This window comes from Amblyraja radiata, chromosome 5 (genome assembly GCF_010909765.2).
Source record: "Amblyraja radiata isolate CabotCenter1 chromosome 5, sAmbRad1.1.pri, whole genome shotgun sequence".
In the NCBI taxonomy this organism is placed as follows: Eukaryota; Metazoa; Chordata; class Chondrichthyes; order Rajiformes; family Rajidae; genus Amblyraja; species Amblyraja radiata.
In genome coordinates, this window is record NC_045960.1 from 115,197,531 (window position 1) to 115,269,619 (window position 72,089).

General features: G+C 46.1%; 2 protein-coding genes across 2 annotated transcripts; both read left to right on the top strand.

Annotated features, from left to right (window-relative positions):
- Window positions 1–22,212: 22,212 nt before the first annotated feature.
- erich1 (glutamate rich 1) lies at window positions 22,213–34,804 on the top strand. Its single transcript, XM_033022030.1, has 4 exons — window positions 22,213–22,344; window positions 28,375–28,494; window positions 31,367–31,492; window positions 34,116–34,804. Exons 1-4 carry the CDS (start codon window positions 22,326–22,328, stop codon window positions 34,469–34,471), a joined length of 621 nt encoding a protein of 206 aa, XP_032877921.1. The 5' UTR covers window positions 22,213–22,325; the 3' UTR covers window positions 34,472–34,804.
- Window positions 34,805–54,736: 19,932 nt separating this feature from the next.
- Window positions 54,737–69,491, top strand: LOC116973720 (nectin-1-like). The gene is made up of 8 exons (XM_033022031.1): window positions 54,737–54,892; window positions 55,322–55,669; window positions 56,975–57,268; window positions 61,170–61,287; window positions 63,068–63,237; window positions 63,949–64,065; window positions 65,832–65,866; window positions 68,904–69,491. The coding sequence occupies exons 1-8, from the start codon at window positions 54,847–54,849 to the stop codon at window positions 69,021–69,023; spliced, it is 1,248 nt and encodes a 415-aa protein (XP_032877922.1). The 5' UTR covers window positions 54,737–54,846; the 3' UTR covers window positions 69,024–69,491.
- The last annotated feature ends 2,598 nt before the right edge of the window (window positions 69,492–72,089 follow it).

Here is a 72,089-nt window from a genome sequence, read left to right on the forward strand (position 1 = left end):
TAAGAAAGGTGGGAAAGAGAAAACAGGGAATAATAGACCAGTTAGCGTGACATCGGTAGTGGGGAAGGTGCTGGAGTCTCCTGGAATATTTTGAGGATGTAACAAGGAAAATGGACAAGGGAGAGCCAGTGGATGTAGTGTACCTGGACTTTCAGAAAGCCTTTGATAAGGTCCCACATAGGAGATTAGTGGGCAAATTTTGGGCACCTGGTATTGGGGGTAGAGTGCTGACATGGATAGAAAATTGGTTGGCAGACAGGAAACAAAGAGTAGGGATTAACGGGTCCCTTTCAAAATGGCAGGCAGCGACGTGGGGTACCGCAAGGCTCGGTGCTGGGACTGCAGCTATTTACAATATACATTCATGATTTAGATGAAAGGATTAAAAATAACATTAGCAAATTTGCAGATGACACATAACTGGGTGTCAGTGTGAACTGTGAGGAGGATGCTATGAGAATGCAGGGTGACTTGGACAGGTTGGGGGAATGGGCAGATGCAGTTTAATGTGGATAAATGTGACGTTATACACTTTGGTGGCAAAAACAGGAAGGCAGATTATCATCTGAATGGTGTCTAGTTCAGAAAAGGGGAAGTACAATGAGATCTGGGGGTCAATGAAAGTAAGCATGCAGGTACAGCAGCCAGTGAAGAAAGCTAATGGCATGTTGGCCTTCATAACTAGAGGAGTTGAGTATAGGAGCAAAGAGGTCCTTCTGCAGTTGTACAGGGCTCTAGTGAGACCACACCTGAGTATTGTGTTCAATTTTGGTCTCCAAATTTGAGGAAGGACATTCTTGCTATTGAGGGAGTGCAGCGTAGGTTCACAAGGTTAATTTCCGGGATGGCGGGACTGTCATATGTTGATAGAATGGAGCGATTGGGCTTGTATGCACTGGAATTTAGAAGCGCGAGAGGGGATCTTATTGAAACATAAGATTATTAAGGGATTGGACACGCTAGAGGCAGGAAACATGTTCCCGATGTTGGGGGAGTCCAGAACCAGGGGCCACAATTTAAGAATAAGGAGCCATTTAGAACGGAGATGAGGAAAAACGTTTTCACCCAGAGTTGTGAATCTGTGGAATTCTCTGCCTCAAAAGGCAGGGGAGGCCAATTCTCTGGATGCTTTCAAGAGAGAGTTAGATAGAGCTCTTTAAGATAGCAGAGTCAAGGATATGGGGAGAAGGCACGAACGGGATACTGATTGTGGATGATCAGCCATGAATGATCACAGTGAATGGTGGTGCTGGCTCGAAGGGCTGAATGGCCTACTCCTGCACCTATTGGCTATTGTCTAATACCCTATACCCTGATTAATGAAGCCGATGTACCGAGCGCTTCTGCCCAAGTCCCAGGGCCCTGCCATACACTGAAGCCCCTGCCCTGGTATGACTTCCAAAAATGCAACACCTCACACTTATCCATTAACCCTTCATAAACTCCATTAACCCTTCCTCAGTCCACTTGCCAGCTGATCAAGATCCTCCTGTAATTTTGATAACCATTATCTATAATACTACTCACTTTGGCGTAATCTGCAAATTTACTAATCATGCCTTCTGCATTTGCATCCAAATCATTTATATAAACCTCGAAACTGCAATGTGCCCAGCACTGATCCCCGAGATACCCCACTAGTCACAGGCCTCCAATCTGAAAAATAACCTTCCAGAATCGCTCTATTTCCTCCCATGAAGCCAATTCTCTGACCTCTGACTCTGATAGGTCAGAGATCCAGCTCTCTCTGGATCGCTTGCGATCAATCTCCCAGGGTAGCTTACCATGCGGAACCGTATCAAATAGCTTGCTGAAATCCATACATACAATTACATCTCTGCCCTCAACCTTTTTAGTTACATCTTCAAAAAACTCAGATTCATGAGACACGATCTCCCAAGTATAAAACCGTGCTGACTATCCCTAATCAGCCCTTGTCTGGGGCTGATTAGGGATACATATTGATCTTATTCCTCAGAATACTCTCCAGTAACTTCCCAACAACAGATGTTAGACTCACAGACCTATAGTTCCCAGGCTTTTCCTTGTCGCTCTGTATTTAATAATGACTCAAAAATCTCAACCAGGGCACCTGCAATATATTCTCTAGTTTTCAACAGAGTCCTTGGATATATTTGATGAGGCCCGGGAGATTTGTCTACTTTCATACATGTTAGGACTTTCGACCGTAATACTGACTGCCATTAAGGCACTTCCATCGGGATTAGACTAGATTGGATTAGATTAGATTAGATTCCTTTATTTGTCATTCAGACCTTTCGGTCTGAACGAAATTTTGTTGCCTGCAGTCATACATATAATAATAAATAACAAAACACACAATAAACACAAATTAACATCCACCACAGTGAGTTCACCAGGCACTTCCTCACAGTGATGGAGGCAAAAGTCTTAAAGTCACTGTCTCCTCCCTCCTTATTCTCCCTCTGCACTGAGGCGATCCAGGCCTCCGATGTTGTTACCCCACCGGGTGATGGTAATTCAGTCCCGCGGCTCAACCGAGCTCCGCGAACGGGCCAGTTCAAGCTCCGCGGCCCGGGGTGGTCGAAGCTGCCGAAGCTGCCGCCCTCCAGTCCAGCGGACGCAGCTGTTGCCGCGGGAGCTCCGTAAAACAGGTCGCCAACCTGTGACCTGCGAGCTCCCGACGATGTCGCCCACTGGCCCGCGGCCGAGCCCCGGATTCGGGTCGCCGCCGCCGGAACGCCGCCTCAGCCCCAAGTCGTGCTGCTGCCACCGGAGCACCGCCTCAGCCCCGAGTCGTGCCGCTACCACCGGAGCACCGCGTCAGCCCCGAGTCGTGCCGCTGCCACCGGAACGCCGCCACAGCTCCAGCCTCGCGTTGGTAAGTCCTGGCTGACTCTGCTTCCGGAACCTCGAGGTCGGTCGCAGTTGGAGGCCGCCAGCTCCGCCATTAGGCCTCAGTGCAGATGGAGGCAGAGAAGGGGGGATACGACAGAAAGAGTCGCATTCCGCCGAAGGAAGAGACAGAAAAACATGTTTCACCCCCCCCCCCCCACACACATAACACAACCTAATAAACTAAAATGTAACTAAAACAAGACAACAACAAAAAAAAGTAAAAACAGACAGACTGCAGGCGAGCCACAGTTGTTCAACAGCGCCGCCACTTCCGACTGCCCCAAGTTCCTGGTCCACATGTCTTCCACCACGGTAAATACATAAGTGAAACACTCGTTGAGGACCTTGCCCAGATACTGTGGATCCACACAAAGCTGACCGCTTTGAGTCCTGAGAAGCCCTATTCACACTCAGGTTACCCTTTCCCCCTTAAATGTACATAAAAATATGTACCACAAAATGTCAGGCTACAGAACTGTGTCTCGGACATGGTAGTGAGCATGGGACGGTCCTCTCTCCCTTCCTGTTCACCATCTACACCTCAGACATCAGATGGAACTCAGACTCCTGCCACCTGCAGATGTTTTCGGATGACTTTTCAATTGTGGGCTGAATAAGTGAGGGGAGGGAAGGTGAATGTTGTTGTTGTGTTGTTCGTCCTTTGTAGTCCTAGAAGACCATGACCTCAGTGTTTTTGTTTGTGGGTCCAGAGGTGACTGGTGAGACTGATCCGGGCCGGGAAGGCTCACCCGCATATGGGACACAGTTGGGTGGGTGCTGCAGTAGAAGTTGTCATGGCTCGAGCCTTGCGCGCGGTGTTTCCTCTGAGCTTCTGCGGTGAACTTCTTCTCAGCTGCACGCGCTCCTGTGGTGATCTTGCTTCGCCCAGTTGGGCGGTACACTTCCTGAAGTCATGACGCGCATTGACTTGGATTAAAGTGAGGGAGAGTAGCACATTTCGTCCAGCTCACCCTATCGTCCCGGCCTATCTGGATCCAGTGGCAAGACATAGTCAAGACGGCTGGCGATAGGTCAGGATGCAGTGGATGGACACCAGTGTTCTGCGTGAACATTGTGCCCTAATTGCGCTGCACGACGCTTTGCTAGGTCCACCTTCCTACCCGTTGACCGCCAAATGGTGGTCTCCTCTGCGTATTCCGCCGGATCCAGTCTTCACCTTTCTTGAATAAGGTAATAGCCACAAGGCAGTGGAGGTTTGCATTTGGTGTTTTCTTTCACCCTTCCAGGGTGCTATATGGAGGACGCCTGTGCGTGACTTTGTTTAACGTGGGGAGACTGGTGCACAGGCAGCCACCCCACAGCCCTTGACAGATCTGGGTCAGAATCCAGTCGCATGGAGTCCAAGACGACCGGAGACCCTTTTCTGCTGCAGCCTTCTTCCGCCTTCCCAGCCGTTGTGACGCTCCACTAAGGTCAGCCATCATCCTCCGCCTGTTCCACCGTTGAGGTCTTGGTTGGATTGCTCTTTGTCAGAGACCTCCCCCTCGACCTTAACGCCATGGGTGGCCCTACCAGGAGCATAGCTCCAGACGGCATCGCTCTCAGGATCTCAGGACCACACAAGCTTCTCCACCACGACAAGGTGACAATCTACGGAGAAGGGGAAGTTGAATACAGCGGTGTAGTCAACAACTTTGTTGAATGGTGTGAGCTGAATCACCTTCAGCTCAACACCAACAACACTAAGGAGTTAATGGTGGACTTTAGGAAGAGAGGAACATTCCTGCCCCAGCCTCTATCAATGGTGTGGATGTGCAGTTTACCAAGGAGTACAAGTACCTTGGAGTTTACCTGGACAATAAACTGGACTGGTCCAGGAATGCTGAGGCACTGTATAAGTGACAGAGCCGTCTGTACTTTCTGAGGAGACTTTGCTCTTTCAACATCTGCAGTAAGATGCTGCAGATGTTTTATCAATCGGTTGTGACCAGTGCCATCTTCCTTGCTGGCGTGTGCTGGGATAGCAGGGCGAAGGCCGTGGACACCAACAGAATTAACGAACTCATCAGGAAGACTGGCTCTGACCTGGGGCGAAGTTGGATTCAGTGGAGGAGGTCTTTTGAGGGTAGGATACTCCTCAAACTGTGGAGCATCTTGGACAATACAGTTCACTCCATCCATGACACACTGATCAACCTGAGGAGCACCTTCAGCAAACAGACTGGTTCCACCAAGATGCAGGACAGAACGCCAAAGGAGATCCTTTTTCCCTGTGGCTATCAAGCTGACCTCCTCCCCCTCCCAATCTTTGCACATCCCCAATTCTGGACTTTCCACTCGTCATTTTAACTTCATGTTTCACATATATTGTAGTGTTTTATGATTGTTGCAGACCAATTTCCCTCCTGGGATAAATAAAATTCTATCCTATCATATTGTATTGGAAAATCTCTTGGGATTATCCTTAATATTATCTGCCAGAGCTCTCTCCAGTCCCTTTTGGCCTTCCTGACTTCCTTCTTTCGCTTGCTCTTCAATTCCCGTAACGACTTCAGCTGCTTTTACCTGCGCCATGCCTCCTTCTTCCTCTTGAGCTTCACTCTAACAGGACCCGAATCACATGCAAGCTCTGATCTCTTTTCAGCACACAACTGGCCAAACCACCTGTGAATGTGGAGAGGAGGACCATACAATGCAGCACTGCCTTGTCTGCCCCCTACTACACAACCAGTGCAGCTCAAAGGATCTTGCAGTGTTCAACAAAAACGCAAAGGACTGTGTAAAGGAATGGGAAACTGTCATATAGTCAACCAGCTATAAAGACTCGAAAAGAAGAAGCACACTTTTAAAAACATTCCTCTTCCTGGACATTCCTTTTCCTTCAAACAACTTGCCCCAATTTTGAATTTTAACATGTCCTGTCTTTATCATAAACTAATAGACCTAATAGACCAGTAGTCACTGGTCCCAAAAAGCTAATCCACGGCCACTTCATCCACTTTCCCCTCCCAACCTCTCTCCCAAGATCGCTGCAAAACAAGCATTGTCCTCTCCCATGTGGTGCTCTCTACATATTGCTTGAGGAAACTTTTTTGAAAACATTTGACAAATTTTACTTTGTCTAAACCTTTTGCACTATGACACTTCAGTCAATAGTGGGAAAGTTAAAATCCCCCATTAGGACTACGTTATTAGTCAAGCAGCTGCCTGCAATCTCTTGGCATATTTGCTCTTCTAATTCCCTTTGACTATTTGTATACTTCCAACTAGGTGATCATCCCATTCTTATTTCTCTGCTCCATCCATGTAGCCTCATTGGACAAACCATCAGTAATGTAATCTCTGACCACTGGCGTGACATCCTCCATCTATAAATCATCACCCCCACCTCTTTTACCCCCTCTATCTTTCCTGAAGTATCTGTACCCTGGAACATTAAGGCCATAAGGTCAAAAGATCACAAGATGATGATGAGCGTTTGATGGCATTGGGCCTGTCTCGCTGGAGTTTAGAAGAATGAGGGGGAACCTCATTGGAACACACATAATAGGGAAAGGCTTGGATAGAGTGGATGTGGAGAGGATGTTTCCACTAATGGGGGAGTCTAGGACAATAGGTCATAGCCTCATAATTAAAGGACGTTCTTTTAGGAAGGAGATGAGGAGAAATGTCATTAGCCAGAGGGTGGTGAATCTGTGGAATTCTTTGCCACAGAAGGCTGTGGAGGCAAGTCAGTGGATATTTTTAAGGCAGAGATAGGTAGATTCTTGATGAGTACAGGTGTCACAGGTTATGGGGAGAAGGCAGGAGAATGGGGTTAGGTGGGAGAGATAGATCAGCGATGATTGAATGGTGGTGTAAACTTGATGGGCCAAATGGCCTAATTCTGTTCCTATCACTTATGACCTTATGACCATCCTTCCTCAGATATGGTGCCCAAAATTGCTCATAATACCCCAAATGCTGCTTGACCAGCACTTTATAGCGCCTCAACATTACGCCCAGGGCCGGATTTACGTATAAGCTAGACAAGTTTAAGTTTAGGGCCTCGAGATCTAGGGGGGCATCTGCTCGCTGCACCAAGGTGTGTTAAACTTTTGAGATAGTGGCGTTGTTACCAACCCTACCATCAGTGGCGCTGTGGGGTAGTGGCGTTGTTACAAACCCTACCATCGGTGGCGCTGTGCTTGCGATTCCGGAGGCTTTGGTGGTGTAGGGAGGAGGGATTAAAATGTAGGTGAGGTATATATTCGTTGTGGACAGGAATTTGCTCCACAGATCCTTGGATCATTGGAAGTGCAGGACAACGGAAAAGGTGTGTAGTTTATTTAACCCTTTTCCCTCGTCGCCGCACAGGGGGCCTTCCCAATTTGCAGCCGCAGGGAGGGCCTACCAAATCCTCCGCCGCACCTGGGGCGGACACACCTCGCCGCCCCACCGGACCCGTCGAACCTCGTCGCTCCACCGACCATCCGCCCACCGGGACCTCTCACGCTTCGCTCGCCACTCCACCGCACTCCAGCAGCCAGCGCCTTACCTGCAGCCTGGACTCATCACCTGGCCAGAATTTTCCACCAAAGATAACCATATAATATAACCATATAACAATTACAGCACGGAAACAGGCCATCTCGACCCTTCTAGTCCGTGCCGAACACGTATTCTCCCCTAGTCCCATATACCTGCGCTCAGACCATAACCCTCCATTCCTTTCCCGTCCATATAACTATCCAATTTATTTTTAAATGATAAAAACGAACCTGCCTCCACCACCTTCACTGGAAGCTCATTCCACACAGCCACCATTCTCTGAGTAAAGAAGTTCCCCCTCATGTTACCCCTAAACTTCTGTCCCTTCATTCTCAAGTCATGTCCCCTTGTTTGAATCTTCCCTACTCTCAGTGGGAAAAGCTTATCCACGTCAACTCTGTCTATCTATTAAAGCACACGGCATTGGGGGTTCAGTATTGATGTGGATAGAGAACTGGCTGGCAAACAGGAAGCAAAGAGTAGGAGTAAACGGGTCCTTTTCACAATGGCAGGCAGTGACTAGTGGGGTACCGCAAGGCTCAGTGCTGGGACCCCAGCTATTTACAATATATATTAATGATCTGGATGAGGGAATTGAAGGCAATATCTCCAAGTTTGCGGATGACACTAAGATGGGGGGCAGTGTTAGCTGTGAGGAGGATGCTAGGAGACTGCAAGGTGACTTGGATAGGCTGGGTGAGTGGGCAAATGTTTGGCAGATGCAGTATAATGTGGATAAATGTGAGGTTATCCATTTTGGTGGCAAAAACAGGAAAGCGGACTATTATCTAAATGGTGGCCGACTAGGAAAAGGGGAGATGCAGCGAGACCTGGGTGTCATGGTACACCAGTCATTGAAAGTGGGCATGCAGGTGCAGCAGGCAGTGAAGAAAGCGAATGGTATGTTAGCTTTCATAGCAAAAGGATTTGAGTATAGGAGCAGGGAGGTTCTACTGCAGTTGTACAGGGTCTTGGTGAGACCACACCTGGAGTATTGCGTACAGTTTTGGTCTCCAAATCTGAGGAAGGACATTATTGCCATAGAGGGAGTGCAGAGAAGGTTCACCAGACTGATTCCTGGGATGTCAGGACTGTCTTATGAAGAAAGACTGGATGGACTTGGTTTATACTCTCTAGAATTTAGGAGATTGAGAGGGAATCTTATAGAAACTTACAAAATTCTTAAGGGGTTGGACAGGCTAGATGCAGGAAGATTGCTCCCGATGTTGGGGAAGTCCAGGACAAGGGGTCACAGCTTAAGGATAAGGGGGAAATCCTTTAAAACCGAGATGAGAAGAACTTTTTTCACACAGAGAGTGGTGAATCTCTGGAACTCCCTGCCACAGAGGGTAGTCGAGGCCAGTTCATTGGCTATATTTAAGAGGGAGTTAGATGTGGCCCTTGTGGCTAAGGGGATCAGAGGGTATGGAGAGAAGGCAGGTACGGGATACTGAGTTGTATGATCAGCCATGATCATATTGAATGGCGGTGCAGGCTCGAAGGGCCGAATGGCCTACTCCTGCACCTAATTTCTATGTTTCTATGTTTCTATCCCTCTCATCATTTTAAAGACCTCTATCAAGTCCCCCCTTAACCTTCTGCGCTCCAATGAATAAAGCCCTAACTTGTTCAACCTTTCTCTGTAACTTAGTTGCTGAAACCCAGGCAACACTCTAGTAAATCTCCTCTGTACTCTCTCTATTTTGTTGACATCCTTCCTATAATTAGGCGACCAAAATTGTACCACATACTCCAGAATTGGCCTCACCAATGCCTTGTACAATTTTAACATTACATCCCAACTTCTATACTCAATGCTCTGATTTATAAAGGCCAGCACACCAAAAGCTTTCTTTACCACCCTATCTACATGAGATTCCACTTTCAGGGAACTGTGCACAGTTATTCCCAGATCCCTCTGTTCACCTGCATTCTTCAATTCCCTACCATTTACCATGTACGTCCTATTTTGATTTGTCCTGCCAAGATGTAGCACCTCACACTTATCAGCATTAAACTCCATCTGCCATCTTTCAGTCCACTCTTCCAACTGGCATAAATCTCTCTGTAGACTTTGAAAATCTACTTCATTATCCACAACCCCACCTATCTTAGTATCATCTGCATACTTACTAATCCAATTTACCACACCATCATCCAGATCATTGATGTACATGACAAACAACAGTGGACCCAACACAGATCCCTGTGGCACCCCACTCGTCACTGGCGTCCAACCTGACAAACAACCATCCACCATTACTCTCTGGCATCTCCCATTCAGCCACTGTTGAATCCATCTTGCTACTCCACCATTAATACCCAACCATTGAACCAACCATTTAACCAACCTTCCATGAGGAACCTTGTCAAAGGCCTTACTGAAGTCCATATATACAACATCCACTGCTTTACCCTCATCAATTTCCCGAGTAACCTTTTCAAAAAATTCAAGAAGATTAGTCAAACATGACCTTCCAGGCACAAATCCATGTTGACTGTTCCTAATCAGACCCTGTTTATCCAGATGTTTATATATATTATCTCTAAGTATCCTTTCCATTAATTTGCCCACCACTGACGTCAAACTAACAGGTCTATAATTGCTAGGTTTACTCTTAGACCCCTTTTTAAACAATGGAACAACATGCGCAGTACGCCAATCCTCCGGTACTATTCCCGTTTCTAATGACATTTAAAATATTTCTGTCATAGCCCCTGCTATTTCTACACTAACTTCCCTCAATGTCATAGGGAATATCCTGTCCGGACCTGGAGACTTATCCACTTTTATATTTCTCAAAAGTGTCAGTACTTCCTCTTCTTTGAATCTCATAGTTTCCATAGCTACTCTATTTGTTTCCCTTACCTCACATAATTCAATATCCTTCTCCTTGGTGAATACCGAAGAAAAGAAATTGTTCAATATCTCCCCCATCTCTTTTGGCTCTGCAGATAGCTGTCCACTCTGACTCTCTAATGGACCAATTTTATCCCTCGTTATCCTTTTGCTATTAATATAGCTGTAGAAACCCTTTGGATTTACTTTGTGAGGTAAGGGAAACAAGTAGAGTAGCTATGGAAACTATGAGGATCAAAGAAGAGGAAGTACTGACACTTTTGAGAAATATAAAAGTGGATAAGTCTCCAAGTCCGGACATGATATTCCCTAGGACATTGAGGGAAGTTAGTGTAGAAATAGCAGGGGCTATGGCAGAAATATTTCAAATGTCATTAGAAACGGGAATAGTGCCAGAGGATTGGCGTACTGCGCATGTTGTTCCATTGTTTAAAAAGGGGTCTAAGAGTAAACCTAGCAATTATAGACCTGTTAGTTTGACGTCAGTGGTGGGCAAATTAATGGAAAGAATACTTAGAGATAATATATATAAGCATCTGGATAAACAGGGTCTGATTAGGAACAGTCAACATGGATTTGTGCCTGGAAGGTCATGTTTAACTAATCTTCTTGAATTTTTTGAAGATGTTACTCGGGAAATTGATGAGGGTAAAGCAGTGGATGTTGTGTATATGGACTTCAGTAAGGCCTTTGACAAGGTTCCTCATGGAAGGTTGGTTAAGAAGGTTCAATGGTTGGGTATTAATGGTGGAGTAGCAAGATGGATTCAACAGTGGCTGAATGGGAGATGCCAGAGAGTAATGGTGGATGGTTGTTTGTCAGGTTGGAGGCCAGTGACGAGTGGGGTGCCACAGGGATCTGTGTTGGGTCCACTGTTGTTTGTCATGTACATCAATGATCTGGACGATGGTGTGGTAAATTGGATTAGTAAGTATGCAGATGATACTAAGATAGGTGGGGTTGCGGGTAATGAAGTAGAGTTTCAAAGTCTACAGAGAGATTTATGCCAGTTGGAAGAGTGGGCTGAAAGATGGCAGATGGAGTTTAATGCTGATAAGTGTGAGGTGCTACATCTTGGCAGGACAAATCAAAATAGGACGTACATGGTAAATGGTAGGGAATTGAAGAATGTAGGTGAACAGAGGGATCTGGGAATAACTGTGCACAGTTCCATGAAAGTGGAATCTCATGTAGATAGGGTGGTAAAGAAAGCTTTTGGTGTGCTGGCCTTTATAAATCAGAGCATTGAGTATAGAAGTTGGGATGTAATGTTAAAATTGTACAAGGCATTGGTGAGGCCAATTCTGGAGTATGGTGTACAATTTTGGTCGCCTAATTATAGGAAGGATGTCAACAAAATAGAGAGAGTACAGAGGAGATTTACTAGAATGTTGCCTGGGTTTCAGCAACTAAGTTACAGAGAAAGGTTGAACAAGTTAGGGCTTTATTCTTTGGAGCGCAGAAGGTTAAGGGGGGACTTGATAGAGGTTTTTAAAATGATGAGAGGGATAGACAGAGTTGACGTGGAAAAGCTTTTCCCACTGAGAGTAGGGAAGATTCAAACAAGGGGACATGACTTGAGAATTAAGGGACTGAAGTTTAGGGGTAACATGAGGGGGAACTTCTTTACTCAGAGAGTGGTAGCTGTGTGGAATGAGCTTCCAGTGAAGGTGGTGGAGGCAGGTTCGTTTTAATCATTTAAAAATAAATTGGATAGTTATATGGATGGGAAAGGAATGGAGGGTTATGGTCTGAGCGCAGGTATATGGGACTAGGGGAGATTATGTGTTCGGCACGGACTAGAGGGGTCGAGATGGCCTGTTTCCGTGCTGTAATTGTTATATGGTTATATGGTTATATTAGAGGAGCTCCTCTAGTATCTTTGGTTTCTACGCTGCAGATTCCCACTACCCTGGGTTTGACTGCGCTGGGTCCTAATGCTAGTCCCCCCAACTCTGGTAACCTCAGTGGCTGTTCCACTGGGTCTTCTCCATTCCCCTCAAACCATGTGACCCCTCCCCCCCAGCGCTTCCGCACCCACACTACAGTCCTCATACCACCCACCACCCCCACCCCCCCCCCCACCAGACATCACCTCGGCCTCAGCCCACTCACCTGCCTTCCTCTGGCCCCAACCTCCATCCCTGCCGTGTGTTCACCATCCCCCCTGACCTCCCCCTCTCATATACCAAACGGTTTGTCCGCAGCAGAGGCCTCACCTTTGTCCCTTCCATCGGCCGATAATTAGTAAAGTTTTGAATTGGTCTACCTAACTGCTTTGTAAGTTGTCTGTTTATTAAGAAGCAAACCTGTTTGTTTAGTTATAAGTTAGCCTTTTTCAAGCAGATTTGATTCAGGTTTTGCAATATAATTGTCAATAAGGAACAATTCTTTAAGAAACATTTCAGATGGCCTTCCCCAAGATGGAAGCAATCTTGCGGCTGTCTCGTAGCTTAATGGTCACCAAATGCTCGGGAGAGAGTTATTTTTCAAGACTCAAAAGAATTATAAATGAATTAAGGTCCACAATGTCTCAAGAGAGGTTGGCTGCACTGAGCATTCTGTGCATTGAGAGTGACAAACTTCGACAATCAGATCTTGGTGAACTTCTGGATGATTTTGCTATGAAGGTGAGAAAAAAAATGTTTGCTCTTAGTGTATTTGTAGTTTCTTTATTTCTTAATTTTCCACATTCAATTCAAGAGACACTTATTGTCACATGCACCAAATGGTACAATGACATTATGGGGTCACCATCCAACGTCGGAACGGGAGAACATTCTTAGCGGCTTGGACTTCCGAATTGGCCACTTCCTACCGGAGACCACGGCTCCTGAAATCCAAAGGCTGAGCTGGGTGGAGATTCACGGTGGCGGCCCTCGGCAAAGGGATCCCAAGGTTCCACGATGTTGAAATCAGTGCGGCCCGAGGCTGGGAGCTCTGCAAACCATAGCTCCATGATGTTGAAGCAGCAGGCCCAACACTCCAGAGCTTCAAACGGCGATCCAGGTAAGGCATCGCCCGCTCTGCGGTGAATCCAATATGTATTTTAAAACCAACTGTCTAATGACAACATACAGTAGGATCTAAGTGTCACACTGTCACTGTCGGGCAGTCATGGTCCTCTAGTCGTGGGGGTGAGGGATAGGGCGGGGGGGGGGGGGGGGTGGCGCCTCACAAGTGAAATAGCTTAGGGCCTCTCTTCACCTAAATCCGGCCCTGATTACATCCCTGTTTTTGTATAATGGCCTACATTCCTACTACCAAAATGCAAAATTCACTTTGCCACACTATATTCAATCTGCCACTTCTCTGCCCACTCTCCCAACTTGTCCTTCTGCAGAGTCCTTGCTTTCTCTACACTATCTGCCCATCCACCTATTTTCGTTTCATCCGCAAACTTAGTCACAAAACCTTCAATCCCCTCGTCCAAATCATTAATACAACATCCCAATCACATGTATTTATCCACACCCATGTTCATCTGCCTTACCCATCAGGCCTCTCGCATTAAAATGAGTGCAATTTAAACCAACACTCCTCCCTTGCTCCCCTTCATTATCTTGCCTATTCTGTCCACAGAACTTCCTTTCATCACCTTACATAAACTAGATTGGCAGGGATGCATTCCTATGTAGCACTGAGGCAGGTGAGAGGTGACTTCCACCCCTGCCAATCTAGGTTACACCCACTCGTGTAGCACTATCAAACCTGCCTGCCAGGATATTGCATCTCCTCCAGTTCAGATGATGGGCAGACTTGGGTTATTTTCTCTGGAACACAGAAGGGGGAGTGCTGATTGAAGTATATAAAATTATGAGAGGCATAAATAGAATAGACAGTCATTACCTTTTTCCTGGGATGGAAAAATCAATACTAGAGGGCACTAGTTAAAGGTGAAATGAGCAAAGGTTTTTTTAAATATAAACGCAGAGTGGGGCAAGTGTCTGGAACGCGTTGCTAGGGGTAGTGGTGGAGGCAGAGACCATAGTGGCACTTAAGAGTCCTTAGGATAGGCACATGGATATGCAGGGAATGGAGGGATGTGAATGCATAAAACTTGGCATGATGGTCAGCTCAGACATTGTGGGCCAAAGAGCCTGTTCTTGTGCTGTACTGTTCTGTCGTTTATGTCTAAGTGAAACCAGAAGTGTACGGTTAATGTCATATCCTTTAACAGCATTGTTGTACAGAGGGATCTTGCAGTCCAACTCCATAGCTCTTTAAAAGTGGCAACACAACTAGATAGTGGCAAAGAAGGGGTATGGTATGCTTACCTTCATTTGTCAGGGGTTTGAGTATAAGAGTCAGGAAATCAAGTTGTAGCTTTATTGGGCGTTGTACAGGCTGCATTTAGATATTGTGGAGAAAAAGGGAACTGCAGATGCTGGAATCATAAGCTAATTCAAAGTGCTGCAGGAACACGATCCACTGAGTTCCTTCAGCACTTGTGTTTTGCTTTGGAATATTGTGTACAGTTCTGATCACTGTGTTACAAGACCTGGAGACTTTGGTGAGGATGTAGAAGTGTTTACCTGAATGCTGCCTTGGTTAGAGGGTATTATCCATAAGGAGAGATTGGACAGATGGATTGTTTTCTCTGGAACACCAGAGGTTGAGGGGAGACCTGATAGAAATATATTAAATTATGTGAGGAATAGGTAGGATAGGCAGTCAGAATCTTTTTTTTCACAGGGAGGAAATATCAAAGACTGGAGGGCAAGATATTTCTGATAGGTAAGAATATGGACGGAGATGGACTCCAGATCGCTAAGTGGTGCAGTTAGGCCAGTATTTTACTGAAGAATGAAGATGACTTGTAAGGCTGCAAGTCCATGAACCAAGAGTTTATTGTCATATGTACCGAAGTGGAATAATGAAATTCTTACTTGCAGTAGCACGACAGCTTTGTAAACACTCAATAGATAATATAATAAACAAACATAAAACATAACAAATAAATAAAAATCCCAATACAATGCCAAAAACATAAGCCCAAAATCCCCAGTAAAACCAAATCAATTTGCAGTATATTGGAAGTTTGTAGTGTTCAATAGACTGATGGTCATTGGAAGACATTCCTGAACCTGGGCATTATGATTCCGGGGCAGTGTGGGTCCTTGATCATGCTGGCCTTCAAAAGGGGCAGTCAGTACCCGTGATGGAGCGGGCAGTGTTCACCACTTTTTGCAATATCCTTCATTCCTGGGCATTCAAGTTGCCGTACCAGGCCTGATGCAATCGGTCAGTATGCTCTCTCCCGTACACCTGTGGAAGTTCAAGAGAGTATTCATCAATTTACCAAATCTCCCCAATCTTGCAAGGATTAGAGGTACGGTTGGGCTTTCTTGATGATTGCTTCATTGTGCTGGGTCCTGGCCAGATCTACAGAGCTATGCGTGTCATAGAACATGAAGTTTTTCACTCTCTCCACCACCAACCCGTTGATGAAGACGGGTTTGTGGATCCTCAGCCTTCCTCTTCAAAAGTCAATACTCAATTTCTTGGTTTTACTGACGTTGAGGTCAAGGTTGACAAAAGTGCTGGAGAAACTCAGCGGGTGCAACAGCATCTATGGAGCGAAGGAAATAGGCAACGTTTCGGGCCGAAACCCTTCTTCAGACATTGACTATTTCCTTCACTCCAAAGATGCTGCTGCACCCGCTGAGTTTCTCCAGCACTTTTGTCTACCTTCGATTTTCCAGCATCTGCAGGTCCTTCTTAAACCTTGAGGTCAAGGTTGGTGTAGCATCATTCAAACAGACGATCAATCTTCCTCCTACATTGACTCATCATTATCCATAATTCGTCTCACAAAAGTGGTGTAGTGGTAAATTAAAAATGGAGTTGGAACTGTGTCCAACTATGCAATCATTGGTATAGTGACTGGAGCAGGAGGCTAAACATGTAGCCTTGAGTTGCCCCAGTGCTGATGGTCATTGAGAAGGAAATGTTGTTGCTAACTCATACTGAATTGCATTTTGTTGAGGAAGTTGAGGGTCCAGTTGCAAAGGAATGCATGGAGGCCTAGTTCTCAGACCTTGGAAACAAGTTTGGAGAGGATGATGGTGTTAAATGCCGAGCTGTATTGAATGAATAGCTTGATGTATGTTTTTTATTGTTTAAGTGATCCAGTGCAGGTGGAGTGCTAGCAAGTTCACATCACCCGTTGATGATCCACAATGGCAGTAGGCAAATTGTAGAGGCTCCGGGTTCTTGCCGAGGTAGGAATTGATATACACCATAACCAAACTCTCAAAACGCTTCATCACAACAGACGTTATTGACACCGGCTTGTAGTCATTGAAACATTGAGACATTGAAAATGTCCGCGAAATCTCCAGCCGGTCCGCACCAGTTTTGAGAACACGATCAGCGCACATAATCAGGTAAAAAATACTTTCTGTGGATTCATCCTTCTGAAGTATCTTCTGACATCAGCATCGATGACTGAGACAGCAATACCATCAGAGGTATGGGGCCTGAGAAGGCAGGTCAGTGTTGTCCCTATCAGAGCGTGCATAGAATGCATTGAGCACATGTCAGTGGAGGCCAATTCACTGGATGTATTTAAGAGAAAGTTAGATACAGTTCTTTGGGCTAACAGAATCAAGGGATATGGGAAGAAAGCAGGAACTGGGTACCGATTTTGGTTGATCAGCCATGATCATATTGAATGGCGGTGCTGGCTTAAAGGGCCGAATGGCCTACTCCTGCACCTATTGTCTATGTTTCCATGAGAAAATTGAGGAGTGATACCTTGCTATCACTTGAACTGCCCCCTGGTTTTGCCTTATGAAGTGATAGAGTGCAAGCCGTACCTCAGCTGCCGAATGTCCAAATCATCCTCCAGTTTAGAGCAAGTGGCCCTTTTAACCTTTTTGATGGCCTTATTAAGGTCGTATCTGGACACTTTATATGAATCTGTGTTACCAGACTTGAATGTCCGAGATCTGCTGGTTAGACTGAGAGAAATGGAGCAATCGGCATCGGACTAGCAGTGGACAAATGTGTTTGATTCTCTGGTACTGTAAGACTCGAGCTGGTGGTGGTTTAGGTGGTTTAGGAGTGATTTCTTCAAGCTGGTCTTCTTATAGCCCCAGGCTGTGATATGAAAGGCATCGGGGTAGGCTGTCTGGTGCTTGACCATGGCGTGCAACTCCTCCAGTGGCAGATAGCCACCCTCTGTCTAGGATGGGATGTAGACCACAGTCATGATGATAGACGTATAAGACGTTGGTGAGGGCTCATTTAGAGTATTGTGTTCATTTCTAGGCACCGTATTATAGGAAAGATGTTGTCAAGCTGGAAAGGATACAGAGAAGATTTATGAGGATATTGTCAGGACTAGAGGGTTTGAGGAAAAGGCAGAGGTTGAGTAGGCTGGGAGTCTATTTCTTGGAGTGCAAGAGGATGAGGAGTGATTTTATAGAGGTATATAAGATCATGAGAGGAATAGATCGGGTAGATGCACAGAGTCTCTTGCCCAGAGTAGGTGAATCAAGGACCAGAGGACATAGGTTTAAGGTGAAGGGGAAAATTTAATAGGAATCTGCGAGGTAACTGTTTCACACAAAGGGTGGTAGATGTATGGAACAAGCTTCCAGAGGATGTAGTTGAGGCAGGGACTATCCCAACATTTAAGAAGCAGTTAGATAGGTACATGGCTAGGACAGGTTTGGAGGAATATGGACCAAATGCTGGCAGGTGGGTCTAGTGTAGTTGGGACATGTTGGCCGGTGTGGGCAAGTTGGGTCGAGGGCCTGTTTCCACACTGTATCACTTTATGACTATGATAGAAGTGAATTCCCTCGGGAGGTAGCAGGGATGGCACTTCAACGCTAGGTGTTCCAGGTGTGGAGAGCAGTAACTGGACCACTATGGCTGAGCACCATGAGGCAGATGCCACCACTTCTTTCTTTCCCCGATGTTTCTGCTCAGCCCATGCGATGAATGGAGAAACCCTTAGGCTGGGATGGATGGGTTTGGGGAGTTGGGAGTGAGTCATGTCTCTGTGAAACAGAGCACACAGCATTCCCTCGTCTTTCTTTGATAAAGCAGCTTTGCACTATTTTTAACAATAAAACATTTTTACTGTGGGCTTCCTGTGCTTCAAATTCTTAAATAAAGAACCTGGTACTGATTTATTATCAAATATTCCTGGAATACATTCAACCTGCAAAGAAAAAAAGTTGCTGTATACTGAAAGAGATCAAGTTAAGTTTATTGTCATATGGACAAGCAATGTGAGGTACAGCTGCACTGTACATCTTGGAGACATGAGACTGCAAATGCTGGAACCTTGAGTAAAACAAGGTGCTGTAAGTACTCAGTGGATTAGGCAGCACCAACAGTGTATATCAGGAATGGACAGATGACATATCGGTTTGGGCACTTCTTCAAACTGATGGACTGGAGGTGAGATAGCTGGTAGAAAAAGGTGGAGGAAAGACGCAGAGTTAGTAAACAAGACTGGAGGTGATAAGTGGAGGACAAAAAAGGAAAACTCATGATCCTTCCTTTGGTTCGACATTTCACTCCCCACCTTCCTTTCTTATCAGATTCCACCATTTACTCTCATGACAATAAACTAACTTGAACTTGAACTTGAACTTGTCTCTTCTCCGTTTCTCACCTCTGCTCATGGTATCTATTTTAACGCTTTTGCTCCACCCGACTCATTTGCCAACCCCTCCTTACCTGGATCCACCTATCTTTCTCCCCACTTCCCCTCCCCAGCTCTCCCACAGCCTACTGTCTCTGCCTCTTCCTTTATTCCCCCCCCCCCCCCCCATCAGTCTGAAGAAGGGTCAGCCTATTCCTTCGCTCCATAGATGCTGCCTCACCCTTGAGTTTGTCCAGCTTTTTTGACTACCTTCGATTTTTCCAGCATCTGCAGTTCTTTCTTAACCATGGGTTGTACAGTCACATCCAAATAATTGGGCCCAACACACATCCCTGTGGCACAACACAAGTCACAGGACTCCAGTCTGTCACCCTTGGTTTCCTAGCATAAAGCCAATTATGTTGGAAATACCAAAACTTATTTTTTCAAATATATAAAGAGTAAAAGTGAGGCAAGAATAGAGATCGGACTGGTGGATAATGATGCTGGGGTAGGAGGAAATGGGGAGTAAAGAAATTGTGGATGAACTAAATAAGTCTTTGGCGTCAATCTTCACTGTGAAAGACACCAGCAACATGCTAGAAATTCAAGAGAGTCAAGGGGCAGAAGTGAGTGCAGTCGCTCTTACAGAGATGTTTGAGAACCTAAATGGTCTGAAGGTCAATGTCTCCTGAACCAGATGGACTCTCTTCCAACCTGTCTTGTCCTCGGCCTCCTCCACTGACAGAGCGAGGCCACACTCAAACTGGAAGAATAGCCCATCATAAACTGCTATCCCACATAACTCACAGACCTACTCATAAGGTCATAAGGAATAGGAGTACAATTAGGCCATTCGGCCCATCAATTCTACTCCACCATTCAATCATGGCTAATCTATCTCTCCCTCTGAACCCCATTCTCCTGTCTTCTCCCCATAACCTCTGACACCCGTACTAAGCAAGAATCTATCCATCTCTACCGTAAAAATATCCAAATGACTTGGCCTCCACAGCCTTCTGTAGCAAAGAATTCCAGATTCACCACCCTCTGACTAAATAATTTATTCTTCATTCTTTGAACTTCAATAGGGGTCATTGCAGAGAAACAAAATATTTTAAGCTGTTAATCATTGGGTAATTTCCCTTGAGGGATGATTTGATTGTGTGGAAATTTCACATTCAGTACCTTTCAGTCTTGCTGCAATTGTTTAATGTCCTAGTTCCAATCTGCAGAGCAACATCCAGGCAGCAAACCCAGAACAATCATTATTAACTTAAATGCTTCTGCAAATTATAGGCCATGTCATCTCTGTTTCAGAGTACATTGGCAGTCAATGCTATCATGATTAAGAAACAGTGAATTAAAATTAAAATATGGATACAAATCATCCAGTTTAAAAAAAAGCAAGCAACTAATACTGCAAAAGCTGATAACAGCCTCTATCTTTATTTGCATCCTATAAAATTAATATCACAATATGGAAACGAATGATACATTTTCATTTACTTTTGTCTCAAGTAATAGTCTGATCCTGAACGCAGAGCACAATTTAGTGACCCTCACCCAAATATATTGTTAATAAGTAAAATCAACCGTTCATAAATGATAAAATTAACTATATCTAATAATTCTTCACCTGCTGTTACTCATTCACCATGGTATTTTGACCTAACGTTTATGAACCAGAGTAACTGATCTATGTAGGCAGAAGGAACTGAAGATGCTGGTTTACACAAAAAGACGCAACATGGTGGAGTAATTCAGCTGTTTAGGCAGCATCTAACCCGATGAATTACTCCAGCACTTCAGTCAATCCTTGCTGAGACAGCGCTGCCCTCTGCTGCCCATTACACAGCCTTCCGGCAAAATAACCCAAGTTAACTCCTGCTGTCGGAACCTGTGCGACAACATCAATGTCAGTAAGCACCAACCCGTGGCAGAAATACCAGCGACGGTAGTAAACCATCCTGTGTAAGAAGAAAAACTATCTTCTTTGATGTGACCGGTTTAATGCACTGTCAAAGCAAGTTTTCGGACCTTAGCTCCATCGGCCGACACCCACCTTCAAACTTATCGGGTCGATCCTGTCCTTCAGAATTTCTCTGATTCTGCGCATCCAGCACTCCGCCACACCTGCCCTGACCAGCACCCACCCCCCTCACTAGCACCCCACCCCTGCCCCCACCAGCACCCACCCCCCTCACTAGCACCCCACCCCTGCCCCCACCAGCACCCACCCCCATCACTAGCACCCCACCCCTGCCCCTCACTAGCATCCCACCCCTGCCCCCACCAGCACCCACCCCTCACTAGCACCCCACCCCTGCCCCTCACTAGCACCCCTCACTAGCACCCCACCCCAGCACCCACCCCACTCACTAGCACCCCACCCCTGCCCCCACCAGCACCCACACCCCTCCCCAGCACCCCACCCCTCACTAGCACCCCACCCTCCCCCTCACCCACCCCCTCCCCCCACCAGCACCCACCCCCCTCACCAGCAACCCACCCCGCTGACCAGCAACCCACCCCCCTGACCAGCACCCACCCCCCTGACCAGCACCCACCCCGCTGACCAGCACCCACCCTCCCCTGACCAGCACCCACCCCTGCCCCTCACTAGCACCCACCCCTGCCCCTCACTAGCACCCACCCCCCTCACCAGCACCCACCCCTGCCCCTCACTAGCACCCACCCCCCTCACCAGCACCCACCCCCCCTCACTAGCACCCACCCCCCTCACTAGCACCCACCCTCCCCTGACCAGCACCCCCTGCCCTGCCTGGTCCCTGCTCTGTCCCATCCTCTGCCCCCACCAACACCCCATCCCATGCCCTCCTCTCCCCTTGCCCTTGTTCTGCTCCGCTCCTGTCCGCCCGGGTGGGAATGTGACCGTCGGCCCGGGGCAAACACCTGGACCCGCCCCGCCCTCGGGGCCGACCCACCGCACAGCTCCGCCCCCGAGCCGCCGGCACCAGAAGCCGGGCAGGTGTCCCCGGCCGGGGGCAGTGTGTGTGGGAACCCATGGCCCGGGTGAATGGAGAGCACGGGAGTCTGGTTACCTTCTTCAGCGCCGCCATGGTGCAGGTGCAGGTGCTGGTGCCGCCGTTCACCTGGACAACGTCGCCTCGCCTCGCCTCGCCTCGACCAGCGCGCGCCCGCCCGCCCGCCCGCCGGCACCCGCGCCTCCCCAACTGTCACTGCGGCCGCCCCGCAACGGCCACGGCGGCCGGTGTCACACGTGCGCATGCGGGTTGCCGGCGGTGACGGTTGGGTGCCGGCGCGCTGCGCAGCGTTGACTGAACTCCCGCCCACGGAGCGGGACAGCCAATCAAATGATAGAGTGTGGTCACGGGACCGGCCTCAGTGTGACCCTGGGCCCGGAGCCGAGTAGAGCCGAGCGGGGCCGAGTGTCGTGGCCGAGCCCGGAGCCGGAGCCGGAACAGGAGCGGTCCCACAGTGATCCAGCAGCGGGAGCGGCCTGCGATGGTGGACAGGGCGCGGGGTGAGTCGCTGGCGGTTCTCTGGGAGGAGGGTGGCCATGGGGTCCACTACACTACACTCCGCTCTGCTCGGTCGCAGGGCTGGGCTGGGTGAGGGTTGTGCGGGTCGGTTCTGTTCCTGGACCGGGTGTGGGACAAGTTACAACGCTTCCTCCACAGTAATTCTCAACTCCTGTGCTCAGTCGTCCCCCCCTCCCTTTAAACTCATCATTGTAGACAGTGTGGGGACACGGTCAACTCTATTTCTATCTACAACTTTGCATGTGTCACCATCATTGTGTACAGTTTTGGTCCCCTAATTTGAGGAAGGACATTCGTGCTATTGAGGGAGTGCAACGTAGGTTTACAAGGTTAATTCCCGGGATGGCGGGACTGTCATATGCTGAGAGAATGGAGCAGCTGGGCTTATACACTCTGGAGTTTAGAAGGATGAGAGGGAATCTTATTGAAACATATAAGATTATTAAGGGTTTGGACACGCTAGAGGCAGGAAACATGTTCCCGATGTTGGGGGAGTCCAGAACCACGGGCCACAGTTTAAGAATAAGGAGTAAGCCATTTAGAACGGAGACGAGGAAACACTTTTTCTCACAGAGAGAGTTGTGAGTCTGTGGAATTCTCTGCCTCAGAGGGCGGTGGAGGCAGGTTCTCTGGATGCTTTCAAGAGAGAGCTAGATAGGGCTCTTAAAAATACGGAGTCAGGGGATATGGGGAGAAGGCAGGAACGGGGTACTGATTGGGGATGATCAGCCATGATCACATTAAATGGCGGTGCTGGCTCGAAGGGCCAAATGGCCTACTCCTGCACCTATTGTCACTGTACTGAGCTGAGTGGGAACGGTGACAAGACGGAGTATATGACAGATAGAGAACTCATTGACATGCTGACAGGAGAAGTTTACTTTAGTTTATTGTCATGGGTACAGTCAAAAAGCTTTTGTTGCATGCTAACCAGTCAGCAGAAAGACTACATTATTACAATCGAGACATTTACAGTCTATAAATACATGGTAAGAGAATAACGTCTAGTGCAAGGTAAAGCCAGCAAAGTCCGATCAAGGATAGTCCAAATAACCTCTCCTTCAATGTCAACAAGATGAACAAGCTTGTTACTTTGCACTCAAATTCACTTGTAATTTCCATCCTGCACCCAATTTCACGGACTATCTCCCACACCTCCCTCCCCTTTCTTGATCTCACAATCTCCATCACAGGAGACATAGACTATCGACTGACGTCTATTACAAACCCACTGACTCCCACAACTATCTTGACTATACTTCTTCCCACCCTGCTTCCTGCAAAGACTCCATCACCTACTTCCAATTATTCTGCACCTGCGCCAAGATGAGGTGTTCCATACCAGGACGTCGAGATGTTATTGTTTAGGGAACGGAGGTTCCCCTCTCCCGTCATAAATGAGGCCCTCTCATGTGCTCCTCGGTACCCCGCAGCTCTGCCCTTGCTCCCCCTCCCCCTAGTAGCAACAGAGACAGAGTCCCCCTTGTCCTTACCTTTCACCCTATCAGCCATCACGTGCAACACATAATCTCTGACATTTTCACCACCACTAGTCACATTTTCCCATCTCCAACCCTTTCCGCCTTCTGCAGAGACCGTTCCCTCTGCAACTCCCTGGTTAACTCATTCCTTCCCTGCCAAACCAACCCCTCCCCAGGTACCTTCCCCTTCAACCGCATGAGATGCAACACCTGTCCCTACACCTCCTCCCCAACAGTCCTTGCAGGTGAGGCAGAGGTTCACTTGCACCTTTTCCAACCTCATCTACTGTATCCATTGTTCAAGATGTGGACTCTTATACATCGGTGAGATCAAACGTAGACTGAGCGATCGTTTCACTGGACTGCCTGGACCTACCTGATCTCCTGGTTGCTAAACACTTTAATTCTCCTTCACATTCCCACACTGACCTTTTTGTCACAGGTCTCCTCCATTATCAGAGTAAGGCTAAACGCAAATTGGAGGAACAGCATCTTATATTTCACTTGGGCAGCTTACAGCCCAGTGGTATGAATATTGATTTCTCTAACTTCAAGTAACCCCCGCATTCCCCCTCTCTCCATCCCTCCCCCACCCAAGTTGCACCAGCTTCTCGTTTTCACCCAACAAACAGCTAACAATGGCATGTTTCCTTTATCATCGTTACTTTTTTGAATATCTTTCATTCACTGTTCTATATCTCTCTACATCATAGTCTATATCTCTTGTTTCCCTTTTCCATGACTTTCAGTCTGAAGAAGGGTCTGAAATGTCATCCATTCGGAGTAGAATTAGGCCATTCGGCCCATCAAGTCTACACAATTCAAACATGACAGATGTATCTCTCTCCTAATCCCATTCTCCTGCCTTCTCCCCATAACCTTGAGAGGAATAGATCAGGTAGATGTACAGAATCTCTTGCCCAGAGTAGGGGAATCGAGGATCAGAGGACACAGTTTCAAGGTGAAGGGGGAATGATTTAATTGGAATCTGACGGGTAACTTTTGAACACATTGGGTGGTGGGTGTATGGAACAAATTGCCAGGGGAGGTAGTTGAGGCTGGGACTATCCCAACGTTTAAGAAACAGTTAGACAGGTAGATGGATAGGACAAGTTTGGACGGAAATGGACCAAGCGCAGCAGGTGTGACTAGTGTAGCGGGACATTGTTGGCCAGTGTGGGCAAGTAGGACCGAAGGGCCTGTTTCCAAACTGTATCACCCTTTGACTCTCTAACCTCTGATGCCTGTACTAATGAAAAATCTATCTCTGCCTTAAATCTCCAGAGATGCCTGTCTTGCTGAGTTACTCCAGCTTTTTGTCTGTCTTAAGCTTGTTATCAACTTTAGATAGCATGGTGGAATATATTTCAATCAACATCAATGGTGTGGATGTGGAAATAGTCGAGAACTTCAGTTTTCTTGGCATTAATGTTACCAAAGATCTTCCGTGGACCAACCACATTGATGCAATGCCAGGGCTCTAGTGACTCGTATAAACGTATATATGTACTGTAGAAAGCATTACTGTTTGATTGTATCACAGCCTAGTTGTGCAACAGTTCTGCCCAAGAGCAGGCAGAGTGGCGCAGTAAAGAAGGCACCGTGGCATAATGCTGCCTGACAGTGCCAGAGCCCGGGTTTGATCCTGACCTTGAGTGCTGTCTGTACGGAGTTTGTAGGTTCTCCCTCTGACTGCGTGGGTTTTCCTCCGGGTGCTCCGGTTTCCCCCAAAGACGTACAGGTTTTTTAGATTAATTGGCTTCAGTAAGTTGTAACATTGTCCCTAGTGTGTGTAGGTCAGTGTGTGGGGTGATCACTGGTCGGCTTGGACTTGGTGGGCCGAAGGGTCTGTTTTTCTTTAGTCAGATGTTGATGAATCTGTGGAATTCTGCCATAGAAGACTGTGGAGGCCAACTCAGTGGATAATTTTAAGGCAAAGATAGATAGATTCTTGATTAGTACCGGTGTCAGAGGTTATGAGGAGAAGGCAGGAGAAAGGGGTTAGGAGGAAGAGATAGATTAGCCATGATTGAATGGCGGAGTAGACTTGATGGGCCAAATGGCCTAATTCTATCACTTATGACCTTAAGACCACAAGAATTGTCAGAGTTGTACATTTCCCCCTTGCTGCTGCTCTGGACTTGACCGGTCAGCACTCTTCTCCTTTGTCCTTTTCACTGAAGCCTCTCGAGTCAAAGCCTCAAGTGCACTTTTCCTCACCACGGCACTTCAACTCAACAGGCCCCCCTCAACAGGCCGCTCTGTTGCACCATGCCTTTTTATTTGCTACTCTGTCACATGCTCAAAAAAAAACAAGCGCTTGCGTCAATCCATGTCTCGTCTCCTCAATCATCAACACACTGACCGAACAAAAACACTCCTGCTTCTTTCCGCCGATTCTGAAAGTTGATTTTAAAATGCTGAGACTGGTAAGGCACTGGTCATACAGCATAGTGAGGTTTACGAGAATGACCTGCTCTTGGGTCAGGCTAACCGTGACCCAAGCGCGGGCTTGGCGATCATTTCACTGAACACCTTTGCTCAGTCCGCCTAAACCTACCTGATCTCCCGGTTGCTAAACACATTAACACCCCCCCCCCCCCCCCCCCCCCCCCATTCCCATACTTACCTGTCCTGGGCCCCCTCCACTGTCAGAGTGAGGGAGGCCCAGAGCAAATTGCAGGAACAGCACCTGATATTTCACTTGGGCAGCTTGCACCCCAGTAGTATGAATATTGGCTTATTTTACCTCAATTTATGGTTGCTTTCCCTCTCTCTCCATCCCTCCCCCTCACTAGTTCTCTGACCAGTCTGACTGACGCCTCGATTAGATTTTACCTCTGTGTGCTTTGTTGCCACTATTTCCGAGCTAACAATGATCTATTCTACACTTTCCATGACCTCCATCCCCTTTGATGTCTCGTTCTCACACTTTACACTTCCTTATCTCTGTGTCCCCCTCTCCCCTAACTCTCAGTCTGAAGAAGGGTCTCGACCTGAAACGTCACCCATTTCTTCTATCCAGAGTTGCTGCCTGTCCTGCTGAGTTACTCCAGCATCTTGTGTCTATCTTCATCCTGTTTCTGTGATGTATGACCCTCACCTTAAAGCATCTACATGTGGTGTTTCCTCAAGTAGATTCAATTCAATTCAATTCAATTCAATTCAACTTTAATGTCATTGCACAAATACTAAGTATGGGTACAACGAAATGCAGTTTTGCATCAGTCCGTAGTAGTAGTGCATATAGAAATTTAAAAAAAGAAGATACAGAATAATCAAAAATACAGAATAATTAAACAATGGGGACGGAGGGACCGGAGAAATCTATCGGCGGGACTCCGAGTTCAGCAATGTGATGGTATAATTGTAGAAGCTGTTCCTCATCCTACTGGTACGAGACCTGAGGCTCCTGTACCGCCTCCCTGATGGGAGGAGGGCAAACAGTCCATGGTTGGGGTGGGAGGGGTCTTTAATGATCTTCCCAGCCCATCTCAGACACCGTTTTCGGTGGAGGGCATCCATGGCAGGGAGCGGGGCATGTATCACCGAATAACCCCACCATTAGGTTATTAGAGAAACATATACAATTATAAAAGGATTGGACAAGCTAGATGCAGGAAAAATGTTCCCAATGTTGGGGGATTCCAGAACCAGGGAGCCCCAGTCTAAGAATAAAGGGGTGGCCATTTAAAACTGAGATGAGAAAAAATGATTTCACCCAGAGTTGTGAATTTGTGGAATTCTCTGCCACAGTAGGCAGTGGAGGCCAATTCACTGGGTGAATTGAAAAGAGAGTTAGATAGAATTCTTGGGTCTAGCGGAATCAAGTGGTATGGGGAGAAGGCAGGCACAGGTTACTGATTATGGATGATCTGCCATGATCACAATGAATGGCTCGAACGGCCGAATGGCCTCCTCCTGCACCTATTTTCTATGTTTCTATGAATACAACCTTGATTAGTCATCATCTTGATCTTGTACAGCTATGGCAGAATTACATTACACTGCAGCCACCAAAAACAGTTAGAGCTAGTGTGTAAGGAACGTTAAAGAAACTTACAAAATTCTTAATGGGTTGGACAGGCTAGATGCAGGAAGATTATTCCCGATGTTGGGGAAGTCCAGAACTAGGGGTCACAGTTTAAGGATAAGAGGGAAGTCTTTTAGGACCGAGATGAGAAAATCATTTTTTACACAGAGAGTGGTGAATCTGTGGAATTCTCTGCCACAGAAGGTAGTTCATTGGCTATATTTAAGAGGGAGTTAGATGTGGCCCTTGTGGCTAAAGGAATCAGGGGATATGGAGAGAAGGCAGGTACAGGATACTGAGTTGGATGATCAGCCATGATCATATTGAATGGCTCGAAGGGCCGAATGGCCTACACCTGCACCTATTTTCTATGTTTCTATGTGGCTTTGGAGTGTCGATTTTAAAATAATAGTACCTGGATTCTTTGAATAATTTCTGATGTATGTGAATTTGCCTATCCTGTTGTATATTTATTCATTGCTTTTCTTGAACTACAGAATTCAAGCAAAGGGTATTAAAGAAGTTATATTGTTCATCACTTGAAGAAAAGATAAAAGAATCGAGGGCAGAGCAGGAACAGAGAGAAGCGGAAAGAAAAACTAATAATGACGCAATAGGTAACAGTTGAACAATGTATCTATGTTGCAATAAATGAGTTCTGGTAGATAATCTAATAATATTGCATTATCTTCTCTATATGTTGTCTATGCTCCTGCATTTATCCACTTTGTTTCTGTATATTATATCTTCCTGTTGGCTTTGTGTCTTACTAACTGGATCGAGATTTGTGAGGAAGAGATGAAGGTAATTGATGAGAGTGCAGCAGTGAATGTTGCCTACGTAATAAAGTTGATAACGTTCCACATGGTAGGCTGATCCGGAAGATGCATGGGATTCATAATGACTTGGTCAAATGGATACAGAACTTATTTACTGATAGAAGACAGAGGGGCATGGTGGAAGGATGTTACCCAGGCAGGATATCTAATCATTGGATTTCCACAGGGATCTCTGCTGTTTGTGATGTATGCGAATGATCTAGATGTAAACTTTAGATTGGTTAGTTTGTAAGTTTTCAGACAACACCAAGATTGTTGGAATTGCAGATTCTAAGGAAACCTATCAAAAAGTGTACAGTGGGATATAGTTCAGCTACAGAAATGTGCAGAAAAATGAGGGTCGAGTTTGATACAAGCAAATATGAGGTGTGCACTTTGGGAAGTCAAATACAAGGAGAAGGTATATGGTCGATGGCAAGACTATGAACAGCAGTAATGGGCAGAGGGATCTTGGGTCCAGGTTCATAGCTCCCAGAAAATGGCAACAGAGGTTGTTAGAGTGGTTAAGAAGGCATATGGTATACTCACCTTTATTGGTCGGGGCATTAAGAGTCAATAAATCATGATACAACTCCATCAGGGTACACCTCAGCCCCCTGCTCTACCCACTCTAGACCCATGACTGTGTAGCCAGACACAGTTCCAACTCCATCTTTAGATTTGATGACAACATCACTGTTGTTGGACGAATTACAGCTAATAATGTGTCAGAGTACAGGTGGGAGATGGATCATATGATTGAATGGTGCCAGAATAACAACCTTTGTCTCAACGTCTGTAAAAACCAAAGAGCTGATTGTTGATTTCAGAAGAGGAAGGCTGAGGATCCACAAACCTCAAATAAAACCATCAATGGTGGAGAGAATCAACAACTTCAAATTCCTGGACTTGCATCTTTTGTAGTTTTTTTCACAATCCGCAAGCATTGCCACTTTTCATTTCACTGCACATCTCGCATGTGTATGTGACGAATAAACTTGACTTGACTTCTGTGAAGATCTGTCCTGGACCCAGCACACTAATGCAATCGTAAAGAAAGTCTATCAATGCCTCTACTTCTTTAGAGGAGATTCAGTATATCAACGAATACTCTCTTGAACTTCCATATGTGTATAGTAGAGAGCATATTGACTAGTTACAGTTCGGAAACTCGAATGCCCAGGAATGAAGAATGTTACAAAACGTGACTGACTGTCACGGGTACTGACCTCCCCAACATTGAAGGGATCTATAGGAGATGCTGCTTCAAAAAGGCAGCCAGAGACCCACACCTCCCTGGCCACGATTGCATTTCGGTACCACGATGTCCAGGTTCAGAACGGCTTCTTCCCAACATCTAGACTATTTAACACTACAAACTCGAACTAAACTTTGTACTACAATCAGTCTTGGTTGCACGAGGGACTTTGAGCTTTGTTTTGCACTATATTTGGGTGTTTTATTAATTGAGGTTTTTTTTGTTTTTTATGTTGTTTACTGAGCACTGTGTTTACAAATCTGTTGTTCTGCTGCAAGTAAGAATGACATTACTTCATTTCAGTACACGTGACAATTGAACACTTGACTCTCTTGAATCTTGACCAAGGCTTTGGCTAGACTGCATTTGGAATATTGCATGCAGTTATGGTTGTTCCATTATAGGAATGATGTGGAGGTTTTGGAGATAACCAAACTGCTGCCTGAATTAGGGGGGATTAGCTGCAAACAGAGGTTGGGACAAACTTGGTATGTTTTCTCTGGAATGCTGGAGGTTTAAGGGAGGCCTGATATAGGGATGTAAAATGATGAGGGAGACCTGACAGAAGCATACAAGTGGCATAGATTGGCTAGACAGTTGCGTACGGGTCAAGTTTTTTTATACAGCTGGGTGTGAGCTTGGACAATGCCGTGAGGGTGATGGTGGAGGCAGATACAATCGGGTTGTTTAAGCGGCTCTAGATAGGCATGTGGATTTGTAGGGAATGGAGGATTATGTAACAGGTGCAGGCAGTTGAGGTTAGTTTATCTTGGCATCATGCTCGGCACAGACATTGTGGGCCAAAGGGCCTGTTCCTGTACTGTACTTTCCCATGTTCTGTGACTGATCCAAGTATATACTGGAATAATCACAGGTATAGAGGGGTTATCCTCCAAGGAATGGTTATGGGGGTTGGGACTGTACTCATTGGAGCTGTAAAGAATGAGAGACGCATTTAGTGAAATGTAAGGGAATATTCGAAGGACTTGAGGAGAGGGTAATGCAAATATGTCCTCTTGTAGAAGAGTTCACAACTAGGTGAAGTGGCATTTGAAGAGAGGGACACCTATTTAAGATGAAGATGAATTTCTTCTTTCTGATGATTGTATGTCCTTGGAACTCTGCTACAGAGAACTGTATGTGCAGTATCTTTCGATATATTTAAATATAGTGAATAAATTGTGGGTTATAGTGAAAGGATAGGATAGTGGACGAACATTCCATCTGCACTGATCCTTCTGAATGGTGGAACAGGCTTGAGAATTAGAACGTGTACTTCCTTTCCTACATGGCCTTAAACTGCATTTATTTTGTATTTAATTGTTGACAACTTGAATCATGACAGTTTTTTTTTCAAGTAACTTGGAATAACAAGTAGAGAAAATACAAACAGAAAGTTCCAATCTTCCACAGGTGCTGCACAAATTGTTCCTGAAGGCAGAAAAGTCTATACCGTGAGCTTGCCCTCTGGATATGAAGTGTGTGCCACAAGACCCAGTGAAACGGATGAATCTGAAGAGTCAAGTGAACAATCAGAAGGTAGAAACAACTTACGTTTTTTCTCCCAGTGCATTTCTATCGGTAAAGATAGGTTGAAATGAACAGTGCTTACCAAGTTTGTATCCTTCAAGCATGACAATTTCCAAACTTTTGCAGCAAATAATTGTTTCCTTGGTTAATACATGCACTCTCCTTCAAATTCACTTGGAGTTATAGAGTAATACAGCAGGTTAACAGGCCCTTCGGCCCAATTTCTCCATGCTGACCATGATGCCTGTACTAAACTAGCCCCAGTGATTAGAACCCAATGATATTAACAATGAATTAACCAATTTTAGGCAAATACATAGCCCTATCTCATTCCCATCATCCTCCAAAAACCCCCCCCCCCCCCCCCCCCAAATCTCCATTCCCTTGTCTCACATCTTTCATCTTTTCATCTCTGGCCTTTGTCCAACCATTTGCCTATCAAGGAACCTTCCTCACTTTATCAGTCTATTATCTGCCAGGCTTTGTCCTACCCCTCCAGTTTTCCAGCTTTAAGTCTGAAGAAGGGTCCTGACCTCAAACATCACCTATCCATGTTCTCCTGCGATGCCGCCTGGTCCGCTGAGGTACTCCAGCATTTTGTGCCTTATGTAAACCACATCATTCTGGAGTAGTTCCTGAGGATTGGTGGGTAGCAAACGTAACCCTACTTTTTAAGAAGGGAGGGAGAGAGAAAACGGGGAATTACAGACCAGTTAATCTAACATCGGTAGTGGGGAAACTGCTAGAGTCAGTTATTAAAGATGGGATAGCAGCCCATTTGGAAAGTGGTGAAATCATTGGACAAAGTCAGCATGGATTTACAAAAGGTAAATCATGTCTGACGAATCTTATAGAATTTTTCGAGGATGTAACTAGTAGCGTGGATAGGGGAGAACCAGTGGATGTGGTGTATCTGGACTTCCAGAAGGCTTTCGACAAGGTCCCACATAAGAGATTAGTATACAAACTTAAAGCACACGGCATTGGGGGTTCAGTATTGATGTGGATAGAGAACTGGCTGGCAAACAGGAAGCAAAGAGTAGGAGTAAACGGGTCCTTTTCACAATGGCAGGCAGTGACTAGTGGGTTACCGCAAGGCTCAGTGCTGGGACCCCAGCTATTTACATTATATATTAATGATCTGGATGAGGGAATTGAAGGCAATATCTCCAAGTTTGCGGATGACACTAAGCTGGGGGGGCAGTGTTAGCTGTGAGGAGGATGCTAGGAGACTGCAAGGTGACTTGGATAGGCTGGGTGAGTGGGCAAATGTTTGGCAGATGCAGTATAACGTGGATAAATGTGAGGTTATCCATTTTGGTGGCAAAAACAGGAAAGCAGACTATTATCTAAATGGTGGCCGACTAGGAAAAGGGGAGATGCAGCGAGACCTGGGTGTCATGGTACACCAGTCATTGAAAGTAGGCATGCAGGTGCAGCAGGCAGTGAAGAAAGCGAATGGTATGTTAGCTTTCATAGCAAAAGGATTTGAGTATAGGAGCAGGGAGGTTCTACTGCAGTTGTACAGGGTCTTGGTGAGACCACACCTGGAGTATTGCGTACAGTTTTGGTCTCCAAATCTGAGGAAGGACATTATTGCCATAGAGGGAGTGCAGAGAAGGTTCACCAGACTGATTCCTGGGATGTCAGGACTGTCTTATGAAGAAAGGCTGGATAGACTTGGTTTATACTCTCTAGAATTTAGGAGATTGAGAGGGGATCTTATAGAAACTTATAAAATTCTTAAGGGGTTGGACAGGCTAGATGCAGGAAGATTGCTCCCGATGTTGGGGAAGTCCAGGACAAGGGGTCACAGCTTAAGGATAAGGGGGAAATCCTTTAAAACCTAGATGAGAAGAACTTTTTTCACACAGAGAGTGGTGAATCTCTGGAACTCTCTGCCACAGAGGGTAGTCGAGGCCAGTTCATTGGCTATATTTAAGAGGGAGTTAGATGTGGCCCTTGTGGCTAAGGGGATCAGACGGTATGGAGAGAAGGCAGGTACGGGATACTGAGTTGGATGATCAGCCATGATCATATTGAATGGCGGTGCAGGCTCGAAGGGCCGAATGGCCTACTCCTGCACCTAATTTCTATGTTTCTATGCTTCTGCAGTAGAAAAGGAAAATGCCATTTGGAATTTCTGCACTCAACTGAATTCTGTGCTTACTGATATTTACAGAATAATGATGGTGATTGATGATAGTTTTACTGTTGTTGAAACTACAAATTTCACGCTAATAACTTTGTAAACATTTGGTTCGAATTTGCAATTTATCATTGACCTAAATCATCTTCTTGTTACAAGAAGTAAAAATCAAACTATATTTGGGAAATCCTTATTAGTTCACTTTTGGACTAAAAACGTCGGTTCCCCTCCTTTCGTTCTGCGTAGTATAGATGTAACAGAAATGGAATTTCATTGGCATCTTGAAGTTTTCAATTGGAGTTCTTAAAATGTCCTTGTCTCCAGGTTTTTATCTATAATTTGGTATAATAGTAAATTCATTTTATTTCCCAAGAGTGTTACTTGTATAAAGTTAACTTCCAGTGTTCATAGACTGCAGTTGACAAATGGGTGGATCCATAGAAATTGTAAGCATCCTATTACACAAATATTTGCTCAATATAGGAAGACATTCTACAAAAAACTTCCAGAGAAAGCGCAAGCGGCAGAGGAAATGCAAGAGCTCAGTGCACGAGGGCCTGAGTGAAAAGGCACAAACCGAATTCCAGCAGCCGCGGAGGGTACAAACTGACAGTCTTCAAGCAGTGACATTGGATTCTGCAAAGCCTGAAGCTGAAATATTAACGAAAAACAGGAGAAGAAAACTAAAGAAGAAACGGCATAAAGAGAAGCTGAGGGCTGCTGGACTGGTGACCAAAGCCACAGCTGTTGAATTAATTTATCAACCAGATGAGAACAGTAATGATGATATTGCTGAAGGTGGGAATATAGTTGGAGTCATGGACTCAAATGAAACCTAGGAATTGTGCCTCGCTGTTTACCAGCATTAATTTACTTTCCCTACACCCCCACCAAATCAGAGGGCAAGGCATACAGTGATTCCAGAATTGAAAAGTTTCATTTGTTACCATTTTGGTCAGAAAGTTTGGGGAAAAAGTAACTTTTTAAAAAGTAGATAAATTTATACTATTTAATGGAGAACCTTTTAATGACTTTCACATCCTGCCTTCTAGCTTAAGCTGACGACTATTTTGCCACATTTACTGTCTTTCATAGAAACATAGAAAATAGATGCAGGAGTAGGCCATTTAGCCCTTCGAGACTGTACAACTGGGGATGATCAGCCATGATCATATTGAATGGCGGTGCTGGCTCGAAGGGCCTACTCCTGCACCTATTGTCTATTGAGACAACACCCTATTCATTATGACCATGGCTGATCATCCACAATCAGTACCCCGTTCCTGCTTTCTCCCCATATCCCTTGATTCCATTAGCCCTAAGAGCTAAATCTAACTCTTGAAAACATCCAGTGAATTGGCCTCCACTGTCTTCTGTGGCAGAGAATTTAACAGATTCACAACTCTCTGGGTGAAAAAGTTTTTCCTCATCTCAGCCCTAATTGGCCTATCCCTTATTCTCAAACTGTGACCCCTGGTTCGGGACTCCCCCAACATGCATCTACCCTGTCCAATCCCTTAAGAATTTTATATGTTTCTATAAGATATCCTCTCATCCATCTAAATTCCAGTGAATACAAGCCCAGTCGATCCACTTTTATTTGTCATATTAAGTCTATTTAATTATTGGACATCTGTGTTTGTCTTGATTTATTCCATCAGGGCAAAACAAAGGATGTTATTTTGTTGGTAAATACTTTTATATCATTATGCAGTTGTCATTGTAAAATTAAATTTTTTGATTGCAACTTGTTTCTTCATATTTAGGTTGAGCATAAATGATTAAGAAGGAACTGCAGGTGCTGGAAAATCAAAGGTACACAAAAATGCTGGAGAAACTCAGCGGGTGCAGCAGCATCTATGGAGCGAAGGAAATAGGCAACATTTTGGCCCGAAACGTTGCCTATTTCCTTCGCTCCATAGATGCTGCTGCACCCGCTGAGTTTCTCCAGCATTTTTGTATACCCTCTGAGCATAAATGATGTTGCAATACACATTATAATTACTTCTGTGGTGCAAAACTGAATAACCATATAACCATATAACAATTACAGCACGGAAACAGGCCATCTCGACCCCTCTAGTCCGTGCCGAACACATAGTCTCACCTAGTCCCATATACCTGCGCTCAGACCATAACCCTCCATTCCTTTCCCATCCATATAACTATCCAATTTATTTTTAAATGATAAAAACGAACCTGCCTCCACCACCTTCACTGGAAGCTCATTCCACACAGCTACCACTCTCTGAGTAAAGAAGTTCCCCCTCATGTTACCCCTAAACTTCAGTCCCTTAATTCTCAAGTCATGTCCCCTTGTTTGAATCTTCCCTACTCTCAGTGGGAAAAGCTTTTCCACGTCAACTCTGTCTATCCCTCTCATCATTTTAAAAACCTCTATCAAGTCCCCCCTTAACCTTCTGCGCTCCAAAGAATAAAGCCCTAACTTGTTCAACCTTTCTCTGTAACTTAGTTGCTGAAACCCAGGCAACATTCTAGTAAATCTCCTCTGTACTCTCTCTATTTTGTTGACATCCTTCCTATAATTAGGCGACCAAAATTGTACACCATACTCCAGAATTGGCCTCACCAATGCCTTGTACAATTTTAACATTACATCCCAACTTCTATACTCAATGCTCTGATTTATAAAGGCCAGCACACCAAAAGCTTTCTTTACCACCCTATCTACATGAGATTCCACTTTCATGGAACTGTGCACAGTTATTCCCAGATCCCTCTGTTCACCTACATTCTTCAATTCCCTACCATTTACCATGTACGTCCTATTTTGATTTGTCCTGCCAAGATGTAGCACCTCACACTTATCAGCATTAAACTCCATCTGCCATCTTTCAGCCCACTCTTCCAACTGGCATAAATCTCTCTGTAGACTTTGAAACTCTTCTTCATTACCCGCAACCCCACCTATCTTAGTATCATCTGCATACTTACTAATCCAATTTACCACACCATCGTCCAGATCATTGATGTACATGACAAACAACAGTGGACCCAACACAGATCCCTGTGGCACCCCACTCGTCACTGGCCTCCAACCTGACAAACAACCATCCACCATTACTCTCTGGCATCTCCCATTCAGCCACTGTTGAATCCATCTTGCTACTCCACCATTAATACCCAACCATTGAACCTTCTTAACCAACCTTCCATGAGGAACCTTGTCAAAGGCCTTACTGAAGTCCATATACACAACATCCACTGCTTTACCCTCATCAATTTCCCGAGTAACATCTTCAAAAAATTCAAGAAGATTAGTTAAACATGACCTTCCAGGCACAAATCCATGTTGACTGTTCCTAATCAGACCCTGTTTATCCAGATGCTTATATATATTATCTCTAAGTATTCTTTCCATTAATTTGCCCACCACTGACGTCAAACTAATAGGTCTATAATTGCTAGGTTTACTCTTAGACCCCTTTTTAAACAATGGAACAACATGCGCAGTACGCCAATCCTCCGGCACTATTCCCGTTTCTAATGACATTTGAAATATTTCTGCCATAGCCCCTGCTATTTCTACACTAACTTCCCTCAATGTCCTAGGGAATATCCTGTCCGGACCTGGAGACTTATCCACTTTTATATTTCTCAAAAGTGTCAGTACTTCCTCTTCTTTGATCCTCATAGTTTCCATAGCTACTCTACTTGTTTCCCTTACCTCACATAATTCAATATCCTTCTCCTTGGTGAATACCGAAGAAAAGAAACTGTTCAATATCTCCCCCATCTCTTTTGGCTCTGCAGATAGTTGGCCACTCTGACTCTCTAATGGACCAATTTTATCCCTCGTTATCCTTTTGCTATTAATATAGCGGTAGAAACCCTTCGGATTTACTTTTACCTTACTTGCCAAAGCAACCTCATATCTTCTTTTAGCTTTTCTAATTTCTTTCTTAAGATTCTTTTTACATTCTTTATACTCCTCAAGCACCTCATTTACTCCATGCTGCCTATAACTATTGTAGATATCCCTCTTTTTCCGAACCAAGTGTCCAATTTCCCTTGAAAACCATGGCTCTTTACAATTTTTACGATTTCCTTTCAACCGAACAGGGACATAAAGATTCTGTACTCTTAAAATTTCACCTTTGAATGTACTCCATTTCTCTTCCACATCTTTCCCATAAAACAAACTGTCCCAATTTACTCCTTTTAAATCCTTTCGCATCTCCTCAAAGTTAGCCTTTCTCCAATCAAAAATCTCAACCCTAGGTCCAGTTTTGTCCCTCTCCATAATTATATTGAAACTAATGGTATTGTGATCACTGGACCCGAACTGTTCCCCAACGCATACCTCTGCCACCTGACCCATCTCATTTCCTAACAGGAGGTCCAGTACCGCCCCTTCTCTAGTAGGTACTTCTATGTATTGTTGCAAAAAACTATCCTGCACACATTTTACAAACTCCAACCCATCCAGCCCATTTACAGAATGTGTTTCCCAGTCTATGTGTGGAAAATTGAAATCTCCCACAATCACTACCTTGTGCTTACTACTAATATCTGCAATCTCCTTACATATTTGCTCTTCCAATTCTCGCTCCCCATTTGGCGGTCTATAATACACCCCTATAAGTGTTGCTACCCCTTTCCCATTTCTTAGTTCCACCCAAATAGCCTCCCTAGACGAGCCCTCTAATCTATCCTGCCAAAGCACTGCTGTAATATCTTCCCTGATAAGCAATGCAACACCTCCACCTCTTGCCCCTCCAATTCTATCACACCTGAAGCAACGAAATCCTGGAATATTTAGTTTCCAATCACAGCCCTCCTGCAACCATGTTTCACTGATCGCCACAACATCATACTTCCAGGTGTCAATCCAGGCTCTAAGTTCATCCACTTTTCTTACAATGCTCCTAGCATTAAAATATACACATTTAAGAAACCCACCCTCTCTTATTCTCTGATTATTTTCTTTTTCTTCTCTCTCCCCTACATTTTGGGTCAGAGTGCTACCATTCTCTGCCCCCTGCTTCACACACTGACTGCTAGCTTTCCCAATTTGAGTCCCTCCCCCCAACCATACTAGTTTAAAGTCTCCCCAGTAGCCTTTGCAAATCTCCCCGCCAGGATATTGGTCCCCCTTGAGTTCAAGTGCAACCCGTCCTTTCTGTACAGGTCGCACCTTCCCCTAAAAGAGGTCCCAATGATCCAGAAACTTGAATCCATACCCACTGCACCAGTCCCTCATCCACGCATTTATCCTCCACCTCGCTCCATTTCTACTCTCACTGTCGCGTGGCACAGGCAGTAATCCTGAGATTGTTACCTTTCCAGTCCTTCTCCTTAACTCTCTACCTAACTCCCTAAATTCTTCTTTCAGGACCTCTTCTCTTTTTTTACCTATGTCGTTGGTACCTATATGCACCACAACCTCAGGCTCCTCTCCCTCCCATTTCAGGATTTCTTGGACACGTTCAGACACATCCCTGACCCTGGCACCAGGGAGGCAAACTACCATCCGGGACTCCTGTCTGCGTCCACAGAATCGCCTATCCGACCCCCTGACTATAGAGTCCCCTATTACAATTGCCCTCCCCTTCTTTTCCTTACCCTTCTGAGCAACCGGACCGGTCTTTGTGCCAGAGGCCCGGCCGCTGTCGCTGCCCCCAGGTAGGCTGTCTCCCCCACCCTTACTCAAACATGAGTACTTATTTTCAAGGTGTACAGCCACCGGGGTACTCACCAGTCCCTGCCTCTGCCCATTGCCCTTCCTAACTGTGACCCAGTTTTCTGTCTCCCGTGGTCTTGGAGTGACCACCTCCCTGTAACTCCTTTCTATGACCTCCTCGCTCTCCCTGAGCAGACAGAGGTCATCGAGTTGCTGCTCCAGGTTCCTAACGCGGTCCCTTAGGAGCCCCATCTCGACGCACCTGGCGCAGATGTGGACGTCTGGCGAGCACTCAGACTCCATGACCTCCCACATCTGACATCCAGAACAGTAAACTGCCCTGGCCCTCATTCTCCCCCTTTATCCGAATACAATAAAGCCTTACAATTACAATACAAATACAATACAAGCCAATCAGCTGCTTCCTCTGATCCTCGTCCACCAATCAGAGGCTTCCACCAGAATCCTTCTCTGGAAGTGAGATGGAACGTTACAGATTTGGGTACACTTACAGCTTCAGGCAACTCCTCCTCTCGCCAACGGCTCCCCTGGCCTCTGTAGAAGCAAACCCCGCGCTGTATTTATACTTACAGCTTCAGGCAACTCCTCCTCTCGCCAACGGCTCCCCTGGCCTCTGTAGAAGCAAACCCCGCGCTGTATTTATACTTACAGCTGCAGGTAAGTCCTCCTCTCGCCAACGGCTCCCCGGGCCTCTGTAGAAGCAAACCCCGCGCTGTATTTATACTTACAGCTGCAGGTAAGTCCTCCTCTCGCCAACGGCTCCCCTGGCCTCTGTAGAAGCAAACCCCGCGCTGTATTTATACTTACAGCTGCAGGTATGTCCTCCTCTCGCCAACGGCTCCCCTGGCCTCTGTAGAAGCAAACCCCGCGCTGTATTTATACTTACAGCTGCAGGTAAGTCCTCCTCTCGCCAACGGCTCCCCGGGCCTCTGTAGAAGCAAACCCCGCGCTGTATTTATACTTACAGCTGCAGGTAAGTCCTCCTCTCGCCAACGGCTCCCCTGGCCTCTGTAGAAGCAAACCCCGCGCTGTATTTATACTTACAGCTGCAGGTAAGTCCTCCTCTCGCCAACGGCTCCCCTGGCCTCTGTAGAAGCAAACCCCGCGCTGTATTTATACTTACAGCTGCAGGTAAGTCCTCCTCTCGCCAACGGCTCCCCTGGCCTCTGTAGAAGCAAACCCCGCGCTGTATTTATACTTACAGCTGCAGGTAAGTCCTCCTCTCGCCAACGGCTCCCCTGGCCTCTGTAGAAGCAAACCCCGCGCTGTATTTATACTTACAGCTGCAGGTAAGTCCTCCTCTCGCCAACGGCTCCCCTGGCCTCTGTAGAAGCAAACCCCGCGCTGTATTTATACTTACAGCTGCAGGTAAGTCCTCCTCTCGCGAACGGCTCCCCGGGCCTCTGTAGAAGCAAACCCCGTGCTGTATTTATACTTACAGCTGCAGGTAAGTCCTCCTCTCACCAACGGCTCCCCTGGCCTCTGTAGAAGCAAACCCCGCGCTGTATTTATACTTACAGCTGCAGGTAAGTCCTCCTCTCGCCAACGGCTCCCCTGGCCTCTGTAGAAGCAAACCCCGCGCTGTATTTATACTTACAGCTGCAGGTAAGTCCTCCTCTCGCCAACGGCTCCCCTGGCCTCTGTAGAAGCAAACCCCGCGCTGTATTTATACTTACAGCTGCAGGTAAGTCCTCCTCTCGCCAACGGCTCCCCTCTATGTCATCTTGCTGCACCGTTTTCACCTGTCATACTTCAATATTTTTTTTAATGTTTGATCATTTGTTTTGTTTTTTGTTCAGTGAAAAGCTTTTGGTGCGTGTTGGCCTAGAGTGTACAGATACATGATAAGGGAATAATGTTTAGTGCAAGTTGAAGCCAGTGAAGTCCGATCGAAGATAGTCCAGGGGACACCAATGAGATAGATAGTAGTTCAGCACTGCTCTCCAGTTGTGGTTGGATGAATGGAATATCAGTGATGGTCAGTTGGACAGAGCATCTCGGTCTGTCGGCAATGTGGGCGGAGATTGTGGTCCGCGGGGGAGAGACTAGGGTCCTCTGGGAATGAGCAGGTCAGTGGCCCCGAGAATACAGAGCAGACAGCCACAGCACTCTTCTATAGCCTGGTAGTGGGAGCTGAGATCCAACAGTGAATGTATGGAACTGGTCCCAACACTGGACACACTGCAGCCACCTCTGGCGGGCGCTCAGGGCGTGTATTTACTAATGAGCTGAAGCACTGAGGTGAGCGGATATTTCATCGCCATCTTAAATAACCGCAGTGTTAATTAATTGACTTTATTCTTGTGTAATGATCATCAGTTGGGAAGTTTGTAACATGATCAGAATGAGGTAAACACCGATGAACCGACTGATTGACCATATAGTGCCAGCACAACAACCTGGCTCTCAATGTCAGTAAGACCAAGGAACTGATAGTGGACTTTGGACGAGGAAGAATGAGGATCCACAATCCTGTTTATATCAATGGGACGATGGTGGAGAGAATCAAAAGCCTCAAATTCTTAGGAGTGCATGTGGCTATACGATAGAACTTTATTCATCCCCAGTGGAAGTTGGTCTGCCAACAGTCACAACATACAAGGTACATGAAAACTTGAAATTACAATTAAATTACAATTAAATTAAAAGTGAAAAAAAGACAAGCGACTGTTGTCTGGCTGCCGTGTTCACAAAGCCTTCTCCAGAATGAACAAACGAACAGACAAACACTGGCTTATCCCCTGGACAGAAGATTCTAAAACTAGAGTGCCCCCGTCCCCTGGACCAGGACCCCCTTTGTTCTCCCACTGTCCCCCACGTTGGGTCCTCATTTCCGAAGATCTTTCCTGGACCCAGCACACTGATGCAATTATAAAGAAACCACATCAACGCCTCTATTTCCTGAGAAGGTTACGGAGATTTGGTATGTCAGAGAGATTGAGCTTCTACACGTGTAGAGTAGGGAGCATATTGACAGGTTGTATCACGGCCTGGTTCGGTAACTTGAATGCCCAGGAGCAAAGAAGACTACAAAAAGTTGTGAACACTGTCCAGTCCATCACCGGCTCTGACCTCCCCACCATCGAAGGGATTTACCGGAGTCGCTGTCTCAAAAAGGCAGCCAGCATCATCAGAGACCCACACCACCCTGGCCACACACTCATTTCACCCTGCCATCGGGAAGAAGGAACAGGAGCCTGAAAACTGTAACGTCCAGGTTCAGGAACAGCTTCTTCCCTGCAGCCGTTCGGTTATTAAACACGACGACCTCAAATAAGCTCTGAACTACAGAGACTATTATTGTTATAATATACAGTAAACCATTAAGAATAAAACATTAAAACTAAAACATTATAGTTTAAACATGTGAATTAAATAAAATACCAGAGTAAAGGGAGGCTACAGATTTTTGGCTGTTGAGTAGAGCTACTACTCTTGGGGGGAAAAAAGCTGTTTTTATGTCTGGCTGTGGCAGCTTTGACAGTCCGGAGTCGCCTTCCAGAGGGAAGTGATTCAAAGAGTTTGTGGCCAGGATGAGAGGGGTCAGAGATGATCTTGCCCGCTCACTTCCTGGCCCTTGCAGTGTACAGTTCATCAATGGAGGGAAGGTTGAAGTCAATAACCTTCTCAGCTGATCGGACGATTCGCTGCAGCCTCCAGGTGTCGTGCTTGGTGGCTGAGCCAAACCAGACCACGATGGAGAAGGTGAGGACAGACTCTATGATGGCCGTGTAGAATTGGACCATCATTGTCTGTGGCAGATTGTGCTTCCTCAGCTGCCGCAGGAAGTACATCCTCTGTTGTGCCTTTTGGACTGTGGAGTCGATGGTGGCCCCCGCATTTAAAGTCCTTGGAGGTAATGGTTCCCAGGAACTTAAAGGACTCCACATATGTGACCGTTTATACATGCATATATACACCCAGTGAACTTTTTATTTCTCTTGTTATTATATTGTTTACAGTGTACAATACTTACATTCCAATTAAAACACAAAGTACTTGTGCTATAACTCCAGGGTAAGTGCTCAACTAAGAAAACTAAGCCCAAAGCCAAAGTATTATCTAACTAAATACACCAACTTACAATAAATGACTCCATGGCTACATACATATTAATTAGCTCTTAAAAATAAAACCTAATTGTGTAGATGCCAGTATATCATTGGGGTTATCAAGTGGGCACCTCCATTTATTGGTGTTTCATTGAGTTAAGCCCACGACACCTCGAGAAGACTCAGTAGTTGATTCTGGTGTCCCAGAACAACCCCCCTCAATACCTGCTCTCACAACCAATGCCACTAGTATATTCTAAATGAAGGAAGCTGTAACCAATTAACTCACTAACAAATGCTAGATACCTGCATCCTATCTTCCACTAACCCTAGCCCATCATTAAGCTTGTAACACCACCAATATCACCCTTGCGTAAGACCGGGATACACTTGTATAGACTACAATTACAAAGAAATACACATGCATCATGTCATACGTTTCCTTTCTGCCCCCAACTGACACTATTTCTACCCCAGCAAATCTTGCCTGCTGCCTTGCTCTACTGCCTCTGACATCTCAAGTTCAAGTTACATTTATTGTCACATGCACCATTTGGTACAGTGAGATTTTACTTCGTGAGTGACTACGTGAAGAGACCCCATCCAGGCACACACGCGTCATATCGTCAGACGCATAATGATTGCGGCCGCGTTGGGAGGAGCAGAGTCGTCCAAGCGGTGAGTGAAAGAAAACCTGAAGGTATGTACTTTTAGTTTCACTTTCAGGCCATTTTTCTTCCGTGGAGACTGCTGGAGAATCAGGCAAGTCTAAATATGGAGAAAAGTGGGAAAAGTAAAGGGAAGCACACCGCAGTTAGAACTCAAGAGGACAGAGTGTCTGAGAGTAGCGGGCGCCCCGTTAAAATGTCTGCTTTAGAAAAACCAGCGACTGCCAAAACGGGAGAGAAAAGTTCAGTTGAAACACCCACTGGGTGTAAAGCCAAAAAGAAAACAAACAGGCCAGTGGACTCGGATGAGTCGGAACCGGAGGTCATGTCAGACCGGGTTTCACAGTTGGAATTCCTCATGGGGAGAATGATATATTAAGGCAAACTCCACAAGGAGTACAGTTACCGCGGGCCTACAGGAGAGCCAGCGTATGGAACACCCAGGAGAGGTCCTGGGAAATGTTGGCCTACAAGCGAGCCAGCGCCAGAAATGCCTTATGAAGAAGAATATATGTGTTGGCCTGGCAAAGAGTCAGCACCAGAAATGTCTGAAAGACAATACAGACGTTGGTCTACAGGAGAGCTAGCGTATGAAGCAGCATCCAAAAAAGGGCTGCCAGAATATGGTTCTATGGAAGAGCTTGTAATACCCCAAAAAGGGTTGATTGAGCATAGGCCTATCAGAGCCAGCGCATGAAATACATGAAGATTAAATACCAGGTAAAACCCAGTATGAGGAGGAATATCCAGAAGATTCTGACAATGAATCATATGAAGACCAGAGCCCAATAACACAGCTCAGAGTACCAGGTCTGGCCCAAACATTCTCAAGTCCTAGACACAAGGGACAACCTCTGCCAGAGGAAATAGCAGAAAGTATAAATTACCTGCTTTCCCATCACTTGGAAGAACTAACGATGGATGAGACTATTAATAAATATGAAATCCCGCAGAATTGCGCACTGCTAGCAGTCCCAGCACTAAACAGAGAAATGTGGAGTTATTTGGGCACCACAGTACGCGCACACGAAATGAGGTTACAGCGGGTACTGAGATTAATGGTCTCAAGCATTACGGCGTTTGCCAGAGACCTGGAAGAAGGAAATGTGACACCGTCACAACAGGATGTTTTGGGACTAATGTGTAATGCACACTTTGAAATAAACTGTATTCGTAAAAGTGCGATAAGACCTAACATACATCCTAAGTTTGCAGGGCTCTGTAAACCATCTAATATACAATTGCCGAACTTGCTCTTTGGAGACGATCTAGCCAAAAAACTGAAAGTCCTGAATGAAGAGGCAAAAACCATGGGCATGATAAAACCCCCAATGTTTGGCAGATCAGTTCGAAGGCAATATTCATACCGAAGGGTGGCTGGAGCTGGTGAAGGGACAAGTCGCTCGTACCCGTATACACGTTATTGGCGCGCTGCTCCAGGACGTGGAGGACATGGCATTCCCACAAGGGGCAAGGTACAAAAGGTGACACCAGCAAACCCTGAGGTAGGTGGCTCTGGTTCTGAAAGAAACATATCAGATGTTTCACACTCACAAATTGGGGGAAGGTTACAATTCTTCCTAAAAGAATGGCGGAAAATAACATCTGATGCATTTATACTGTGCAGTATTATGGGGTTCAGAATTGAATTCTACCCACATTTAAATCCTCCAACTCAACATGCTCCTAAAAGAATACATGTTTTCTCTCAAGAAGAGAATAGAAACATTCAAGCAGAACTTGACATTTTGAGTAAAAAAGGGGTTATTGAGAAAACCACCAATTTATATCTAGTATATTTTCTAGACCAAAAAAGGATGGTGGCTGTAGAATAATTCTAGATCTAACAAATCTTAACCCTTTTGTACAGTATAAACATTTCAAAATTGAGTCATTTATTAATGCTTTGCAGCTAATTTCAACAGAATGCTATATGGCAAGCATAGATCTGCAAGATGCATATTACTCTGGCTGTGCATTGTAATGATCGCAGATATTTGAAATTTAACTGGATGAATCAATTGTGGCAATTCAAAGCATTGCCTAATGGTTTAACCTCAGCCCCTAGACTGTTTACAAAATTGCTAAAACCAATCTTAGCATTGTTAAGAGCCCAGGGCCATTTGATAATGGCTTATTTGGATGATATTTTAATTGTGGGGGACATTGAAGCTACAACAAAAGCATCAGTATCAGAAGTCAAACTCACATTTCAAAATTTGGGCTTTCTCATACATCCAGATAAATCTAGACTGTCTCCAAACAAAACAATTGATTACTTGGGGTTCACTATTAATTTAGAACACATGACAGTGACTTTACCCAAGGACAAAAAGCTGTAGCTAATTGAGGGTTGTATCAAACTAATTACAGAACATCAACCATCAATTAGGCAAGTGGCAAGCCTGCTTGGCAAACTGATTGTTTCCTTTCCAGCTGTACAGTTTGGTCCATTGCATTATCAGCAACTGCAGCGAGCAAAGGTCCAAGCATTTAAAAGACATTCGGGGCATTTTGATAGGCCCATGCAACTATCAAAAACGGCAATTGATGATATACAATGGTGGATTAAGAGTGTTCCTTATGCTTCCAGAAAAATTCTGGTTGAATCACCAGCTATCATTCTACAGACTGATGCAAGTGCGCTAGGTTGGGGCGCTGCTGATACCATTTCCAGCTGTGGAGGTAGATGGAATGTGGAAGAGGAACCTTTGCTCGAAGCACATAGAATTAACTATCTAGAATTGTTAAGTACATTTCATGGGCTTAAAGCTTTTTGCTCTAATGTGCAAAATCTGCATGTGCAGGTTCAGATTGACAACACTACGGCAGTAGCATATGTCAATCATATGGGTGGAATCAAGTCAGAAGCTTGTGACAGATTGGCAAACTTGATCTGGCACTGGTGCATTATTAGAAACATTTGGCTTTCGGCAATTTACCTCCCAGGTAAATTCAATATAATTGCAGACAGTAGGTCACGAAAATTTAATGACAATACAGAATGGATGTTAAATCGTGACATTTTCAATAACATTGTTCAAAAATTTGGAAAGCCAGAAATTGACTTGTTTGCATCCAGACTGAACCATCAATTACCTCAATATGTTTCATGGGAACCAGATCCAGGTGCAACAGCGGTGGATGCATTCTCGCTAAATTGGGGTGGAATGTTTTTATATGCATTTCCTCCCTTTTGTCTCATTAGTAGATGTCTACAAAAGATCAAGCAGGATGATGCTTCAGGATTGTTGGTGGTCCCAGATTGGCCTACACAACCATGGTATCCACTAGTGTTAAAAATGGTGACAGAACCTTCAATGCATATTCCAAGACAAGAAAACCTACTCGTGCACCCTGTAACTGGTTGATTTTCATCCTTTACATGATCGTGTTGATTTGCAGATTCTATAAAGGCCATATGTCGGAAGAGGACTATCAAATCGCACTATGGATGTAATTGCAGGAGCCTGGAGGGATAGTACCCAGAAGCTGTACATTTCTTACATTAAGAAATGGGAGGAATTTTGTCCAAGACAAAACATTTCATACCACACTGCAGACATTTCAGATGTTTTAGAATTTCTGTCAACATTACATTTTGATGTAAATTTAAGTTATAGTGCGATCAACACTGCAAGGAGTGCCCTATTGACATATTTATGGAGAGCATCTGAACAACAGGTTCTAGGATCACACCCCTTGGTCTGTAGATACATGAAGGGAATCTTCAATGCTATCCTCCCAGTCCCAGATATACAGAAATCTGGAATGTGAGGGATGTACTCATGTTACTTCGGGAATGGAGTCCCATTTCAAATTTGTCTTTGGACAAAATTACCATGAAATTAGTCATGTTAATGGCATTAGTTTCAGCACAGAGTACAGACATTACACAAATTATGTATAGACAGAATAGGAATGACAACAGAGGAAATTACATTCTATGTCTATGATTTACTAAAACAGCAGACCAGGAGTCACGGGGTGTAAATTGGTTTTTACAGCATATCCTACAGATCCAAGACTATGTGTAGTGACACATTTAAAATGTTACATTGAGGCCACCAAGGACCAAAGAGGTGCAGAATCCGCATTGTTTATCAGCCATAAAAAAACACATAAGAAAGTGTCAGTACAAACTATTTCCAGATGGCTGAAGCAGGTGCTAGTGGATGCAGGAGTTGATACTGACAAATTTAAATCTCATTTCACCAGGGCAGCGGCAACATCGGCGGCCAAGGATTTGGACGTTCCAATAGACCATATCCTCGCGGCCACAGGATGGGCAAATGAACGGATGTTTCACAAGTATTACCATAAAGAAATTGCAGACCCAGGTGTATTTGGTGGTACTGTTTTGGATTCAGTATTAAATGTTCCCCAGTGATAAAAGAGGGGACAAAAAATGTTTTATGATAAATAAATACCATTAACTGATTACATCAATGTTATGGTTGCATGTTATTGATTGTCTTTCACTCATATAGAGTCAATCAAATGCAGTGAGATGCCTGGATTGAATCTACGGCCTGAAATCACAGAAGCTTTAAAACCTTCACGTAGTGACTCCGAAGTAAAATAGTAAGATTAAATGAGAACTTACCAGTTTGAAGTTTGATCTTTATTTTAAGAGGAGTTACGTTGAGGGACTACGTGCCCTCCGCTCCCACCCTAATAAAGATCAAAGGTAAGTTTTGGTTGTCTCACGTAGCTTACTATTATGCTTCGGTAACTATCATCTGTGATTTCACACCGCTGCTTTGAAGATTGACGCGTGTGCGCCTGGACGGGGTCTCTTCACATAGTCCCTCAACGTAACTCCTCATAAAATAAAGATCAAACTTCAAACTGGTAAGTTCTCGTTTAATCTTACTATTTGAGTTACCATACAGCCAGAGTAACTCAGCGGATTTAACAGCATCTCTGGAGAGAAGGAATGGGTGACATTTCTGGTCAAGACCCTTCTTCTGACTAACGTCAGACTAACGGGACAAAGAGTGGGCGGGAGGTTGAGTAGGCTAGGACTCTATTCCTTGTAGCGCAGGAGGATGAGGGTGATCTTATGGAAGTGTATAAGATCATGAGAGGAATGGATCGGGTAGATGCACAGAGTCTTGCCCAGAGTAGAAGAATCGAGGACCACAGGACTAGGATTTAAGGTGAAGGGGATTTAAAGGTATCTGAGGGGTAACCTTTTCACACGAAGTGTGGTGGATGTATGAAACAAGCTGCCAGAGGAGGTAGTTGAGGCTGGTACTATCATAACATTTAACAAACAGTTGGACAGGTACATGGATAGGACAGGTTTGGATAGATATGGACCAAATGCGGGCAGGTGGGACTAGTGTAGCTGGGCATGTTGGTCGTGTGGGCAAGTTGGGTCACAGGGCCTGTTTCTACACTATCATTGTATGACTCTATCACCTACAGCTGCCTGCAATCTCCTGGCACATTTGCTCTTCTATTTGGGGGCCTGCAGTACATTCCCAACAAGGTGATTATCCCTTTCTTAGTCCTCAGCTTCACCCATATAGCCTCACTGAACCAACTGTCCGTCATTTCACCTCTGGCCACTGCCGTGACATCACTAGATCTTGCCCCTCCCAATTTTCCCATCTTTTACCCAGAGCACCCAGTCTAACCCCCACCCATACACTAATCCTTACGCCCCCCCTCCTCTCTGAACCCCCACCATCCATCCACAGTACCTTGCCTAATGCTCCGTACGCCCCCCTGCCCCCTTCTGACCCCAACCATCATCCTTGTCATGTTTTTATCATCTCTCCTGACCTCCTCCATTCCAATGCAGAACAGTCTGCCCTCAATGTAGGCCTCACCTTCGCTCCCCTCTGCCCCTAGCTCAATGAGTTCCGGGTCCACCACGACATAGAGCTTTTCTTCTCACATCTCCACCACTGTGCCGTTTTCTAAGGGACAGAGTCCTCACCACCCAGTGGTGACCTCTTCTCCCTGATCCACGTGTGCCCCGTCTCTTCGACTCCCCCGGATGGCCTTCCACCCTCTCTAGATCTTTTCATTTCTAACTGCCAGCAGGTTGTCAACCATATTAACTTTTCCACTCCCCTCAACTACTCTAACCTCACCCCCTCTGAACGTACAGCCCTCCGCTCACTCTTTAGGGATCCCAACGTTATAATCAAACGCGCCAACAAGGGAGATGCTGTGATAGTCTGGCGCGCTGATCACTACCGGGCTGAGGCCAGGTGACAACTCTCAGACACCTCCTCCTCCTTACCCTTGGGCCGTGATCACACAGATGAGCACCAGGCCTTGATCTCTTTGACCATTTTAGATTTTATCACTTCCGGATGTCTGCCCTCCAAAGCCTCCAACAATATCGTCCCCCAGCCCCGCACGGCCCAGTTTTACCTTCTCTCCAAAATCCATAAACTGCCCTGGCAGACCCATTGTTTCTGTCTGCTCCTGCCCCACTGAAATCATTTCCACAGACCTCAACTCCATCCTATCCAATCCTTTCCATCTATGTTTAAGTTCACGTTACCCGCCCTTCGTTTCTTGAATGACTTGTGTTTTCCAGGCTCCCACTCCCTCATCTTTACTCTGGAGGTTCAGTCACTCTGCACTTTCATCCCCCATCAGGAAGGCCTTCAAGCCCTTTGTTTCTTAACTGCAAAGCCAGCCAATTTTGCTCTACTAACACTCTCCATAGTTACGCATTTGATTTGGAAGTCCTCACCTTTGACAACTTCTCCTTTGAATCCTCCCACTTCCAAATCAAATGCGTAGCTATTGGCACTCGCATGGGCCCCAGCTATACCTGCCACTTTGTAGGGTTCATCGAACAATCCCTGTTCCAGGCGTGCACTGGCCCTATCCCGAACTCTACCTGCGCTACATTGACGTCTACACCCATGCAGAACTCATGGACTCCATCATCTTCACCACCAATTTTCATCCTGCACTCAAATTCACCTGGACCATCGCAGACACCTCCCACCCCTTTCTTGATATCACCGTCTCCATCACAGGAGACAGACTATTGACCGACACCTATTACAAGGTACATGGATTGGACAGGTTGTGAGGGATATGGACCAAGCGCAGGCAGGTGGGACTACTGTAGCTGGGACATGTTGACTGGTGTGGGAAAGTTGGGCCAAAGGGCCTGTTTCCATGCTGTATCACTCTATGACTAGTATAGATGGGACATGTTGACTGGTGTGGGAAAGTTGGGCCAAAGGGCCTGTTTCCATGCTGTATCACTCTATGACTAGCATAGATGGGACATGTTGGCTGGTGTGAGCAAGTTGGGCTGAAGGGCCTGTTTCCACACTGTATCACTCTATAACAATGAGCCATTATGGGCTCCACCCTTCATTGGTCATCCATATAACCATATAACAATTACAGCACGGAAACAGGCCATCTCAGCCCTACAAGTCCGTGCTGAACAATTATTTTCCCCTAGTCCCATCTACGTGCACTCCGACCATAACCCTCCATTCCTTTCCCATCCATATACCTATCCAATTTATTTTTAAATGATAAAATCGAACCTGCCTCCACCACTTCCACAGGAAGCTCATTCCACACAGCTACCACTCTCTGAGTAAAGAAGTTCCCCCTCATGTTACCCCTAAACTTCTGTCCCTTAATTCTGAAGTCATGTCCTCTTGTTTGAATCTTCCCTACTCTCAATGGAAAAAGCTTGTCCACGTCAACTCTGTCTATCCCTCTCATCATTTTAAAGACCTCTATCAAGTCCCCCCTTAACCTTCTGCACTCCAGAGAATAAAGACCTAACTTATTCAACCTTTCTTCGTAACTTAGTTGCTGAAACCCAGGCAACATTCTAGTAAATCTCCTCTGTACTCTCTCTATTTTGTTGACATCCTTCCTATAATAGGGTGACTAAAATTGTACACCATACTCCAGAATTGGTCTCACCAATGCCTTGTAGAATTTTAACATTACATCCCAACTTCTGTACTCAATGCTCTGATTTATAAAGGCTAGCATACCAAAAGCTTACTTTACCACCCTATCTACATGAGATTCCACCTTCTGGGAACTATGCACAGTTATTCCTAGATCCCTCTGTTCAACTGCATTCCTCAATTCGCTACCATTTACCATGTACGTCCTATTTTGATTTGTCCTGCCAAGATGTAGCACCTCACACTTATCAGCATTAAACTCCATCTGCCATCTTTCAGCCCGTTCTTCCAAATGGCCTAAATCTCTCTGTAGACTTTGGAAATCTACTTCATTATCCACAACACCACCTATCTTAGTATCATCTGCATACTTACTAATCCAATTGACCACACCATTATCCAGATCATTGATGTACATGACAAACCATTAATCTCTGGCGTCTCCCATTCAGCCACTGTTGAATCCATCTTGCTACTCCTGCATTTATACCCAACAATTGAACCTTCTTAACCAACCTTCCATGAGGATACTTGTCAAAGGCCTTACTAAAGTCCACATAGACAACATCCACTGCTTTACCCTCATCAATTTCCCTAGTAACCTCTTCAAAAAATTCAAGAAGATTAGTCAAACATGACCTTCCAGGCACAAATCCATGTTGACTGTTCCTAATCAGACCCTGTTTATCCAGATGCTTATATATATTATCTCTAAGTATCTTTTCCATTAATTTGCCCACTACTGAAGTCAAACTAACAGGTCTATAATTGCTAGGTTTACTCTTAACACCCTTTTTAAACAATGGAACAACATGCGCAGTACGCTAATCCTCGGGCACTATTCCCGTTTCTAATGACATTTGAAATATTTCTGTCATAGCCCCTGCTATTTCTACACTAACTTCCCTCAATGTCCTAGGGAATATCCTGTCAGGACCTGGAGACTTATCCACTTTTATGTTTTTCAAAAGTGTCGGTACTTCTTTTTCTTTGAATCTCATAGTATCCATAGCTACTCTACTTGTTTCCCTTACCTCACATAATTCAATATCCTTCTCCTTGGTGAATACCGAAGAAAAGAAATTGTTCAATATCTCCCCCATCTCTTTTGGCTCTGCAGATAGCTGTCCACTCTGTCTCTCCAATGGACCAATTTTATCCCTCGTTATCCTTTTGCTATTAATATAGCTGTAGAAACACTTTGGATTTACTTTCACCTTACTTGCCAAAGCAACCTCATCCTTTGCCAGGCTGCTATGTTCGGCCTTTTCTTACCTCCAGTCCCCTCCCCTCTACTTTCAGTCTAAAGAATGGTCATGACCCAAAATGTCACCCATCCATTTTCTCCAGAGATACTGCGTGTCCCGCTGAGTTACTCCAGCACTTTGTGTCCATCTTCGGTATAAATTAGCATCTGCAGTTTCTTTCTACTCATTACATTATTTCCAGATTTATTCCCAGACAATGGAGAAACAAAGACTGCCCTGAATATGCGGATCAAATGCTCGCTGTTCATAAGGTCAAGTGTAAGGAGCAGAATTAGGCCATTCGGTCCATCACGTCTACTCCGCCATTCAATCATGGCTGATCTATCTCTCCCTCCTAGCCCCATCCTCCTGCCTTCTACCCATATCCTCTGACATTGGTACTAATCAAGAGTCTGTCAATCTCTGCCTAAAAAATATCCACTGACTTGGCCTCCACAGCCTTCTGTTGCAAATAATTCCACAGATTCACCACCCACTGACTAAAGAAATCTCTCCCCATCTCCTTCCTTTAATTCTGAGGCTATGGCCTCTGGTCCTTGACTCTCCCACTAGTAGAAATATCTTCGCCACATCCACTCAATCCAAGCCTTTCACTATTACATAGAAACATAGAAAATATGTGCAGGAGTAGGCCATTCAGCCCTTTGAGCCTGCACCGCCATTCAATATGATCATGGCTGATCATCCAACTCAGTATCCTGTTCCTGCCTTCTCTCCATACCCCCTGATCCCTTTAGCCACAAGGGCCACAAACTCCCTCTTAAATATAGCCAATGAACTGGCCTCAACTACCTTCTGCGGGAGAGAATTCCAGAGATTCACCACTCTCTGTGTGAAAAAAGTTTTCCTCATCTCGGTCCTAAAAGATTTCCCCCTTATACTTAAACTGTGACCCCTTGTTCTGGACTTCCCCAACATCGGGAACAATCTTCCTGCATCTAGCCTGTCCAACCCCTTAAGAATTTTGTAGGTTTCTATAAGATCCCCCCTCAATCTTCTAAATTCTAGCGAGTACAAACCGAGTCTATCCAGTCTTTCTTCATTTGAAAGTCCTGACATCCCAGGAATCAGTCTGGTGAACCTTCTCTGTACTCCCTCTATGGCAAGAATGTCTTTCCTCAGATTAGGATTATTCTGTATGTTTCAATGAGGCCCCCCCTCATTCTTCTGAACACCAGTGAGTACAGGCCCGGTGAGTACAGGCCCGGTGCCGACAGACCAGTCTCTGTTTAACCCGCTTCTCTCTGAGCAGTCTGCGGAATCTTAGAATGGAGACACCATGAACGGTACGTGTTGAATTCTGGAACAAAAGAAGGAACTTGTCGGGTCAGGCCGCATTTGTGGAGGGAAACTTGTTCATTCTGATAGAGGAAGCGAGGTGGGGGTGGGACAGACGGGGGGAGGGGGGCGGGGAGGGAGGGGGGGGGGGGGGTGATAGATGAAGGTCCGGCTGCCAATGGAAGCGTCACCATCTGCGCTGAGTTTGGCTGTGCGCCAGAGACTGGTCATTCTGCACTTGCTCACTGAAGCCTAGCCACACGGAACTGAGATGCAGCCGCCGCAGACAGTCTGAGCTGCAAGACTGGGCTTCAGCAGATTGGGACCATCGTTGTATTCAGATGCAGCAGCGGTCTCGGGAATGATTATCTTACGTTTCATCGTGTTTCAACTCGTACATTTCACAGGTAGGTTCAGAGCTTCTGGCAACGTTAAAGTGTGAGTGAGTTTAAATGTCACGAATAAACATTTAATGGGGGGATGTCTTGGACAATAAATCGTAGAGTCAGAGACATTCAGCCCTTCGGCCCATACTTGCCCACACTGGCGACGTCGCTTATCGTCACCTATCCATGTTCTCCAGAGATGCTGCCTCACCAGCTGTTACTCCAGCATAGACTCATAGAGTGATACAGTGTGGAAACAGGCCCTTCGGCCCAACTTGCCCACACCGGCCAACATGCCCCATCTACACTGATCCCACCTGCCCGCGTTTGCCCCATAACCTGTCCTATTAAAGTACCTGTCTAACTTTTCTTAAAGTCCACCTGGTTGGATAGCAACTGATTCATGTTTTCAGCAATCAATTAATTAAAAAAACAAATTATGTTCCACAGTTCTGGCCGCCCAAATCGTTCAAGTGGAGGATTTGATAACTGGAACCGCTGGGGATGAGGTCAGGCTGCCGTGTTACTTGTCCTACAACGCGGGGGACGTAAGGTTGGTGCAAGTGACCTGGTTGAAGCGAGCTGAGAAGGGCAACGTGAACTTGGCCGTTTACAACCCGCGACTCGGCACCAGTTACCCCGCTGCCATCGACAGGGTGACGCTCACCAACGTAACGGCTCCTAACTACACGCTGAGCATCAAGCCCTTACAACTGCCCGACCAAGGTGCTTACAGCTGTGAGGTGAACATGTTCCCCAGCGGAAAGCACGAGTCCCAAACACGGCTGTCGGTTCTAGGTAAGGACCAGCGTTACTGGAGCCCGGTCACCGCACTGACTGGGCTCACGGGACCGAGAATAGAGTGGGCTCCGGGCTTTCACTTCTCCAAAACTAACTCGATCCGGGGAACTCCATTATAATGCAACATTGACTCCTCAATATCAAACCACTCCTTTGTTTCCAACACGGTGGGGTGTTGGTGGGGTGTGTGTGCGTTGGTGGGATGTGGGGGCGTTGGTGGGGTGTGTGTGCGTTGGTGGGATGTGGGGGCGTTGGTGGGATGTGGGGGCGTTGGTGGGATGTGGGGGCGTTGGTGGGATGTGGGGGCGTTGGTGGGGTGTTGGTGGCGGTGGGGAGTGGGTGGGGAGTGGGTGAGGTGGGGGTGGGTGGGGGTGGGTGGGAGTGTGGGTGGGTGGGGTGTGGGTGCGTTGGTGGAATGTGGGGGCGACTGCTGTGGATGGGTGGATGATGGCTGTCCATAGGCCGTGTTGTGTTATTCTAGCAATGCTCACTCACATTGGCCATGTATAAACGCACAGACCGCTTCCCTTCATGGTCCATCTTTTAACAGGAAGGGAACTTTACAAAAATGGCGAATCCACTGTGGATTGGCCGGTTTGACGAAATGTTGCAGAAAATGCAAGTATTCCTCAACCTCATCAGCGCTCATGAGCATTTACATAGAACATAGACAAGTACAGGTCATGTACTGGCCCTTCGGCCCTCAACATGATGCCAAGACTAACTCATATCTGCCTGAATATAATCACATCCCTGCACTTCCCACAAGTCCATGTGTCTATCCAACAGGCTCATCAACCACTATGATCGCAGCCTTCATCACCACCGGCCCCAGCAGCAAGTTCCAGGCACTTGCTATCGTCTGCATTAAACAAAATATTGCCCGCACATCTCTTTTACACTTTTCCTTTCGCACCTTAATTATACCATCTAGTCTTTGATATTTCCATCGTGGTCGTGGCGATCCCTGGAGGTAGAGGGTGATGGTCTGCCTGCTGTTGTTTGTATGGACTCTCAGGTGGGTTATGAGTCCAATCCTGGCTTTGATAGCTCTTCGACATTCACGACATGTAATTCCAGATGGCAGATCGGGCTATGGTTGTTGCTGCCCCACTTTCCGTTTTCTTCTCTTTTCTTCTGATTCTGTCTATCTAATGACCTTTGATATTCCCATCCTGGGGAAAGATATAAACACAGATGGAAGGTTCACAAAGGTGCCCTGAAGGGAAGTGGAGAATTTACATGGTAGTTGCAGAGTGGGTTTGAACTGTTCAGTTACTCGATGCCATTCTTCTGTCCTAGCGAGGCCTTTGACTGAGGCGATCTCGGTGCCTGTGGACACCTCGTTGTCAGAAGTTCCCGTCGCCAATTGTACAGCGGCCAGTGGCAAACCGGCTGCACAGGTGGCATGGAGTGGGAGCGATGCAGGAACAGTCACCGTCACGGAGACTGGACATGCGGACGGGACGGTGACTGTAGTCAGCCAATACAGACTGAGACCCACCAGTGTGGACGATGGCAAGAACGTCACCTGCCTTGTCACGCACAAAACCTTCACGGATGTGATCAACTTGACTGTGACATTATCTGTTCGCTGTAAGTCTTGTCGGGTTACATAGTGCGAAATATACCGTGAAACATCACTGTTTGAGAACAGAGCTGTCCCACACGGGAGCACCTACAGAAAGCAGCGGAAAAGGCAGCTGGGGTTTAGTCTGAGCAAGTGCGAGGTGTTACACTTTGGGAGGTCAGGTGCAAGGGAAAGGAAAGATCCCTTCAAAACCACAGTGTCTGTACCAAATATGGTGTTGTGAAACCAATCTCTTCCGCCTGCACGTGATCCATATCCCTCCATTCCCTGCATGTCCATGTGCCGATCTAAAAACCGCTTAAACGCCACTATGGTGTCTGCCTCCACCGCCACCTCTGGCAATGCGTTCCATGCACACACCACCCTTTGTGTAAATAAACTTGCCCCACTCCTCTCATTTAAACTTACATTAAAGTTTCCAGTAAGTCTTTGACTTTTCCATTCTGAGACAAATGTTCTGACTGTCTACTCTATCTTTTCCTCTGGGGATTTGACGTCAGGTCTCCACTCAATCTCCTGGGTTCTAAAGAAAACACTGGAAGTTTGTCTATCCTCTCCGTGTAGCTCCTTCTTCTTCCGTGTGGCGTGCACAGCCTAAAGGTGTAGGACAACTTGTTCTATTTGATCTTATTTGATGTGCACGTCAAGTTGATTGCATTTGTTGAAACAGGGCGGACCACGTAAAGGTTGCAATTTCCCACCTCTCCGTGTAGCTAATAGCCCCTAATCCAGGCATAATTCGGGTAAACGTCCTCTGCACCGTCTCCAAACCCTCCACACCCTTCCTGTAATGGGGCGACCACAACTGCACGCTCTGCCCCAAATACGGCCTGACCAAGTACCATAAAGGTGCGTCATGACTTCCGGACTCTTATACTCAATGTCCCATTGTTTATTTCTTGTGCATTAGAGAAGCGTGATGCCTAGTTCTGACCCTTGCATGGTGCACCAGGGGACGTTGCTGTTGTCAATTAGACGTTAACAAAAACATTTCATGCTGTCAGTACATTAGAAGTATTGACGGAGGCCAGGACTTCTTGAGTCAGGAACTGCGACGCCGGAGTTTAGTGAGTGGGAGAGTGCGGACTAGTATAAACTAGCCCATCAGGAGAAGCTGGGAGCATGGAGTGAGGTGAGGATGTCGGAAGGAGGTCAGTGTGTCAGGCCGCCGGTCTCTCGCACCCCCCTGTCACTAGAGCATAGGACAGCACTGGACCCGGCCCACATTGTCCGCGCCCAGCATGGTGCCTACTTAAGCTGATCTCGTCTGCCTGTACATGATCCATATCCCTTCATCCCCTGTACTTCCATGTGCCGATCTAAAAGCTTCTTAATCGGCAATATGGTATCTGCCTCCACCACCACCCCTGGCAATGTGTTCCAGACCCCACCACGAGTGTAAACAATACTTGCCCCATCTTTACATCTTCATTAAACTTCCCAGCTCTCACCTTATAACTGTGCTCTCTAGTGTTGGGCTTCTCCACCCTGAGGGAAAGGCTCTGAATGTCTACCCTGCCTATGCCCCTCGTAATTTAGAAACATAGAAAATAGGTGCAGGAATTAGGCCATTCTGCCCTTCGAGCCTGCACCGCCATTCAATATGATCATGGCTGATTTAATATACTTCTATCTAGTGTCCGCTCAACCGATATTCCATGGAAAACACCCCAAGTCTGTCCAACCTCTACCTGTAACTGAAAGGCTCTAGTCCTGGCATTGGTCAGGATGGCGGCCGATAGCGCCTCACCCCTGCATTCCCTTCACATCCAGGGACATGTTCTTCCAAGTCGGCAGATTTACCTCCAAATTCTCACCTGTACGGTGGGCACTTAAAAGTCTCAAACATTCGTCTGAAGATATCTATTCGTGTCCCTCAAATGAGATCGTGGGTAAAATGTCAGTTTCTTCTCCGTATTCGCAGGAATAAATGTGGGGAACTCTCTCTGTCACAAGTCTACTTCCGGCCGGTAGGGACTTCAGACCAAAACTCCACGCAGAGTTAGACAATAGGTGCAGGAGTAGGCCATTCGGCCCTTCGAGCCAGCACCGCCATTCAATGTGATCATGGCTGATCATCCCCAATCAGTACCCCGTTCCTGCCTTCTCCTGTCTTCCTGTCTTCATTGGCTATATTTAAGAGGGAGTTAGATGTGGCCCTTGTGGCTAAGGGGATCAGAGGGTATGGAGAGAAGGCAGGTACAGGATACTGAGTTGGATGATCAGCCATGATCATATTGAATGGCGGTGCAGGCTCGAAGGGCCGAATGGCCTACTCCTGCACCTATTTTCTATGTTTCTATGTTTCTCCCCATATCCCCCGACTCCGCTATTTTTAAGAGCCCTATCTAGCTCTCCCTTGAAAGTATCCAGCGAACCGGCCTCCACCGCCCTCTGAGGCAGAGAATTCCACAGACTCACAACTCTCTGTGAGAAAAAGTGTTTCCTCGTCTCCGTTCTAAATGGGTTACCCCTTATTCTTAAACTGTGCCCCTGGTTCTGGACTCCCCCAACATCGGGAACATGTTTCCGGCCTCTAGCGTGTCGAAGCCCTTAACAATCTTATATGTTTCAATGAGATCTCCTCTCATCCTTCTAAACTCCAGAGTGTACAAGCCCAGCTGCTCCATTCTCTCAGCATATGACAGTCCCGCCATCCCGGGAATTAACCTTGTAAACCTACGCTGCACTCCCTCAATAGCAAGAATGCCCAAGAATTTCATGAATGGGTGAGCTCTATCGCGCCCAAGTCACCCCGCATTAAACACATCCCCCTAACTGCCTGCGTCACCTACACATGAACCTGCAGGCATCCTGATATAATGGGCATGAACACCAATAGCGGTTTCCTTCTGCTGTTTAGAACATTCAATACCTGTCAACTGACCGCACACGCACACACACACTGTCACATTCTGCGGGTAGCTTGACCATGTCCCCATGACCCACCCCTGCAGACTCAGCATTGACCACAGAGTCGCCAAGCTAACACAGCCAGCGAATGTCGCCATAACTGCTGATAGACATTAAATATCAGCTCCCACCTCGCATATGGTGTCCTTGAGACTCTTGAAAGGCGCCCATAAATAAAATGTATTATTATTATTATATGCTCTCCCTGAGTCAACGATAAACTGGCGCGTTGCTCACCACCCATGCTGACGTCTGTCCCATAATCCAGACCAGTACATTATCCCCAAACAGTGGAGCCCGCCATCCTGGTTCAACCCTCTGCTTCCGCCCCAATATAATTCTCATATTCCGGCCACGACTGACAAGATTTACGAGGATGTTGCCAGGACTCGAGGGAGAGGTAGAATAGGCGAGGACTTTATTCCTTGGAGCGCAGGTCTGAACGGTGATCTTATAGAGGTGTATACAATCACGAGAGGAATAGATCGTGTAGGCGCACCGTGTCTGTTGTCCAGAGTAGGGGAATTGAGAATCAGAGGACATGGGTTTAAGGTGAGAGCGGGAAGATTTAGTAGCAACCCGAGAGACAACGTTTTTCACACAGAGGATGGCGGGTGAATGGAACGAGCTGCCAGGGGAGATGGTTGAGGCTGGGACGATGCAACAATTAAGAAACATTTGAAAATATACATTGATAGGACAGATTTAGAGGGATACTGGCAAACGGATAGATGTGAGCTCAGGAACGAATCTTGGCCGGCATGGATGGCCTCTATCCGCGCTGTATAACTTTATGACTCTATGGCTTTTATCTTTTTCTTCACAATATTCCCATGTTTGTTGCTTTATAAACAAACTACAAACTCGTGGACAGGTTTTCCCCCCGGCTGAATCAACCTTTCGCTTATCTACCAATTGCAGTATTTTGCATTTTTTATAATTTGTTAGTACCGACTTCTCGACGTTAACTCATTGTGTGGTTTTTGTTATCAGACCCACCAGAAGTCACCATTGCCGGATATGATGGGAATTGGTACGTGGGCAGTTCCGGACATCGCTTGGCCTGCCTTGCCAGGGCGAGCCCTCCCGTTACCAGCTACCGCTGGACATTGTAGGTGACTGGTCTTTGTTCCACCAACTAATCTATACAATTACACACCTGACCAAGGGTATAATAAACAGCAAAACATCACCATCCTTTAGCAATCTCCATCAATACGGAACAAAACCTTTACAGAAAGCGACATTTTCTTCCTGTTTCTTTGTTTCTCGTTTTATTTCTTAGGTAGACACAAATGCTGGAGAAACTCAGCGGGTGAAACAGCATCAGACTGAAGAAGGGTCTCGACCTGAAACATCACCTATTTCTTCGCTCCATAGATGCTGCCTCACCCGCTGAGTTCCTCCAGCATTTTTGTCTACCTTCGATTTTTCCAGCATCTGCAGTTCTTTCTTAAACATTTCGTTTTATTTTTTTAATCAGTTCCTAAGGATATCCTGCTTGGCTCGTTTCCGAGAGGCGGGGAGTGACCCCTGTAGTTAGCCAGTGATCTGGAGACCGTGCAGTGACTGACAAGCTTTCGGCGAGTCCACGGTTACAGCGAGTGATTGGGAGTCTGCATTTACAGCAAACGATTCACAGTCTGAAATTTCAGGCAGCCATTCGGAGCGCCTGTGGGTACAGCCAGCTGTTCATGACTGTAACTACAGGCAGCAATTTGGAGCGCCTGGAGCCAGAGCCAGCGATTCAGAGAGTCTGTGGTCACAGACACCTATTTGGAGGGAGTGCGATTTGTGGTCCTCAGGTCAGATTGCTGGATGCATGTTTTATTAGCATCATTTGTACACAAGTTTAATATCTGCACTGGTTCAATGTTTTTAAGAAGGAACTGCAGATGCTGGAAAATCGAAGTTACACAAAAATGCTGGAGAAACTCAGCGGGTGCAGCAGCATCTATGGAGTGAAGGAAATAGGCAACGTTTCGGCCCGAAACCCTTCGTCAGACAATGTTCAGACACTGGTACAATGTTTACCTGGAGTTGTGGCATGGTACACTCAAGGACACACGGTGCTGGAGTAACTCAGCGGGTCAGGCAGCATCTGTGGAGAACATGGATAGGTGACGTTTTGGGTCGGGACCTTTCTGAAGAATCCCAATCTGTCTGAAGAAGGGTCCTGACCTGAAACGCCCCCAGATGCTCCCTGACCCGCTGAGTTACTGATGCAGTTTGTGTCCTTTTGTGTAACCAACCTTTTTAGTCCCTTGTTTCTACCAGCGTGTGCTTGTTTGATTTTGTGCTCAGCTCTGGTCGCCACATTGTAGGAAGGATGTGACGACATAGACTAGAGTGCAGTTTACTTGGAGAACTTTAGTTGTGAGGAGTGATTTAAGAGGCTGGCCGTATTTTTCCAAGGATGAAGGAAGTTTGTGAGCGACCTGATAGGGCATGGATGGGGTAGACAGTCACAGTCGTTTCCCTGTTATGCGGATGAGAGGAACAAGAAGGAACATGTCTAACCTGAGAGTGATGTACTTTCAAAAGAGATTTACGAGTTTATATTTGACACAGAGGAAGCTTGATATCTGTGTGCGCTGCCAGAGGAGGTGTTAGAATCCGGCACAATCACCACCTTTAGGAGCATTTAAAAACTCATTTGAGTAAGCAAGGCATCGAAGGATGCGAGCATAAGCGAGCCTGTGGGATAAGTGCTGCTGCCCAACAAGAAGGCGCCGATGGGGCTGTTTCTGTACATAACCCTTGAACTGTGTACAGTTGTGAGCGCCGCACTATAGGATGGATGTGATTACACGTGATGTAAACGGAGATGAATCTGTCATTTGTCAGGTGCCAGGCTTTGATATCAAAGAGATTTGTTGCTTTGAATGCAGGTCCACAGGCCCGTTGCCGCCGAATGTGGAAACCAAAGGCGACTGTTTGTTGATAACACACGTCGACTATTCCCTCAATGGCACGTGGGTGTGCGATGCAACTAATGCCCTCGGCAAAGGAAGCGGAAAAGTCACAGTTGTGGTCAAAGAAGCAGATTCAACCAGTGCAGGTACATCGCCGCACAAATCATCACCTACAGTGCGGGTAGTATCGACATGATTCTTGCTGGGTGTTGAGAATATCTGTGTGGTGCTATCTGCTTAGGGGGACTTGTGGTGGTGATGAAAACCGTGTGTGTGTATGTGTGTATGTGTGTGTGTTTGTGTGTGTGTGTGTGTGTGTGTGTGTGTGTGTGTGTGTGTGTGTGTGTGTGTGTGTGTGTGTGTGTGTGTGTGTGTGTGATAGAGCCATACTATGTGGAACGTGACTTTCTGCCCACCTTGGACCATGCCGCCCTAGATGCCACCTGGAGCCAGTCCCATTGCCAGCGTTTGGCGCAGATCCATCTAACTCTTTCCTCTTTGTGATCCCGCCTTCTAATTATTGCAATTATCACCGTCTCTCCCATTTCTTTCGGCAGCTTGTTCCATAAAGTCACCCTATCCGATGTTGAGAGACACAATTTCCCAGGCACTAATGGGTTATCTCTGATCTGGCCTTTGCCTTTTCAGTTCGATGCTGTCCCGCAGGATCCCCTCAGTAACTTTCCACCAACCATGTCCATCTAACCGGCCTCTAATTCCCTGGCTTGCCCTTCAGGCACTTCTTAAACAAAAGCTCATTAGTCCCGCTCCGTATCTCACACATGGTCTAGTCAGTACAGACGTGTATGTTGCCTTGTCTATGCCTCTAATTCCCCAACCCTCTGGGTCATTTACAGGAGCTGCTTTTGCGACCACTGTGATCTACATTACTGTAGGGGCACTGGTGTCAGTCCTGCTCGTGGTGGTCACCGTCACCATAGCGATGATGAAGAGAAGCAGACGGCGGGTTGATGGTAAGTGAGCGGCGTCGGCTGCACGTGAATTGTTGCAGATCTGCGGGAATTGGCTTGTTTTCTACTTTCATAGAGTGATACAGTGTGGAAACAGGCCCTTCAACCCAACATGCCCACACCGCCCAACATGTCCCAGCTACACTAGTCATAGAATCATAGAGTGATACAGTGTGGAAACAGGTCCTTCAGCCCAACTTGCCCACACCGCCCAATATGTCCCAGCTACACTAGTCATAGAGTGATACAGTGTGGAAACAGGCCCATCAGCCCAACTTGCCCACACCGGCCAACATGTCCCAGCTACACTAGTCCCACCTGCCCGCATTTTGTCCATATCCCTCCAAACCTGTCCTATCCATCTACCTGTCTAACTGTTTATTAAACAATGGGACGGTCCCAGCCTCAACTACCTCCTCTGGCAGCTTGTTCCATACACCCACCACCCTTTGTGTGAAAAAGTTACCCCTTTCTTTCATTCTCCTCCTTCCTCCCACCCTATTTCTATCTGTGTCTTTCTCTCCCTTATCGGTCTCACTCACACACACTCTTTCACACACGCTCTCCCCCTCTATCTCCCTCTCCCCATCTCTCTCTCTCTCCCTCCCTCCCTTTCTCTCACCCTCCCCCTCTCCTTCTCCTGAACCGCTGGACAGATTGTTTTACGGGTTCAGGTGCCTTGGAACCAAGAATGGTTCCTTTTTTTTCCTCTTGGATTCAACAACTTTCTCCGGGGTTTCCTTCACCGAGAGGTATTTCCGGATTGGCTGTATTTCGAAGCTTCAACAGTAGTAAAGGCACCTTGTCAATTACATCAGTTGCTGCCGAGTGCGCAGATATGCAAGGAATTCGTATCAGTTTTGTTATACTTTCCGATGGGCCTTGTGGCCTCAAAGACCGAAGCGCGTAACGTGATGGAAATATCCACGTCGTGAGGTGAATACAGATTGTTGGATGATTCTGATTCTGATTCCTCGCTCATCTTGGTGTCCGGAGCGGAACACGGAGATGGTTGCTTGTTGATTCTTGTTGATTTCGTTGTTGGCCAGTTGATGTCAACCCTTCAATAAACAGGTGATATCCGCTTTCACTGGCGAGAATGGAGCATTTGCAGCCATTGAAAGATTGAATGCCCTGTAGACACGCACCATTATTTCTGTATTTGATAGGTGAGGCCATTTCGGCCCATCGTCTCCGCTGGATCACAGAACTATCCCATCACAATCAGCCTGAAGAAGGGTCCTGATCTGAAACGTCATCCACCCACGTTCTCCAGAGATACTGCCAGACCCGCGGAGTTACTCCAGCACATCGTGTCTTGTTTTGTAAACCGGCACCTGCAGTTCTTTGTTTCTACTGTCTATCCCTCCCACCCCCGACCCACTTTGCCCCCTCAGATCTATGCTTACCTGCCTGGTGAACCTCACCCCGCGTTTCTGCCTCTCACCCACGCAGTCAGGAACAATTTACACCTGGCCCGCTGGAGATCGGCGCATCCGCTGTAAACCAACAGGGACACGCAGACTTCACACAGACAGGCGCGCCGGAGGCCGGGGTTGTAGCCGGTGTCTCTGGTTAGGGTTAGAGGCTGATGCACGGCAGCCACTACCCTGTACAGTTTGGACATTACATTTTAATAGTTTCTGAAAATAACAAATACCCGCTTTGCTCAAGATATTTACAATATGTCTAAGAATCCGGGTGTTTATGTGGGTTCGAATGAAAGTCACCAACGTAACACTTACTCTCATTTATTTTTGTAAATTCAGGCACAAAGGAAGAAGTGAGCTCTTTCCCAGAGAAGGTATGTTGGCATGTATAATGTAGCGCCCGGTCGCGATATACTGTATATATAGAAACATTTAAAAAAAATAGATGCAGGAGTAGGCCATTCGGCCCCTCGAGCCTGCACCGCCATTCAATATGATCATGGCTGATCATCCAACTCAGTATCCTGTACCTGCCTTCTCTCCATACCCCCTGATCCGTTTAGCCACAAGGGCCACATCTAACTCCCTCTTAAATATAGTCAATGAACTGGCCTCAACTACCTTCTGTGGCAGAGAATTCTAGAGATTCACCACTCTCTGTGTGAAAAATGTGTTTCTCATCTCGGTCCTAAAAGATTTCCCCCTTATCCTGAAACTGTGACCCCTTGTTCTGGACTTCCCCAACATCGGGAACAATCTTCCTGCATCTAGCCTGTCCAACCCCTTAAGAATTTTGTAAGTTTCTATAAGATCCCCCCTCAATCTTTTAACCGAGGGACAGTTAAAAGCTTTGCTTTGCATGCTATATAATCAGGTTAGGTTACATTATACGTAAACACAACCCCAATGATTTTTCAAGAGGGCATGTATTCAAAAACAGGAATATAATGTTGAGGCTCTATAAGGTGCTGGTCAGGCCGCATTTGGAATATTGTGACCTATTTTGGGCCCCATATCTAAGGAAGAATGTGCTGCCTCTGGAGCGGGTCCAGAGGAGGTTTACAAGAATGATTCCAGGAATGCGTAGGTTAAACTATAATGAGTGCTGGGCCTGTACTCGCTGGTGTTTAGATCTAATATCAATTAGATTTCAAAGCAGAAATATCTGTAGATGTTATTAGGGGATGTGGGCTTCGGAGGCGGCACCAGCAATGTATGTAGAAGTCAGGATGGTGTGTGGCTTAGAGGGTGCTGTTGAATATAGACCGCTGTACAGGACATTGGCGAGGTCACATTTGGAATATTGTGTTCAGCCTTGGTCACTCTGTTGTAGGAAGAAAGGGGGCAGAGAAGATTCACCAGACTCGAGGTTCTGAGCTACAGGGAGGGTGGACAGGTTTGGACTATATTCCTTGGAGCGCATGAGGAAGAGGGATGATCTTATTGAGGTGTATATGATCATGAGGGGAATAGATTGTATGAATGCACAGAGTCTTTTAAACAGAGGTCAATAATGGGGTAACATAGGTTTAAGGTCCGAAGGGAAATATTTAATAAGAACCCGATAGACAGACTTTCCACAGAGGGTGATGGGTGTATGGAACGAGCTGCCAGAGGAGGTAGTCGAGGCTGGTATAATAACAACATTTAAAAGGGGGGACCTCGTTGAAACATACAGAATAGTGAAAGGCTTGGATAGTGGATGTGGAGAGGATGTTTCCACTAGTGGGAGAGTCTAGGACCAGAGAGCCTCAGAATTAAAGAACGTTCCTTTAGGAAATAGATGAGGAGGAATTTCATTAGTCAGCGGGTGGTGAATCTGTGGAATTTGTTGCCACAGACGGCTGTGGAGGCCTAGATAGTGGATATTTTTAAGGCCGAGATCGATAGATTCTTGATTAGTACGGGTGTCAGAGGTTATGGGGAGAAGGCAGGAGAATGGGGTTAGGAGGGAGAGATAGATCAGCCATGATTGAATGGCGGGGTAGACTAGATGGGCAGAATGGTCTAATTCTACTATTTTTATGACCCTATGACCTTTGACATTTGGACAGGCACATGGGTATGAAAGCTTTAGCGGGATATGGGCCAAATGCGGCAGGTGTCACTCGGCTGACCATTGATATTGATGCTGCCAGTGACCTTTGTCTCCTGCCTGGGGCACCTCACCAACGGGTTCACTCTCTCTGGTCTGAGCTCGGCTCTGCCCCTGGCACCTCCTCCCACGATCCTCATGGACCCAGGGTTCATCCTGTGGGCCCTTACAATGGCAGAGCGAGGGATGTGCCGGGCCATGATAATGCAGGTTGGGGTTAGGTGTAGTTCTGATGCTCAGCGCCTCGTACATGCTCAGTCCGGGGTTAGAGCACAGAACACACTGTGGAGATGAGAGGGGATCTTATTGAAACATATAAGATTATTAAAGGTTTGGACACGCTAGAGACAGGAAACATGTTCCCGATGTTGGGGGAGTCCAGAACCAGGGGCCACAGTTTAAGAATAAGGAGTAAGCCATTTAGAACGGAGACGAGGAAACACTTTTTCTCACAGAGAGTTGTGAGTCTGTGGAATTCTCTGCCTCAGAGGGTGGTGGAGGCCGGTTCTCTGGATACTTTTAAGAGAGAGCTAGATAGGGCTCTTAAAGATAGCGGAGTCAGGGAATATGGGGAGAAGGCAGGAACGGGGTACTGATTGGGGATGATCAGCCATGATCACATTGAATGGTGTTGCTGGCTTGAAGGGCCAAATGGCCTACTCCTGCACCTATTGTCTAACACGGAACATAGAAAAATACAGCACAGGAACAGGCACTTTGGCCCACAATATCTGTCCTGAACATGATGCCTAGATCAACTCGTATCTACCTGTATATAATCCATACACAATAACTCCATTCCAACCATCAGCCTGTACAAGAGTCTCTTAAGCACCACTATCGTATCTACCTCAAACACCACCCCCTGTAGCGTTACCACCACCACCACCCTCTGTGTAAATAGCACCGCGAACATATCATGTCAACGTTTCCTGTCACCTTAGACATATTGGTCTTCCTGGAAATAAGGTTCTAACTAAGGTTCTCCTATTTATGCCTTTCATAATTTTATATCCTTATATCATGTCTCCCCGCAATGTCCAATGTTCCAAAAACACCCAATCCAAGTCTGTCCAATCTCTCCATGTAGCGAACACCCCCTAATCCAGGCATCGCCCCTCTCTGCACCCACATTGCTCCTGTAATGGGACTGCGACTGCCGCCTAACTGAAGTATTGTAGTTGCATCATGACTTGCTGACTCTACATTCAATTCCCCAACCTATGACAAGCAAGTATACCCCACGTGTCTTCTTAGCCTTGCCAGCGTAGGCTGAAGAAAGTAATTAGTATTCACATTGTTCATTTTCTCAACAGAGCGGTGAATTTGTCATCCACGCAACCCTAAACTTTAAGGTTTCAGACTGTGCCCGTCCTTCAAGCAGGGAGAACAATAATCATGAGGCAACAGTCTATGCTGATGTACACATTGACTAGACTCAGCCCTTATTGACAATGTGGTTTCATACTATCGGATATCTATCAGTTCAAGACTGTTGCAACGTTTCAACAACATGGATCATTGCCGCGAACAAACTCACAACTATAAAGACACAAGTGCTGCAGTAATTCCATGTTCTCCACAGATGCTGCCTGACCCGCTGAGTTACTCCAGCACTCTGTGAAACGTCACCTATCCATGTTCTCCACAGATGCTGCCTGACCCGCTGAGTTACTCCAGCACTCTGTGTCTCTCTGTGTCAAACAGCATCTGCAGTTCCTCCTGAATATATCCATAACCATCGCGCCGAGCGCCTCGGGTGGGAATTGGGCTTCAGCAGAGACAACCCTGTCCTCACCTTCAGCTACAAATCGATGTCAATACATCAGTGCATTCGCTTGTGCAGCCTCCAGTAATTTGTTTGTATTTTTTCATTCCTTCGTCAATAAATGAACTCTGTCGCAGCTTCGAGTTGTTGGTGAGAGTGATGAAATTCACCGCCTGTGATGAAGAACGAGTGTCCACGCCGCCTTTTTTCCATCCACACCTGGTAGAGGATAGTGAATCCCTCTCCTGTGCACAGGGCTGGATGCGAATGGACCGGGGTACGGGATCCTTGGAGCTGTCTCTGAGATATTGAAATCTGTGCTGCCACAAGCGAGGTACGAGGCGCCACTCTTTGCGCCCGTGGTCGGGATCGAACCCGTGTCTCTGGCGTTGTAAGGCAACAACTTTACCGTGTCGCCCCTGGTGGTGGGGGCCGGGAACGCGCTGCCAGGGGTGGTGGTAGAGGCAGAGATGATAGTGGTGTTTGAGACACTTTAGACAGACAGAGGAGATTAGACAATAGACATTAGAAGTAGGCCATTCGGCCCTTGAAGCCAGCACCACCATTCAATGTGATCATGGCTGATCGTTCCCCAATCAGTACCCCGTTCCTGCCTTCTCCCCATATCCCCTGACTCTGCTATCTTTAAGAACCCTATCTAGCTCTCTCTTGAAAGTATCCAGAGAACCGTCCACCACCGCCCTCTGAGGCAGAGAATTCCACACTCACAACTCTCTGTGAGAAAAAGTGTTTCCACATCTCCTTTCTAAATGGCTTACCCCTTATTCTTAAACTGTGGACCCTGGTTCAGGACTCCCCCAACACCGGGAACATGATTCCTGCCTCTAGCGTGTCCAAACCCTTAATAATCTTATATGTTTCAATAAGATTCCCCCTCGTCTTTCTAAACTCCAGAGTGTACAAGCCCAGCTGCTCCATTCTCTCAGCATATGACAGTCCCGCCATCCCGGGAATTAACCTTGTGAACCTACGCTGCACTCCCTCAATAGCAAGAATATCCTTCCTCAAATTAGGGGACCAAATCTGCACACAATACTCCAGGTGTGGTCTCACTAGGGCCCTGTACAACTGCATGAGGACATCTTTGCTCCTATACTCAACTCTTATTGTTATGAAGGCCAACATGCTGTTCGCTTTCTTCATTGTCTGCTGAACCTGCATGTTTACTTTCATTGAATGATGAACAAGGACCCCCAGATCCCGTTGTACTTCCCCCTTTCCCAATTTGAAACAATTTAGATAATAATCTACCTTCCTGTTTTTGCCACCAAAGTGGATAACCTCACATTTATCTGCATTAAACTGCATCTGACATGCATCCTCCCACTCATCTAACCTGTCCAAGTCACCCTGCATTCTCATAGCATCCTCCTCACAGTTCACACTGCCACCCAGCTTTGTGTCATCTGCAAATTTGCTAATGTTACTTTGAATCCTTTCATCTAAATCATTAATTTATATTGTAAATAGCTGCGGTCCCAGCACCGAGCCTTGCGGTACCCCACTAGTCACTGCCTGGCATTCTGAAAGGGACCCGTTAATCCCTACTCTTTGTTTCCTGTCTGCCAACCACTTCTCTATCCATGTCAGCACTCTACCCCCAATACCATGTGCCCTAATTTTGCCCACTAATCTCCTATGTGGGACCTTATCAAATGCTTTCTGAAGGTCCAGGTACACTACATCCACTGGATCTCCCTTGTCCATTTTCCTAGTTACATCTTCAAAAAATTCCAGAAGATTAGTCAAGCATGATTTCCCCTTTGTAATTCCATGCTGACTCGGACCGATCATGTTACTGCTATCCAAATGTTCGGCTATCTCATCTTTTATAATTGACTCCAGCATCTTCCCCACCACCGACGTCAGGCTAACTGGTCTATAATTCCGTTTCTCTCTCCTGCCTTTCTTAAAAAATGGGATAACATTAGCTACCCTCCAATCCACAGGAACTGATCCTGAGTCTATAGAACATTGGAAAATGATCACCAATGCATCCACGATTTCTAGAGCCACTTCCTTAAGTACCCTGGGATGCAGACCATCAGGCCCTGGGGATTTATCAGCCTTCAGTCCCATCAGTCTACCCAACACCATTTCCTGCCTAATGTGGATTTCCTTCAGTTCCTCTGTCACCCCAGATCCTCTGGCCACTACTATATCAGGAAGATTGTTTGTGTCCTCAGTGAAGACGGATCTAAAGTACCTGTTCAACTCATCTGCCATTTCCTTGTTCCCCATAATAAATTCACCATTTTCGGTCTTCAAGGGTCCAACTTTGGTCTTAACTAATTTTTTCCTCTTCACATACCTAAAGAAGCTTTTACTATCTTCCTTTATATTCTTGGCTATTTTACATAGATACACAGATACATAGAAAATAGGTGCAGGAGTAGGCCATTCTGCCCTTCGTACCTTCGTACCTCATCTTTAACTTGGATTACCTTTAGATTAACTTGGTATCATGGTCGGCACCAATTGGGCCGAAGGGTCTGTTCCTGTTCTATGTTCTATTGGTGTCAGTTCTGACCTGATCCGGGTTGAATCCATGCGGATGCTGCCGGGATAATTTCAGTGTTATGTTTTATAACAGAAATCTCTCGGTCTGCCTTTATCAACCTATTGCTTTGACAACAGCTACATAAACTGTTAGTTTAGTTTATTGTTATCACGTGAACCGCGATACATTGAACATCTTTTGTTGTGTGTTGTC

What these genes read in the sequence shown, in the direction of transcription:
- LOC116973720 (XM_033022031.1), top strand. Translation starts at nt 54,847, where the DNA reads ATGATTATCTTACGTTTCATCGTGTTTCAACTCGTACATTTCACAG. An exon ending in ACCAGCTACCGCTGGACATT is followed by an intron (nt 61,288 to 63,067) that starts GTAGGTGACTGG and finishes CTTTGAATGCAG; the next exon opens with GTCCACAGGCCCGTTGCCGC. An exon ending in AAGCAGACGGCGGGTTGATG is followed by an intron (nt 64,066 to 65,831) that starts GTAAGTGAGCGG and finishes TTGTAAATTCAG; the next exon opens with GCACAAAGGAAGAAGTGAGC.
- erich1 (XM_033022030.1), top strand. An exon ending in AACTAATAATGACGCAATAG is followed by an intron (nt 28,495 to 31,366) that starts GTAACAGTTGAA and finishes AATCTTCCACAG; the next exon opens with GTGCTGCACAAATTGTTCCT. An exon ending in GTCAAGTGAACAATCAGAAG is followed by an intron (nt 31,493 to 34,115) that starts GTAGAAACAACT and finishes TGCTCAATATAG; the next exon opens with GAAGACATTCTACAAAAAAC.